Genomic DNA, 72,089 nt, shown 5'->3' on the forward strand with positions numbered 1-72,089 from the left:
ACTATATCATACCATTGCCTTCTTGCCTCCATGGTTTCAGATGAGAAATCTGCACTTAATCTTATGGAGCCTCCCTTGTATGTGATGGTTTTCTTTTTTCTTGCTGCTTTTAGAATTTTTGTCTTGAGCATTGGATAATTTGACAAGTATATGTCTTGGCATGGGCCTGTTGTGATTTATGATGCTTGGGGTGCGTTGTGCATCCTGGACATGTACATCCATCTCTCTCAGTAGATTTGGAAAGTTTTCAGCCATTAATTCCTCCAACACCCCTTCTGTCCCCTTTCCCTTCTCTTCTCTTTCCAGGATAATTATAATATGTATGTTTGTTCATTTTGCATAGTCATTCAGGTCCCTAAGTCCTAGCTGGATTTTTTCTATCTTTTTATTGATCAGGTCTACTAACTGTTTGATTTCAGATATACTGTCTTCCATGTTGCTAATTCTCTCCTCTGCCTCTTCTTAGGTGCTATTTTTTGAGAGTTTATTTTTGATTTCTTGAACTGTGATGTTCATCCCCATCATATCTGTTATCTTTTTGCATATGCCTATAATTTCCTCTCCAAGTGTTTTCTTCATCTTGTCAATCTCTTCGTTTAGTTCATTAAGTTGGTCTCTAATATATGTTTTGAGATCTTTAATTACTTATCTGATGTTCTGCTCCCCTTCATGGTTTTTAGTTTGTTCATTGGATTCATTCATATTTTCCTGATTATTGGTTTGGTTTGTAGTTTTTTGTTGCAGTCTGGTCATCATTTTATCTTGATGGGTTTAATCAATTCCTTAGCTTCTTTGTCTAGTCTTGGGGATTAATTAGTTGTTGTTCTTGAGTAAGTGTTGTGTCTTCCCTTTCTCACTTTTTTCTTCTTACTCTATTTTCTTGTTGCTGGCTAAGTTCACTTTGAAGGAAAATATTAGGGCCAGGGAAAGCAAAATGTGTAAGAAAAGAAAATGTATAAAGTAGTATTGGTAATAAATGTTAACAGAGCAACAATGTGAGATCTGGGAGAAAAGATATTAGACTCATGTAAGTTGTGTAGATTTATAGCAGTAAGTAGAGTACCTATAATTAGACAGTCAACTGAGTATGGGGAGGAATATAGTATGAATTAAAAAGCCAGTGTTTTCATGAGAGAGGGAAAGCGAAAAGAAAGACAATAATATGAAGAGTGGATAAAAGACAGAAAACATGACAAAGGTATTAGAAATTAAAAGTCAGACAATTTGTGGGCCAAAGAAAGGGAGGTGGAATGTGAGAGAGACAGTGAATGATGGAAGATAGTAAGATGTGGGGGAAGGGGAATAGTGTAGGTGGCCAAAATCAATTCACACAGAAAAGAGGAAATGGAGGATGAGGAAACACAGAAAATGTGAAGTGCTCCCTGCAGCACCTTTTATATAAATAAAATAAGAAGAAAAAGAGAGAAAAGAAAAAAAAGAGAAGAAAAAAAGAGGGTGGGCAAAGAAAAGGGAGGGAAACAAGCAAGAGAAAGAAAAGGAGAAAAATAAATAAATAAATGAAAAAGGACCTTGGGGGATAAAATGGGAGAAAAGACCAGGAGATTATGCAATAATTAGCAACCAAGACAAAAAGGAAAAAGAAAAAAATAACACAAACTCCAAGGGCTAGGATAATCAAGGACCTCAGATGGACCTCAGGGTGCGGTGGATTCAGGGATGGGAAGTCTGTGATATTGCAGACTCATGGTTTGTGAGTCTGTGGAGCGTGGGCCACCAGGGTTTAGGGGACACACACCTGGGACCCACGCATCTGGTTAACAGGGGCCTGGGAGCACTGCAATGCAACACAGCCTTCAGGGATTCCCGCAGCTGGGCACCAGCTCGAAGGGGAGGGGTCCCGCCTGCAAACTCTGACTTCCATGTCAGAAACCCAAAATTCCACCTCTCACAAGAATCTCTTCTGTCACTGTCTCACCAACTCTACATCCAGTCACTTCCTGCCCTGCAAGCCCCCAAAACAGCCTGTTGGGCGCACCGCTGCACTACAAAGAGTTCAGGGACCACTGCGGACAGGCTGCCAGTGGACAGACTGCCAGCCGTAGGTGGAAGGGTTCCTCCTAGAACTTCTGTGTCAGAACTCGAAAGTTCCACCTCTTGCAATAATCTCTTCTGTCATTGTTTCACCAAAACGACATCGAAACTCCTCCTGCCCTGCAAGCTCCCAAAACAGCCTGCTCAGTGTTTGGGAGCCCCCCACATGACAAAATCCCAGGGATCATTGTGGCCTGGCCACCAGCCCTAGGCGGCGGGGCTCCAGCCAGAACCTCTGCACTCCGAGTCAGACACCCAAAATTCCACCTCTCGCAAGAATTTCCTCCATCACTGTCTCATCAAATTGACTTCTAGGCACCTCCCACCCTGCCGGCCCCTGAAACAGCCTGCTTAGGGCTTGGGAACTCCCCAGTACCACAAAGCTTCCAGGAATCGCTGCCACCAGGCTGCTAGCCCCAGGGGGAAGGGTCCTGTGTGCGACCCCGACTTCTGTGAAAGAGACCCAAAATTCTACCTCTTACAAGAATCTCCTCTGTCACTGTCCCACCAAATCGACATACAGACACCTCCTGCCCTGCAAACACGCTAAACAGCCCAGTCCAGCAGGACTCCAACCCCTCTGCGTCTTCTTCTTTGTCTGCTTCTGTTGTTGTCAGTGGCATGGGAATCTGTGTTTCTTTTTGTTGCGTCCCCTTGTTGTGTCAGTTCTCCGTGTATGCAGCACCATTCCTGGGCAGGCTGCACTTTCTTTTGCACTGGGCAGCTCTCCTTATGGGGCACACTCCTTGTGCATGGGGCTCCCCTATGCGGGGACGCTTCTGCGTGGCACAGCACTCCTTGCATTCATCAGCACTGTGCATGGGCCAGCTCCACGTGGGCCAAGGAGGCCCAAGGTTTGAACCGTAGACCTCCCATGTGGTAGACGGACGCCCTATCCACTGGGCCAAATCCGCCGCCTCTACACTGTATTCTTTCCATGCTCTATTTTGTCTGTTGTAGGTTCAGTTGTTTTACCTTGTACCTAACCTCCAGTGACTAATTTGGTGCATTGCATGACATGTAGAATATGCTCAATAAATATTTGTTTGAACTCCACTCTGTTTTAGGAAGCATCTATCTATCAGACTGACTCTGTTCAAGATATTACTTTTGGACCAGATTTTCTGTTTAACCTAGGAGTTTATCTATTATACAGTGACTTTATCTTTGCAAGAGACTAAAAAAAAATAAAAAGAAATTTACATATATATTGCAACAAGATAGATTTTATTTGAACATCAGGAATAACTAAAAAAATAATTATAAAATAGAGCACATGATGTAATGATAGCTGTTATATTCTACAATTAAAATGCTTTAACCTATGGAACAAAGATATAATATTCATGCATTCCAATAACTCATGTTTTTTGGATATAATATTCATGTATTTTAATAACTCATACTTTCTAAAAATGTGGCTCAGCAATAGTTGTCTTTCCATTACAACCTCTGTTTCTCCCTTCATACAACCCTAGATTAAATCTGGATACTTCTCTTCACTCAAAGAAATACTCCAAAGCAAAACTGTGATATGAAATTTTACTGATGGTTTCATGGGTGAGATAGACTAGGTTATTTAGGGGGAGACTCCGTAACATACAAATATAAAGCAATTTGTACAAGTCCTTTTATGAAATTTCTTCCCTCAAAATTATTTTCCTCTGCTCCTTTTTCACTAGGCTTCCCCCTTTCTCACAATAAGATTATGTAATGATTGTCAAGAGGGTTTAGGGGTATAACAGAATAGGGTTCAATTCCAGGAACCACCACTTATTCTGAGTAGGTTGTTTAACCTTAGCACCTAGCTCACTGTAATGATTGTGACAATGGTGACCAAGAATGACATGACACAGAATGGAAAGCCTTAGCCCATTACACATAATTGCCATCATTCTTCCCTAAACATCATAAAATATAAAATGTAATTAAAAATAGGTTTATGATAAGAATCTCAAGGTTTGCCTTCCAACCAATTAGCCATTATTAAGTTCCTCTATAATAAATGCAATAAAGAGATTTATAAAGTTAGCCTGAAAAATTCTGGCTCTAGTCCTTTCTCTTTTCTGGTTATTCCCTGAAGTTACTCCCATATTCTTTTCTGCTATTATCCCAGAGAACATACTAGCCTTCTTGGTTGTATTTATTTTCATTTATATGTCAAGGTGCTGTTTGTCAGTGCTTTAATAGGCAGCAGATTTCAGAGACTATTTATATTTGTGCTCACTCATTAGCAGATGTCATTATGACAAGAATTTTCCCCATGTAAGCTCATACAGAATGTCTAGATGCTTCTGCTTTATTGGTAATCATTGATGATTCTTGAAGTTTGTGCACAATATTTGGCAAGATTTCTTAATTGTCCTAAGGAAAAGCACATAAATTAGCATATACCAAATTTTAAGACTCCATAGCTTTGGCACAAATGTTTCTTGAGTTTTTAATCATTTAAGTAGATGTTTTATAGGCAAAGATTATCCTTTTATATTAAACTATGATGTCTTTTAAGAATAAAAAAAACTTCAATGCTCAATAATTTCCAAATTTGATTTTCTATTTGTTTTTATGTGATCCATGAAAGAATGCCAAGGATATATTACAAAACTTCAATAGGCTTTTGTTATATTAAAAAACATTATCAGTGCCTAAGAGTATAGTATCATTAATATATATATGTATACATTCGTAGACTCATTCATTGAAATGAGTCTTGTAGTTCTTGTAATCCACAAAATATTTTTGGAAGCCAAATATCGGAATCTATCTTTATTATAGTACAAGGCACTGATCTTGGCACTGGGAAGAGAGAGTAAACACAATAGTCAAAATTTGCTAGTCTCATGAAATTTACATCCTAGCGGATGAGAGAAAAAATAAAACATATTGGATAAAATATGTAGTATGAAGATGTTGCTAAGAAAGGAAAATGAGCAGGAAAGAGAAACAGGGATTACTTAGAGAGGTGAGTTGCAGATTTTTTGCATCACAGTTAAGGAAGGCATCACTTGGAGCAACCATTTGAGTAAAATGATAAAGAAGATAAATTGGTGAGCCATTTGGCTTTCTGGACAGAGCAGTTTTCATTTATAGGAAACAAGTGCAAAGCAGGGTATCAACAAAGTTTGAAAAAGAGTAAGGACTAGCCTAAAATGGAATCAAAAACAAGTCTTACTAAGACCAGAGAAGTGATGGGATAGGAGTGTATGTCATATTGTGTTGAATATTGTGGGTCATTGAAAGAAACTTTACTATCACTTTGAGAAAGGTGAGAAGCATGCAGATAATCTTTAACAGAGGAATACAATTATCACTTTTTTAGTTTGTTGATGATAGATTGCGAGAGGCCAACATAAAAGTAGGAGACTTTGTAATATTTTATGTTATAGTGGTTTGGAATATGTGGTTAAACATAGAAGCAGAGAAAAATGATTAGATTCTGGGTAATTTTGAAAGTAGAATCAGTAGGATTTCCTGATTGTTTAATGATTGTTGGGTTCTCAAGAAGAGGGATCATGGATGACTCTAAGATTTTTAGAATGAAGAACTGGAAAATAGTTACATTTAATAAAAATGGAGAATACTCTAAGTGAAGTGGTTTGACAGTTGTGGGCACACTAAATTTAAGAATATCCGATATATATACAATTGGAGATGCTGAGTAGGCATTAGGGTATATGAATCTGAAATGGAGGGGAGAGTTCTTCCTAGAGATACAAATTTGGAAAATATTAGCAAATTTTTCTCCAGGGATATTGACCTGCATTGAGTAGGCAAGGAGCAGAAAAATGGTTGGGTTTAACAAGGCTGTAGTTTGGGCATGACATTCAATAAAGCAAGAGAAGGACAAATGAATTGAGTTGCATATAATCTAGTAATTAAAACGGTTAACCTTTGACTTTAGTTTGCACGAGGAAGAAAGATATGAGGTAAAGGGGTTTGGGATGGTAAAAGTTTGGTAGAATCAGTATGTTAAAGTCACTGTTAAAGTTGATGTTTGTTGGAGTTAGAGTAGACAGGAAAGATAAAAACTGATTATCAGTGAGAGGACTCTAAGAAATGCAAATGGGAAGAGAGAAATTAAGTAGTATAATTATTTTATATTTTTAATCAGAATGTAAAAATGGTAATTTTGAACTATATCTGTATATATGCTATATCTCTATTAATGCATACATTAATATTAATTTCCCTAAAAATAAATTTTGAGAAATTTATAAGACATATTGCAAACCTTAAAAAATAGATAAAAATGTCCTTCTAGTTTTCTAGATACAGTGTTTTGGGAGAAAATAAAGAAACCAACATGACAAAACAAGATTGTTATCAAAGAGTATTATGTTTATTGATTAATGTTGAAAGCACATTTGGAATGCCCACTTCATGTTATTAAAAAGTTTAAAATATTAAATTGTAAGAAATTGCACCTACAATTGCATCTATAGAAAACAATTTCAAAACCATACCATATCACTTACATTTTTATGGCATTTTAATATTAAAAAAATGTTTTGATATTTACTTCACAGTAATTATGTTCACACAAAGTTTTGTGAGACTGATGGGGAAGGGACTTAGAAAATGAGAAAAAAATGTGAAAGAGAATTTTTATTTCTCTGAGTCACTCAATTGCTCTATTTCATAATTGGATGGAATATAAACATTAGTGCTGGTAGAGATTTAAAACAATTTTGTCTAAAGCCCTGAATCTACAGATGTAAAATCTGAGGCATTAGAAGGGTAAGTGATTTTCCCTGCTCTGTATTTGACCATACTTATTTTAGGTGACTTGTCTTTATAAAATCAGCTTTCCACCTTGAAATGTTATGTGGATGTTCTTATTACATATTACTTTATTTTAAAGAACAAGGTTGGAACCACATTACAAAATTCTAAACAGAAATTTGTCTATAATTTTATTTTTCTAATTAAATTAGCTTCTTTTTCTCAACAGACCTGAGGGGAATAACGAAGTAAAGATTAAATGAGTACATGCAATCTGAGTCACTTTCTTGAATGTAGCATAATGTATTTTTTATCTTTCCAATTTTGTCAAGACTTCAGAGAGAGAAAAAGTTCTCTTTTAAATAGTTTTCTTAGGAATTTGGGCTATGTAATTAGAATTTTAGTGTATAATTAGCCAATAAACACACTTTATTCTCTCCCAAAATATCTTTGCAGACTTTGATGTTTCCTGTTTTATATTTTTCTCCTTTTTGACAGTGCTGTTAAATCAGGTGTGTTTGCTTTTTATTTGTGTAATATTGAATCAAGAAAGGAAATTCAGTCCATTTTTTGAGGGTCTGGGCTGGTTGATCATTATAATCATCAAATGCTGAAATGCTATTATATATTAACCAAGGCATACCAAAACTCTTATTTTTACATAAAGCAAAATACAGTAATCAACTTTGAAAATGTGTTCTCCATCTCAATTTAATGAATTTAATGCCATGCCACAATAACTTAAAAAAAAATACTGGCCTGAAAATCTTTTGAAAGGGTTCTAAGTTAGGTAGAATTACTTAAGGCTAATGATGAGAAACATGACTGAAATTTCTCCAATTAATGGCTATATGAAAATAGATACAGAAAAGAGAGATAAAGACAGGTTGCTGATCACATTTGTTCCTTCAACATTTTCCCTTACAATGTTTCTGAAAGACTGTGTTCCAGTAAATGACCCCATGGAAATTCCTATGGAGTGCTACTCATTTTTTGCTCTGAGATGCTCTGTGAAGTTAACAGAACATTAGATTGACTGGGTATTTCGCACATAAAAGAAAAAAAGTGAAATCAAATTGTGTTTTTTCTTTTCATCTATGAATTTGGAAGATATTAAAGCAAAAAAGTAATTTCCCAAACTAAAAAGGTCAATCCAATAGAAAAAAAAAAAAAACCCAAACAAACTGCCAATTAGTTTAAGACTATCTGGAGGGACTGAAAAGCCTCATTTAGATATCTTCAAAAGATGTCTTCAACAGATTTCTAATTAATCACTGCAAACTTATTAATGAGTTGCTATTTCAATTCAGGGAGAGATGGTAAAACCTATCTAACCACAGAAATAATTACTGTAGAAAGTCCAAAAATTTTACTGTTACTGCTAGAATTTTGTTGTTACTATTGTAATTCCTGTAATAACAAGCTATCTGATAATCAAGACTGCTAAGCTAATATTTAACAATACAGTGAATTCCACTTTTCCATTCAGCCTCTGGTAAAATATGAATAATATAAATATGGTACATCAATTCCACTAAATACTTATTAGAAAGAATTTTTACAGATTACATAACTAACCCCACACATTGGGAAAAATACTTCATCTAAAAATAAAACAAAATTAGGAATTACAAATTTTCCATAATCAATCAAAGATTCTGTAATTGAGCACAGAATGCAGACTTAGCCTTATGCTCAGACAGAAGGATCAGAATAAAAACAATAAGTCTATCAACTTTTATATAAATATATGGGTAATTTTGTAAAGCTTAATATTCACTAGTCCTATAGTGAATATTTGTAATTTCTCATGCTGAAAAGACATTATTAAAAGAAAGAAGCTATAAATGTTTCCTATGTTTTAAAAGAAATGTAACTAAGATATCATTAGGTTTAATGAGCATTTTGTTTCTATCAATTTACAATTATATTGATGTAATTTAATAGTTCTATATTGTAATATAATCATATCTTAAATGACATAAACAATTGTTACAAAGAGCTAGAAAACATGTAACATATGTATGATAAAGAAGAAGAATTTAAGTAAACTAAAAATGAATAGAAGAGTAAGTACATGGAATGCTAATAAAATGTGATTTAATGTAAATAATTTTCCTCTTTCTTGTTAAATTTTTAATTTTATAAATTTTTATACCATTTTTCAAATCTCAACATTATTTTATAGAACATATATTTCATATTGTAACAAAGTCTGATTCATTTTTCTTTCACTGTTTCCTTCCAGCCAATTTCAGTGTTACTTTAGTAAACATGCAATTAATGTAATTGGGAAGTGTTCTTGAGGCAATATGACAAGGCACAGTCTCCAGAAAATCTCTATTCTTCTTTTTAAGTAGAATCCACTAGTTTCTGTTAATGCTTTCCTGACTAACTTCTCACTGGAAGTAATCAGATCTTCCAACTTCTCTGAGATTCTCTTAAAGTAACTGAACTGAGTAATGTCCAGTACCTTTGAGTAAATGCAGCAAAAACAGGAAATGGAGGTGACATAATCTCCTACACCTAACTTAAATATTATGATTTCCTGTTTGTAAAATATTTCCAAGACTAAAACCATAAACCCACATGTCATCCATGATGTCTTAATGACCACAGAGAAATATATACTAAATATTGATTTTAGTTTAAATGAAAAATGCTTGGGTTTGTCGGAAAAGCCAGTTGGTTAAGCTCTATCATCAGAATGGAAATTTACAATTTCATGAATAGGACTGCAAAGACAAATATTACTAGGGAAACTACTCAGTAATTAATTAGGAATTACATGTATCCAAAATGGAATGCTATACTACATATATTTAACTTGAGTGACATAAATAAAATAGAAGCATCTTCAAACAGATGAAATCCAGTTTTCTAGATTCAAGATAACACATCTGATAGAGTTGTCTGAGTTGGTGACATTTATGCTTGAGTTCTGAGAAGTCTTATTTTTTCCTCCTCAGAAAAAAAATAAAAGCTGGACTTTAATTTTTTTTATTAATTCTCTGTAATATGCTAACATAACAATGTGCTATACAGGGTAAAGTTTACTAAAGTTTATAAGTTAGAACTCCATGTGAAAATTATAAATTAATCTTGTCTTCAATTTGTAGAGGATGTTTTACCACTAAAAATACTTTATATTTATTATTTTTTTTATTTTAAAGAAGTTTTAGGTTACAGAAAAGTTACATTGACAATATAGGGAATTCCCATATACCCACACCTCCCTCACATTTTCCCCTATTAATAACATCTTACATTAGTGCATTACATTTGTTACAAAGGATGAAAAAATATTGAAGCGCTGCTACTAGCCAAGGTCTATAGTTTACACTATGGTGTACTCTTTTGCACTGCACTTTACAAACATATTTAATTTTATTTGCTCATGCACTTTCTCTAGACTAAGTCCTCAATGCTATGTATTCTTAACTTAAAATTAAAATGTGATTATATTCCTTTTTCTTTTATATGCCTATAGCTTTTGTAAACTACGAAACAGTTTTAAATAATTTTGATGTAGGTTAGATATATTGTAGTTTTGTTCTTCATGAATTATTGCCTTGAAAATGTTTTTTTAATTCAAATATATTATATAAAACCTAAAATTTATGCATAATTATTTCATAAGATCATTGGTAAAAATAAAAGAATATGAATTCCTTATGTTTAGCACCATCAGATCTCAAATAACTCCATTTAAAATGTTGGTCACAGGAAGCAGATGTGACTCAAACAGGAAGCCACCCATCTACTATGTGGGAGGTCCTTGGTTCGTTTCCCAGTGCCTCCTAAAGAAGATGAGCAAGGCAATAAGATGACTTAACAAGAGACAATGAGAGACACAATAAAGTGGGGATCAGAGGTGGCTCAAGCTATTTGGCACCTTCTCCCACATGGGAGGATCTGGGTTCAGTTCCCAGTTCCTCCTAAAAGAGGATGAGTGCACAAGGAATGGACAAAAAGAGCAGACAGTGAGTACAAACAATGAGGAGTGAGGAAGTAAATAAAATAAATCCTTTAAAAAAATGTTGATCATAAGTTGAGTTGCGTCCACAAAAAAAGTTAGAGAACTGTTGATGTAGTGGTAATGTGGTAATAGAGATCAAATGAAACAGTAAATTATTCATGATTATAAATTAATTTAGCATATATCATATAATTATTAACATCTGTATTTATACCTTTATCACCTTTATCTCTATATACATCTTTTAACATATTAGAAAATCAGGAACAATAAAATAAATAATAAAAACATGGTAACCAATTGGTTATAATTAGTGTTTCAACTAATTTCAAAAGTTATAAAAAAGATTGTAACATTGAAATGCTTGTATAAATAAAAAATACAAACTTTTACGTAAGGTGATAAGTATGCAAAATGTAGTTAGAAATCATATTTAATGACATCTCAAAATTTTACAGAGATGTATATCTTTGGATGGAGAAATTATAATTTTCCATCATATTTCTGTATATTGACTATGGTCGTAAGTAGAATCACAATAGTTCCTAATATTTTCTTCTCCCTCCTGGTATACTCCTCCTACATAATCTCCAGGACTGTCAAAATGATACATTTTATTCCTGGAATTAGATAATGTTATGGCAAAACTGACCTTGAAATAAGGTTTTATGGTGGATTTGACCTAATCATTTGAGCCAATTAAAAAGCAGAGGATTTTCTCTGATGAATCACAGAAGTTAGAGATCCAAAGAATGAGAAGAACATAAAGATAGAAGGAGCCACATGGCAAGAAAAGTTTATGGCCAATATGAATTGAGAGTTGTGTCTGGTTCATAGTAAATAGGGAAATGAAGACCTCAGTACTACAACCCCAAGGAACTGAATTTTGCCAAACTCACATGGAAGAATGGGTTCCAAAGCAATATTTTCCCAGACAATATAGCTGAAATCTGAGCCTGACAAATACTTTGATTTCCGCCTTGTTAAAACCTAAGCAGAAAACCCAGCTCCACCTTGCCAAGCACTTGACCCACAAAAATTGTCAGGCAATTAATTTATTTTGATTAATCATGCTAGAAAACTAATATAATACTATTTTTAAAAAATATATACATATATTATTCTTGTAACTGAAAATACTTTAAGTTAAAATGAAAATATTTCTGAAATTGTTCAACATTAGCATCTAATATATACAATTATTACTTTCTAAAATAACAACTTTATTCTGAGGTTCCTAGTGACCCTAGGAAGTGAGTAATTAGGTCCTACCTGCCGAACAGCAAAACCCATTTATCATTTTTCATTCTTCTAGGAGAGAGCAAGAGTAGTTCTGCAGTTCTAATAACATGAAACTTTGTACATGGCACAATAAGCAATTTAAATAGTTATGAAATAAACAGTACTTTCTAAGGAAATAAGGAATAAGTAATTAAAGAATGCTTTCTTGTAAGAGTTATAAAGATGATCATCAAGATAACACCCAACTATTAAATTTTTATTATTCTCTAGCAATACAAAAACAAAGAAAAATCCCTTTAGTCTTGCTAAATGATAAATGCAACTTATTATAGCTTTAAATAATGTTAATGATACATGTTGATCAGAAATGAAGAAATAGAATAAATCTCAAACACATATTTCAAGTGTTTCTATAGTAAAAATGATTGAATGAGAGAGGGTTTGATAATGCAAGAAACAATAAATGCCCATGGCAAATCTTTGACAAAGACATTTAAATAGAAGAAAAATTTATTCAGAGAAACTCTTGTTCAAAATATGAAAGTCCTTATAATCTCTGGCTTCAAAAACTTATGCTATACTATTTTCATAAACACAAACTATCTCTTGATAAATGTAAGGCTCTGAGTGAAAATTGAAACCATAATCTGAATTGGAGTGACCAAAAACGTACATGAAGTAGAGTTGTAAATTCAGTAATGGTAAAAAACAAGCAAACATACTCTAAAAGCTGATAAGTTAATTGAAGGTCTAGAATGCATAAAATGTACTAAAGTGATTATATTTTTTGTCATGAAATAAGCTTTGTAACACTGATTTCCAATATTGATACACAAGATGTGATCCTGCACTATGATTTCTGCTCTCATTTCTCTCCCACTTTACATAATACTTGCCACTGAATGTCAATGTTGAATATGTATATATACATATATAAACATCCATGTGTATCTATTTTTATAGATACATGAATTGATATATATTAAATAAAAGGATATTATCTAACTATATGTGGAAATTTGAAATTAATTTATGAATTCTGAAAAGAAATAATATATTTGGAAACTAATCTCTTCCTCTGGGCATGATACCCGTGATTGCATTAAATTCAGTTGAGGGGCCTTTGATTAGATTACTAGATAAGATTGTTTTAGGGCTTTTTGATAGGACTGACACTTTGCTGGGTCTGATGTAAATGGAAACACAGGGAAATATCACTTAGACACAGGAAAAGGAAGCCATCATGTTTGATCCTACTATGTAAAAGATGGGACTACAGCATCACTTAAGCATGAAGTCCCAAGAGGCTGGGTGCACGTAGCAGCTCAAGAGGAGACAGTTGGCCTGGAGGGGAAGGCTGAAACCTCAGCAGAGATCAGTGTACATCTTACTTCAATACATGACAACACTACGGGATCAAGAGTAGCTGACTTTGGTAAGAAAGCATCTCTGATGGTGCCTTGGTTTGGACATTTCGTGGCCTTCGAATTCTAAGTATGTACCCCAAATAAATCCCCTTATAAAAGCCAACAGGTTTCTGATACTTTGCATCGGCAACCATTTGGCAAACTAAAGCACTATACTTCATTGCCTTATTATTTTTTTACTTGAAAGTTTATGATTTTCACCTCAGGCATTTCTAAGGGAATGATCTTTTGAATAATATTCAATCTTAGACAAGAAACAATATTGTCATGTACACAAAATACTTACATATGTGGATTAAACCTGCAGTGATTTTTTCATTGTATAGTATATAAAATATAAATACTGTTAGGCTAAATACAGATGGTACTAAGTAATTAATTAGCCACAGTACATAATTTGCTCATAGTTTAAATTAGGATTTTTATGCAGTGCTAAAATTATACTTTTAAGATGTATAATTATTTACCATGAACACCTCAAAAATGTAATGTTTTTGGGAAATTTGGTTTCACTAATTCTGGAAAATACGTCTATTTGACATATTCTAGAAATATTCTAGACCTATTCTAGGTTAATTAAGGCAACCCTGTAATATATTTAACATCCAAGTGCTGTAAAATTATTTTATTTAAGAATAGTTAATTTAAAAAAAAGAAGGGGAATTCTCTGAGAGTGTATGTTTGTGTGTGCTTATTATGTCTGTGTGTGGGTGGGTGGTTGCTGGGTGATTGTACCTTTGTTGTAGACATTGGGAGAGGTTCGATTATTTGCATATGGAAAGGCCAGAACTCATAATAATTTTGGGAAGGAAAAGGAATTTATTTACGGCTGGCAAGACTTGGGAGCTTTCTGTTCAAAACCTGATCCCCAAACAAGATTTTCAAGTTCCTTTTATATGGAGGAAAAGTTAAATTGTCTTTTGTTTCAGTGCTCAATAAGCTTGAATTAACATATATCTCCCACATCCTAGGTAAGCTTTTAACACATTTGGTTTGCATTTTCCCTGAATATTTAAAGTTTATAGAGTTTGCACTGCTAAACTTTTTATGGGACTGGAGTTGCTGCCATGGTTACCAAGGGCAGGGCTGCAATTCTCACTGTCCCATATGCACAGCTCAGGACATACACAGCTAAGGTTATCTATGAAGAGATGAACAGCCCCCCTCCTATAGCCTACAATATTTCCCCCCTTTATGCCAGCTTAACTTGCTAAGCATTGGCATAATTTTTGTTGGAGTTAAGAGGTGGATGGCTCTTTTTGTTTTGATTGATTATCCCACTTATCTATTTCCCAGTAAGGGACCAAAGACAAATTTTCTGGGTAACATCAGGGGTTTATCCTATTTTCAGAAGAAGTTCTCATCCTAGACAGTAGAATCCTGGGGTGGGACCTCCTAGTGGTCATCCTGGGGGGTGTTAATGCATATGTGAATTTCTTGCCAGGCTCCAGATCCATCTATTAATTTTGTTTTAACCTTAGAGAGTTTACACCTTTAATCTTAAAGGGGTTCTGAAGGGAGATGATCTCTTTTCTGTAACTACTTCCTGTTGGCCATGGGTTGTAGTCCTTACTTAATAAGGTGTAAAACCTTTCTTATTATATTTTGACTGGAGGAAGATGAATCTGGCATTTTGTATGAAGCTGGATGAAGTTTTCATATGGTTAATAAGATGTTCATTCTGAAAGAAACAAACAATTAAAATTTTGGAATACTGTTTTTTTTTAAAAGAGGACATTGGGTTACAGAGGTAGACAATGACACCTTTTTAAAAGTTGGTGGGGAACAGTATATATATATATATATTTCCAGAGAGGTGTTGTAATAGATGACAGTATTAGGCACTTAGCTTTGTTTTGAAGACACATTCTAGACTGTTTAATGATTGACACTCATGTGCTTCATCGGGTGCTTCTGGTGAACTGGCAACTTTTGGGCAGTTGATTTCATTCAGGATTAGTGCATCAAGTTGAAAATTCTCTTGGTTTTTAGCTGTGGGAGTGATCAGAACTACAGAATAAAGTGTTTTTTTTTTACATTTTGGTTTTAATTGAACAATTCCTGATAATTTTGACTGTTTAGTAGGTGACCCATCACTAGAAAACAAACCTCATTTTGCTACACAGTAGAGTACAGTAGAGCAGTAGGGTGGCTGAGCTTGGCACCAATTAGCCGACTACCTGCAAGCCACTGGTGGCCCCATTGTTTTTAGCTAAGATGGCTATTTTATTTTATAGACAAGTCCATTAACTATTTAGAAAATGAAGTTTACCAGGAATTTAACATGTCTAATGTACTTTTGTACTTGATTTAGAATAGGAAAGATAACATTATAATTATTAGGCATGTATTTAGAACAGGATAAAGGTACAGTACTTAATGAATTACTTAATACATAAGGATTCTGAGTTGCAATTAATAGTTTTAAATTTGGGGTTTGTCATACTTTGCATGTTCTCTCTCCAAGGGAGCAGACCATAATGCCAATTCGTATTTAAGTTTTACTTATGGTAGTCTGGTGATTTGGGCTCCACTTGGTATATTCTTCACACAGTGAGCAAGTCACAGCATCATCAATCCTAGAGAGAAACTAAGAAGGTAGTTTCCAGTATTTCACTGGCTTGGTGCATAGTGCTCTCTGGCACTATGGAACAGTGCCTGACTAGAGGCCATATCCATTGTACGCTTGGCTGTACTGAGCCATCATTGGCTGCTGCAGGAGTTTGAAACTGCAACATAGTTTCTGTCAACTTCAGGAGCACAACCAGAGGCATAATGTAGTAGATATTTTTATTTGAGGGGTCAGTGACCAGCTTAGCCAATAACTCATATGGAGAGGCAACCTGTAATGTATTCAAGGTCTGGTTTGAATGCACAAGAGAGTTTGACAATGTTAAAGTTTATCCCTTGTGTTTATATATTTTTAAACATTTTTAATGCAATACATCATATATCAAATGACTTTATATTTTATGCTTTTACCATGAAGATATTAGCAGGCATTGTACTTTAGTAATAGAGGGGGGAAAACTCTATTTTTCGTTGTTAAAATGAAAATGGAAGATTCCCAATGGAATCAAGGTAACTTTCCATTACCATTTACTTCAATGTGCACCTTGCGGTGATCTTCAGACAGGTTTTATTATCACAGAGTTATTCTTTGCCATCAATATCAATCCAGGTTTTTAGTTAACAATGGCTTCTAGAACTAGAACCATTTAAATGTTTTAATTTGGAAGTTGTTTTTTTTACAAACATTTTACAATTGCCCACAATTATAGACTGGCAAATTTAGTCCAGATTACAACTGGCAACCAATGGAATCAATCTCATGCATTTAATTTAATTTTATTAAACATGAGCTTATAGTTTCCATTATTTTAAAGATTCAGTGCATACAATGTTAACTTATTAACCTGGTAATAATAAACCCAAGAGATAATACTTAAGCTAAACAAGTTGAAATTGTTATTGATTAAACAAAGAATGTTGTTTTCCTTTTTACAGGGGCTTAAAACTTGTTTTTGATTATTTTAAAACTGTGAATAATTTCAAAATCATACTAACACTTAGGCTCTGGAAAATAAAGTAATTATTTAACCTGTTTTAATTATAATTTAATAAGGATTTCACAGCTTTTTAACAATTCGGTATTTAGATTTTTTTACGTGAACTTTTTAACATTTAGTTTAATTTAGATTTTAGAAATAAATATTACTTATATAACTGCATATTTAGCTTTAGTAAATAGGCAGACACGAATGATTTTATACCAAAACACCATTTAAAACCTTTTTCTTTGCTGCTTAATTTAAAATATAGTTCCCTCACTGATTTTCCTAGTTCATTGCTGTTTGGAAGGAACCAGGCAAGCATTTCTGCTTCTGTTTATACTGGAAAGAAACTGAATAGCTTTTACTCCTTTTTTATTTCTCTGAGACAGCCTGAACAATGGGGAGGGGGATGCTTAGTAAGGCCTGGTACACTAGGAAGAGTATTGCTTACTCCTGGAAAACCTGACAACATTTATTTCTGATTTCTGGTGAAAATGGCCAATCAGAATTAATTTATATTATTTTAAAGGTTAAGGAAAAAGACAGTTTTTCCTTTAAAAGGGTAAAGAGGAAAAGAGAAAACTAAAAATATTTAGAATGGCACAAAAGTGATATGTATAAACCCCCCTTTTTAAATTTAACTATAAGTTTTGAAGTTTAATTATTACATTGGTTTGTTAAGGGGTGGGCCAGACCTGTGGGAACTGTAAGTAAAGGCAAATGCAAAAATAGTTTCAAATTGCCATCACAATAGTTGAAGACCGGGGGTGAAATTAGTTATAAAATAACTATAGGATAAGTTTGAGCAATATCCACCACTATTACAGTAAGCATTGTTTAAACTTGAAGTAGCCATAAATAAAGGTAAATTAATTTAATATTACCATTACAATAGCTTTAATCCAGGTCACATTTACTCTATTTACTCTGTTGTAATAGCTTTAGTTATGAATTTATATATATACTTATACAATGATTTTAATTCTTTGTTACAGTTTTTGGTATGTTTTACTTTAAGGTGAATTGGATATCTTTATTAATTAAGTTATGAAAACATTATTAGTAATAACCCTGCAAAACTTTCTTTTTTTCTAGTAATTGAACAAATTTCATTTGCAGGTTATGCATTTAATTCATCAGCAAGACAGTACTGGCATTTAAAGATTCATTTTTAAGTTACCTTTTACCATGATTTCTTAGGTGCAAGTAAACTGACAGAATCCAAACACAGATTTTAGTTGAACACAAAGTTAAGCACAGATTAAAACAGAAGAATTTCATATCTTAGCATTTTAAGGAAATCCCTGACCCTAACTGATGGCACATGAGGTCTTATTTTGATTACTATTTATACCTTTTAAAGGCACAATTGAGTTTAAGCTGAGAAGTTTGAGTTTAATTTTTATTTTTTTAATTTTTAAGGAGACTTGACATGAGGTCTCTGGGTTTTCAGATTCATATGTTTTTTTCCTGCAGTTTTTACAACCTTACTGCTGACTGTTCCCAGCCAGACCACTAAAAGGGCTATCAAGTGATTAGAGGTTTATTGTTTTCAAGCAATAGCCTCCTTCCTTTAGACCAAGTTATTTTACCAGTTTACAGCTTTAAAACATTTCAAAGCATTTTTATATAGACTTACAAAGAGAGAGATTCAGAAAGACAGAACCTGGGCAGAAGTCAATTATGCAAATATGTTTTTGGACTTTGATGCTTTAAGGAGGGAATTTTATTAGATTTATCCTGATTCTGATCCTGCATCTCTCTTTACCTCCCCGCTTCCAGGTAGATCAGTGATTAGATAGGAATGTGGCTTATGAATAGAAGGTATGGACTCACTGGAAAGGGGCAAGCCACTCCCCCATCCCAGCTCTCTGATTTTGTTATGCATTATCCTAGAGGGAGGAGGGGAGAGAAGGTGATGGTAGCATGTTCCAGGCTGCTAAAATGACTTGAAAGAACTTTTCAAATTCAGTGCCTTTCCCAGGGACCCCCTGACCTGGCAGGGCTATGATTTAAGTTACTGGCTCCATCAGCTACCCTGACTGGGCCAGTTTTAATAAACTTGGGTGTGTGGCACGGACATGGACACAGACAATCCCAAAGCTCTGGACAAATGGGATGCACCCAGAGAGGCAAGACAGTGGAGCATGCACACACACATTCAAATGCTGTGGTTTTGCTTTATAAACTACAATCAATGCACTCATTTGTAAATGACAAGGAAGGGTTCCAGCTTAACCAAATTTCACCATTTTACATAATTACACAGTCTTAACACCAGCATTTAGCAGACAGAAGCACAAAACTTATCAATCTGACTCACATTTTTTTATATTTTTTCTTCAGCACAGCTGCCCCCTCAGCCATTACAAACTTTAGAAAGAGAGAACACTTAACATTGACATCTGAACAGGATCTCCTGCTTACACTTGCTGTCTATAAAGCAAATTCATCTGCAATTCAGCACCATAATAAACAATTCTGGCTAGACCTTTTCACTGTTTAACTTTACACCCAGAAAAGCTTCACTTGAAAGTCAATTCATTTTCCTGTAACCAAGTTTCTCAAAATCCAGATCAATTTCCAGGATGTTAGGACTCAAACCTACAAACTTTGTTTCTTATTATAATCAAGCCCTCACTATCTCAGTGGAGACAAGACCAGAACCAGATGCTAACATGCAGTTAGACAAACCCAAACACCAGGATTTTTCCCTTTTTTTCCTTTCCTTTCAAACCTTGAAGAGATGGGTTCCCCCCAAATTTCTGGAGATATGAGGCCTCCTGGGATATAATCACACTCCCTTCCTAACAATTAAGGCTAGGGTTTTTCCTGACACTATGCTTCCTGGGGAATATTACTGTTTTCCCTGTTTGGAGTCTTTTTCATTCCCAGAATTTTTTTCCAGATCTTCCATCACCCTTCATTTTTGTCAGGAAGAATCTGGTGGTGCCCACATCTTTTCTGGACTAAATTTAATCCAGGGGCACCCAGATTTGGGTTCACCTGAGTCCTCCCAGCTTCTTCAGGGATGTGGAATGGGTAGTGAAATGCTACTTCTCTGGCCTTCTTTGCAAATCCTGGATGAACCCCTAGATGCTGTAGACATTGAGAGAGGTTCAATTATTTGCATATGAAAAGGCCAGGACTCATAATAATTTTGGGAAGGAGAAATAAATTTATTTATGACTGGCTGGACTAAGGAGCTGTCTGTTCAAAACCCAAGCCCTGAACAAGATTTTCAAGTTCCTTAGATATAGAGGAAGAGTTGAATGGTCTTTTGTTTCAGTGCTCAATAAGTTTGAATGAACACAAATCTCCCACATCCTAGGTAAGCTTTTAGCATGGAATACATACATTCTAGATAAACTTTTAGTATGGACTTCATATATTCTAGGTAAGCTTTTGGCACGTTTGGTTTGCATTTCCCCCAATATTTAAAGTTTATAGACTTTGCATTGCTAAACTGTTTTTCTGGGACTGGAGTTATTGTCATGGTTACCAAGGGCAGGGCTGCAGTTCTCACTGTCCCTCACACACAGCTCAGGACACATACAGCTCAGTATATCTACGAAGAGATGAACAGCCCCCCACCCATAGCCTATATCACCTTGATATCTAAAGTTGGCATTGTTCCCTCTGGTTGCTGATGTAAAACTCCTTCCAAACCTCATTGACACTGTGCTGCAAGACATTTCTCCACAAGTCTCTCACATTTCTACATATCCTGAGAATAGAGACATTAATTTTCATCTTATTCAGAACTATATTTTCAAAGATTTTATACACTGAACTCCCTTGAAAGATAGAGATGATCTCTTATTTTGGAGAAAGGAACAGTTTTCCTTACTGTCAAATATAGTAAAAATAATGGTTCTGTATGGGAAACATTGGGCAAGCTTGCTGGTAATCCCTCATAAAAGATCCAGGATTCCTGAACTCAGAGTTCCTCTCTTCTAACAACCCAATTTGTGTGTAACTATCTCTTGACCCTTGTGGCATAGTCCATGGGAACTGAAGCTTGGGAAACTGCCCACAAAAATAACGTGATAATCTGATTGCTATTATTGCTGTGAGTAGTAAATCATCCTTTTACTCTGATGCAAATGTCTCATGTCTTATACCAGCATCCATGAAACAGTAACAAGTCAACTTCGTAGGGAGAGATAGAGTAACATTTTAGGACCTTCACATTTATAGACAGTTTTTGGCAAAAAAGATAAGATGCTGACAGGAAAACCTATTTGTGTTTAATAAAGGATGTGAGTCTTATTTTATGGGCCAGAGAGGGAATATGAGCCAAAAAGAGTCCCTGAGATCCTTAGCAAATGTCTCACCCACAGCAGGTGAAGAAGAAATCCAAAGGTTCTACTATTGCCTCTTTATCTTACCTGTTAATGAATATTTAACAGATACTTAGTGACAAGTGAAACATGCTCCTAAATGATGCTTTGATCATTACTCTCTTCTGGGCAGCAAGAGTGGTGGGAAACTGGTTGAGGAAGGAGACATATACTATCTTAACAATAGAACAGCAATCTCAAGATGCAGCTAAAAGATCATGTGGCTGAAGCTGCTGAGCCAAGGAGTAAAGTAGAAATAAATGTTATCAGTAAGGGGAGTATAAAGATTTGAGTGGATTAAACATTTTAGACATTTATTTGTTTAAGTCAGGAGAAGCAAACCATTCCCTAGAAACAGAAAGCAAATGTGACAGAGCTGCTTTTTCTTTTCAGGTCTCCAAATCCCTTTCTCCTCTACCACAACCTCAGTGTTAAAAGAAAAAAAATGTGAGTAGAAATAGGGCTGAGAGATCCCTGTCCCAAGAAGGGTGAAAAGCCATGTGAACCTGTCTGAGTATCTGGGGAAATTTGTAGGAGAGACTCAAACTAATATGGTTCTGTTGGATACAGGAGCCCAAGTCACTATCTTGCAGCATAAGTTTGCCATACCGAGTTTAAACAATGATACTTCAGCAAGGTTCTCAGTGGAGAAGAGAAGTTAATGTGACTTTGTTATCGGGGACATTTGGGTCAATTTAATATATGGTTATTATTGTTTATTAGATTTGAATAGAAGTGAAGTACATATGGATGGGCTTTTTCATTTTTTGTTTTGTTTTTTAAAGATTTATTTATTTTTTTTTATTTCCCTCCCCACCTCAGTTGTCATTCTCTGTGTCTATTTGGTGCATGTTCTTCTTTGTCTGCTTCTGTTGTCGTCAGCAGCACTGGAATCTGTGTTTCTTTTTGTTGTGTGATCTTGTTGTGTCAGCTCTCTGTGTGTGCAGCGCCATTCCTGGGCAGTCTGCACTTTCTTTCATGCTGTGCGACTCTCCTTACGGGCACACTCCTTGCTCATGGGGCTCCCCTACTTGGGGGATGCCCCTGCATGGCATGGCAGTCCTTGCGTGCATCAGCACTGTGCATGGCCCAGTTCCACACGGGTCAAGGAGGCCCGGGGTTTGAACCGCGGACCTGCTATGTCATAGACAGATGTCCTAACCACTGGGCCAAGTCTGCTTCCCGATATGGATGTTATATGTTTGTTCTTCCTTGTTCCACATTTGTCAAAGGGTATTTTCCTGATTAGGAAGAGTTAAATAGAAATATAGGTTAAAGAAACAAATATTCTTGTCTTTAGCAACTAGTGGATGTTTTGAATTTAGCAAGAATGCTTCTACCCTCTGATGTCCAAAGCTTACACTGTATCATATCTTGTTAGTTGGGAAGTCAAAACCTCAGTCTCAATGACTTGTGATACTGGCTATGATAGTATATCTCTACCAGCAGGAGTGGCCAAAACCTACCCGCTACTTTACTTCTATTCCACCACCACACATAAACACACAAAAATTCAGGGACCTGCTAGATAAATAAAGTCTTTTAGAACTACATGTGTGGATTCACAACATATAAACCCTCTGAATGTCAAGGAATAATGGCTCTATCTTTGACTCACCCCACCAAAATGGAAGCCTTGCACCTTATTGGACTTTTTTTGTATTGGAGCTGGGTGTTAGAGACCACATGCACCTCACTTAGCCAATCTACCATGCAAATCAACATCAGATGAGTAAGACTCAGATCAATGGGCTGTATTTGATTTTCTCCAGAAACCTGTAGTTCACTCCCTCTCTGTGGTGCTTTACAGTTCTAATAACTTTTAGAGTTGTAAGTCTCTCTGACAAATGATTTTGCTGATTGGATTCTGTGGAAAAGGAAGGAAGCCCCCACCAGAGGTGCCTGTTGGGGTTTTTGACTCATTTCAGTTGTATCATAGCTACCAGGTATACATTTGTAGAAAAAAATAAAACAATGTTGTTGTTGTTTTTAAAGATTTATTTATTTTTTTTTATTTTTCCCTACGTCCCTTGTTTGCACTTGCTGTGTCTGTTCATCTTTCTTGTTTCTTTTCTTTCAGGAGGCACTGGGAGCCAAACCAGGGACCTCCGATATCGAAGGGAGGTATCTAATCACTTGAGTGCCTCCACTCCCTGCTTAGTTGTGTCTCTCGTTGTCTTTCCTCCCCATGTCTCTTGGTGTGTCACCTTGTCGTGCCAGCTCCACATGCCTGCCTGTCCTGTCAGCTCGCTCTCTTCTTTAGGAAGCACTAGGAACCTCTACTCCCACTTTGCTTTGTCTCTCATTATGGTCCCTCTTCTTGTGTTTCTTGTTATGCCAGCTTGCCATGCCTGCCCATCACACCAGCTCACTGTCTTCTTTAGGCGGCACGGGGATCCAAACCAGCAACCTGCCATGTGGTAAGCAGAAGCCCAGTTGCCTGAGTCACATCCACTTCCCAAAACAATGCTTTATGATGTATAAAATTTATTAGCTATTGGACTCATGTTGAAACTAAATACTTTATTCTTGGAGATTTTGTGACTATATGGCCTGAAATTCCCTATTTGTGGTAAATCAACTTAGACTCAATATGAAAAGAATTCCAAAAATCATGCTTGTCAAATGGAAATTGCATTTTCTAAAATACAGCTGTCTTGGAACCAATGGCATCTCAGTTTTACATGCAAAAATGTCAGCTATCCCTTTGGGGGAAATCTCATCTCCACAATGTAGTCTGAAGTAAGGTCACTAGTTCAATGGGGCATTCAGGTCACAGATATTCCCCTAAATGTCTGAGATTATTTACTTTACAGTATTACTTTTCCACTCAGAGCAGCCACCATCCATTTACACATTTGTGGTCCTTAAATTAATCCATTTTATGTTTTGGCTATCTGGTCCATTTGCAATCTGATAATGGTGATCCTTTTTTTCAAAAGAGCTACTCAACAATAGGTTAATGTTATACGTGTTTTGTGGAGCTTCCAGAGACCCTGCCATCCATAGGCATCTGGCACGTTTGATTATTAACAAGTTCTCTCAAAAAAATGGACTCCCAGAGCTTTAACATATCTTGGTTATTTTTTGGGCTGTCTCCAGAAAGGGATTATCCCTTCTTGCTCTCTTTTAAAGTAATTATTCAGAATATAAAACACAGGGATTATATAGAATTCTTTTGAAATTCAAAAATTCTTTTCTGAAACAATATTTAGAAGCAGAAACTAATCCTCAGAGATATAAATAACTTTCCCAAATTCCTGTTTCTGATTTTGAATGCGTTCTTTTCACTATGCCAAGTTGCTTTTTCAAATTTAAAAGTTATTGAAGAACTTCAAGTGGAAGCTTCACCTACATTTTGACCACCAAATCAACTGTCACTCCTTATTCTCTGATCTATCATGAGACAAAAATAAATCTGCTATATTCCTTTTTCAGCATGACAGTCCTTCAAGTATATGATATGACTCATTCACCCTAACATCTTTTTTCTTTTCTATTTTCAAAAGTTTAATCCTTATGTTTAAAAATTAGAGTTAGGGCTCAGATTCTTAGTTTCCTACATTAATATTAATCTACTCTAGCTTCTCAACAGACTGCTTAATATGCAATTACTAAAATTTAAAAATACACTTTGAGGTAATCTGATATTTTAAAAATTGCTTCTGTGAATGGGGTCCGACATTTAATAATTTTCCATTCATTCCGCATTTGGACTCATTGACTCAGCTAAACCATATAAATATTCATTTTTTTCTATTTTACATATGAACACATCTTCATAAGGATTATATACCAACAAAATTTGTTCATAAATCATGGTAGTATGAACTTCAGGCCATAATTCTTCTACAAGTAAGCTTAAAATGTTAGTACTTTTTCTACTGAAGAGGACAAATGCAGAATCTTTTCAAAGTTGGTATGATATAGATAATACCAACATATTTTAGCATTTCAGGTCATTTAGCAATATTTGCTGGTTGATAAACTCATTTTTTATTTAATAAAGAACATTGGTTGCATCTTAAATCAGTTTCTTTCCCTTCTTGAATGGGAGCCATGAGTTTAATATCTTAATAAATGTTATCACACATACAGACATAAACAAACTCCAAAAATTTAGCTACATGATTATCTTCCACAATTGTATCATAGGCCTTGCTCATAAACATCACATTTTGAGTAATGAGGAAAAATTTCTTCCCCTAATGCTGCCTTTAGTGCTATATTTATGTGGCTTTGAGGTGGGAGATGCTATCAAATAAGAGTTACAGTTTTCAAAAATACTAATAAGAAATAAATTTAAACTGAAGGAAAAATGCAAAAAAAAGGCAGCTTGAGGTTCTCTTTGATTCTTGGAATGTTGTACTAAATAAGGGTTTTAAAATTATAGAAAATTAACTTTATGTACACTCCCAAAAGAAAACATGACTTAATACCAATTTGTATGCATTTATTTTAATCTTGCTCTTGATCTAACACAAAGAAAGGGAAAAACAGTTTAAATAACTGTAAAGAAAGAATTTAAAAACAAAATGTATGGTATTTCAACTATTCCAGAGAATCGCTATGAGAAGATAATTGGAAAGATAATTGGAATATTAATTTATATAATTAATTAAAATGATAAAACATAGTTATTTGTCAGTGTGTGTTGGTATAAATTAAAGTGATTAGAGGAAGATGATACTGCCCCAGGACATTGAGTTATTACCAAATTTATACCTTACCTCTTTTAATTGTCTACATATTGCAAGCAAGTCTTCATTATAGCACTTTAGAACTACTAAGAGTAAGTCATTGCACTCAAGGACATCTAAGGAACCTGTGTAAAAGTAAAGTTAGATTGAAATTAAATAAATGAATAAATATAGCAATATTATTTGATTAGTTATGTTAGATTTTATTCTTCAGTATTAAAAAAATTAGAAACCAGAGGCTAGTAAATTTGGTCAATACTTTAATTCTTTGATTGTTCTTATGGATTCTGATTAAAGGTTCCAATAAGCTACCTTATTGTTTCCAATGACATAAAACTCAGTTAACATTTATACAGGAAAAAAATAGTAAATTAAACTAAACTAAGCACTATCATTCAAGTAACATAACATGGACTAGAATTTTATTATTTCTCAAAACTTATACATATGTTTCCTAACCCTTTTTTCACGTATGAACATTAACTATCCTGTGTGTGTCCAAATTTTTTCACACAAAAGTTTTGAAGGATGATGTTAATTTTAATTTTATTATTTAAGAACCTTATGTGATTAAGGAAAGTGTTAAAAGATGGATCATAATGCAAGTACAAATAATAAATAAATACACTAAAATTTCCCCTTTTAAAAATATGCTTTAAGTCAAACCCACCTGTTATGGGTTGAATTGTGTTCCACAAAAAGACATGTTGAGTATTATTTTCATTATTTCAACAAAAAAATAATAATAAAAACAATCTAATAAATATTGAAGTGATGAATGCACAACTATATAATTATAGCAAAGACCACTGATTATATATTTTGGATGAATTGCATGCTTTAATAATATGTGTCAATAAAATTGATTTGTTAAAAAATAAATAAAGACATGATGAAGTCTTAAATCCCAGTCCTGTGAAAGTGACCTTTTTTGGAAATAGTGTCTTTTTTTTCCTGTTTATTATTTTTTTTAATGTTACATTAAAAAAATATAAGAGATCCCCATATATCCCCCACCCCCTCACCCCACTCCTCCCGTATCATCAACCTCTTTTATCATCGTGGGACAGTCTTTGCATTTGGTAAATACATTTTGGATCACTGCTGCATCCCATGGATAATGATTGTTCACATTGTAGTTTACACTCTCCACCAGTCCACCCAGTGAGCCATGACAGAACATTCAATGTCTGGCATCTGTCCCTACAGTACCACCCAGGACAACTCCAAGTCCTGAAAATGCCCCCACATCATATCTCTTCTTCCCTCTTTCTACTCTCAGCAGATACCGTGGCCACTTTCTCCACATCAATGTTACAATTTCTTCCATTACTAATCACAATAGTTCCAGAGTAGAATATCAGTAAATTCACTCTAATCCATACTCTATTCCTCCATCCTGTGGACCCTGGGATGGTTATGTCCACTCCCCCTCTGTATTGAGAGGGGGCTCAGATTCCACATGAATGATGGATGCAATTCTCCTGCTTGCAGTTGTAGGCACTCTTGGCTCCCTGGTGTGGTGGTTGACCTTCTTCACCTTCCTGTTAGCTGGCTGGGGTAAGTCCAGTAATCCAGAGGGTAGGAGTTACAAGACTGCTGAAGCTCAGGCTCTGGTTGTCACATGGACAGTCCAGAGATGCAGGTCTCCTGAGTATACACCAACCCCAGTACCAACCACAGGTCCAGTAAAAGTGGCAGAAAAGGCATGTGTAGAAAGGACATATCTGTTTCCAACTCCATCGCACTCAGGAACACAAACTCCAAAGTAGGGCCCAGTGATATGACACTGAACTCCAGAGCCATCTGCCATGACCATAGAACCTGTGGGTCTCTGTAGCACTCAGGAGAACCAGTACCTGGGGTTGTATCTACTTTAGCTGTCTCTGGACCCTGCTGAAGCATGCTTAAGTGAAACCCCTCTGATGACCTCCTGATTCTTTTTTGGAGACTCAGAACCATATAAACTTATTTGTCCTTTCCATTTCCCCCTTTTATTCAAGGCCAAAAAGCAGTTTTTAACATTTCATATTACATGTAGGCTGAGATATTCTGCTGATCTGTGTTAACCCTTTTATTCAAGGTCTTTTTCTGAAATGGTGTCTTTTAAGATATGCTATTACTTAAGATAAAACCAAAATTAATTAGGGCGGGGTGTATTTCAATAAGACTGGCAAATTTACCTGAAGGGGAGAATTCAACACATAGAGGGAAGAATGTCCTGTGACAACTGAGGCAGAGAATGCCATGGGTTGTAGTCAAGCCACCACACGAGGCCAGGAAACGAGAGTGGAACAGATGCTTTTTTTATACATTTCAGGGGAAACATGACCTGTTAACTAACCCCTGGATGTCAGAATCCTTTCTCCAAAACTGTGAAACTGTCCACTGAAAAATAAAAAACTAAGCTGCAAGGCAGTAAAGGCATTTGTTAGGGTCATAGAATTGCAACTCCTTATGCATAAGTTCAGGTAGCAACCCAAATTGTGTTTGTATTTCCAATCAAGGATTTTAAAAGGCAAAGAAAAAGGTTACACAAGTTGTTTGTGGTTGGTGAAGGTTTGGCACACTCCAACTGTCGTTCAGTTTAGAAGTTAACCAAATTTTTTATCTTGTGATTTGTTCATGTTGTCCAGACAGTCTCAGGGTTTTTAGGAACATTGCTGCTTGCGGCTTTGCATACTGTGGCAATCTGTGATATTGTAACTAAGAGTTAAGAGTTAACAAATGATTATGATTACTAAAACGCTATGTGGATGTCTTTTTAGCTCCTAGGATATTGTAGAAAAGCCAAAAGTAAATACCTAAAAAAATTGAAACTTGCTGAACTAGAATCCAGATTCTTTGATCTCTGATAATGATTGTAAAACTATATAACCTTTGTACTGTGATTACAAAACCTTGTGATTCACTCTCATTTCATATCCAGCCCCCTATCCTGTTTTACAACTTTGAGGTCTATGATCACTAGACAGCCCTTTAATATCTGTTAATGAAGGAAGCTGAGCCAGTCCCATCCCATTACTCATTAGCATAAACCTGCCTGTCTTTTAATACTATAAAACCATCACAATTATGCAGTTCTTCAGAGAGACAGATTTTAGGCTTTAGACCACCTGACCCACTTACTATGTGCCGGCAATAAATTCTTTCTCTCCTTGAAACCCTGATGTCTCAGGAATTGGTCATTATAAAGCACAAGAACCTACTTTTGCTCCGTATCAATATCTGGCTGAGACCTGCCTAAAAGTAAACTCCAGAATGACTTCCTGGCTCCATTTGAAATCTCTTAGCCACAGAAACTCTATTTTGTTTTATTTCTTTTAAAAACTAAATTTCTCTTCTTAAGCCACCTAGCTTATGGAACTTTGTTAAGGCCGCCCTTGTAAACTAAGACACCACCCGTGCTATATGATTACAATTGTCTTATTTATAGTGGGGATCCTTTCTTTGATAATCGTTGTCAAACACTTTGTTCATATGTCTTTATTTAAAAGATAGTACATGTAAAATAAATTACCTCTTTCTAAAAGCAGTGGTTTCCAGAACACTGAAATAAATTCAAAACATGAAAAAGATGTCTTTGCAGTGCTCTTTAACTTGATGAAATCCCCAGTCTGCATGTGATAATTTTTGATTGTTTATTGAGTTAAAAAATTGCATAGTACAAAAATTAAGTCAGGATTTCTGTGAATGCAAACAAATTGGAAGGCAAGCTTAAATCATTGCTTCTAAATGAATTTTCTAAGGCCCCGAGTGGCAATAGGTGGTTAGTGATAAAATAACATTACATGTGACTTTGGACCAATCAAAACTGTTTGGTCTTGGTATTACATATACCTCATAGGGATAATAGAAATTTCCACACTTAACTCCAGACGTTGTCATGTGAGTGCCATAAGATAAGAGGCTTAAAAATTAAGGAAAGGAAAGGCACAGGATTCAATTAAAATCTTTTTTCTTCTTTTCTCTTATAAAATTCAGAAGTCTATACCAAGGAGATTAGATTGTTTCCTAAAATTAATAAAAACAAAAAACTAAAACAACCATATTAAAAATGACCAAAACAGAGCAAAACCCATGAAAAGTTTAAAAGTTAATTTTGAAATTTGGTAAGAATAGTTAGAAAACATGGAGTCCTTTATCCCCCTGTCCCTAGATACCATGTTACCATCATACAAGTAGAATTTCATTTTTTCATTCCATTTAACTCATTGAACTCATTAAGTCCAGAGTTATGTTTTACCTACATTATAAGAGATGCCATATGCAATTACATAATCTCATGCCTAGCACATGCTAACAACTCAATACAAGGTAGATGATAACTGTAATTACAGTAGTCATATGTCATTGATTTGGAGATATGGGTACAACATTTATTTAATGACTTCTTTTCAAAATTCTTATAAGGAAACCCCTCTTCCAATGATGTGATTTGTTTCCAAAATAAACAGTTTGTCTCTGGTTATTTTAACTGGTTCTTCATGTAAGCAATGAGGACATTAAAACACCCTGATAAAAGCATCCTTTGATATAATAAAAGCATATCATAGAAATTGTTTTCTAAGGTTATCTTTGCTATCTTTAACTAGAGTTGAAAGTACATAGCATTGCTTTGATGTCTGAAACATCAATTTGACCTAAAGTATTGTTAATTACTTGCTATCTACAAGGGGAAATATATACATAAGATAGGGAAATACAACTTATGATTAATTATTTGAATCAAACAAGGCAGCCCATCAGCTTGTTTAGTTTCAAGCAATATGCTATGCTGACGACAAATATATTATGTATCAATTTTTATGGCTTGAAAAATTCAAAGTGGTAAACCATACCGGCTGTTTTTCTTTTGCTTTATACTTTTTGGTTGAACTTTTAATACAACAAAGAAATCACTTAACAATAATAATGAGGAAAATCAGGGTCCTCTGCCTAATGCACTTCGAAGATCAATCCTGAGACACTTGGTTCAAAAAGAGAAAGAGATTTCATATAACAAGGAGCTCAGGTGGCCTAGTGGCCTAAAAATCTGTCTTCTGAAACTGTAGTAATTTTGATGGTTTTATAGTATCCAGGTTTAGCAGGTTTATACTAATGAGAAATTGGGGTGGGGTTGGCTCAGCTTTCTTCATTAATAAACATTAAGAGGCTGTCTAATGATCATAAGACTTTGAAGTTGTGGAGCAAAATAGTGGGTGGGTACAAAACAGGTCAGTCATAGGACTTTTATAATCACAAAACGTAAGTTATATAATTTTATAATTATTATCAGAGATCAAGGCATCTGGAGTCTAGTTAAGGAAGTTTTATAATCTCAGGTATTAACTTTTACAATATACTAGAAAGTAAAAAAAAACTCCGATATAATGATTCAGAGATCATAATTATTTGTTAATTCTTAATCGTCAGTTAATACAAGAGAACATGAAAGGAGAGATAAAAAAAACCAAGGGCATGGAATTTCAAAAACTTGAGTTTGAGCAAGAATATAGATATAAAAAAATATTTTAAATTTGAAACCTAAGACAACCAAACAGAAAAAGTTGGAATTATTGTGGCAGCATAGAGTGGAATTAACAATGGCAACAAAACTCATTGTCGTATAGGTATGACACCAGGATAAGATTTAACACATACCCGTGCTGGCGGAGGCGAGTCCAGGGACCTGTGCGAAGAAGCAGGGTGGGGCAGGAGTCAAGAGAAGAATGGAGGCAAGACAGGGTTCTGATCAAGCCTCGTTTATTGGGGGTAGAACATGGGAATATATAGAGAGGGAAGGGAGCGTGTACATAGGTGATAGACTGGTCTTGTGGGTGGCAGACGTCCAAGGAGGGGATTGGCCGACAGTTCGCACCGGGTCTGCGGAGTTTCGCGCCTTGCGCGTGCGTATTGCTGTGGTCACCTGAGTAGTGGCGGGAGGGGGAGAACAAAGAAGCAGGGAGGAGAAGAATAAGGAAATGACAGGGCAGATTTGTGAACTCCGCCATGTTGTGGGAGGCTGTAGATAGGTCTCACAGAGGGTGGCTCCCTACAAACACAGATTATATCTGTTCTTCTTTTGCAATGTCAATGGTCATTTGATAGGATAGATGGCATTAATTTAAATATTCAATAAGATATTGATCAAATGAGATAGTAATAAAATCATCATTGATGCAAAGCTTTTAAAAAATGGGTAAACCTATAACTGGTAGTAAGAGAAGAATTACAATAAAATACTGTAAATTAAATGAACAAATAGTAAGAAATTAGATAATTAGAAGACAAGTGGAGCTTGGCAGTTGGAATTCTTAACATTGAATTTTGAGGTATGATATCTCACATTTACTGAAAACAGTATTTTTAGAAACCTTCAAAATTATCAATTATCTTCACATATATACACAAACACACTTTATGAGGCATATTTTGTTTTGTTTTGTTTACTATTTTACAAGGAGGAATTTTGGCATCATGAAGGATACACATGTTTAATGGACATGCAGTTGATGTGTTCTGGATTTGGAGTTCAGACACAGAACATTCTATATCTTACTCTCTTTGAAGTACCCTGTGCTATATTTTGTGAACATAAGACACCTGAGCAAGTATTTGGCTCTAATAATCATGTGCAAAAATTTTGTATTGTGGCAGGCAGCATTGATTTTAAGTTTGGATTATTTTTTTTATGCCAGGTTTAAGACTGTTTATGCTACTTCCAAATCTCTTCTTTCAAATACACTTTATGGTTTCCAGAAAGAAAACAAACAAACAAAATACACAGAAAGACTAGGGCACAAAGTCTTCACATCTGTCTTCAAGAAAAGTGAATATGTAGAAAGCACAGACTCTTGATAAGAAGGTACATGAGTCAAAGTTTAATCATAGAAACAGAACCACTTGAATATGTACATGTTGGAGTGTGTGTGTGTGTAGGTATATGCTGTTGTTTCTGTATAGTATATGTTGTTCAAAAGAAAAAATGGACATACATTTGGAAAGCAAGAGAAAATGGAAACTTGCAAGTTTGAGCTGGAACCCAGAGAAATAGGATGAAACCCATGTTACAGGCGTAAACCTGAATCAATCTCTCACTGCCTCCAAGCTTCCAAATTATGTAATGGAGGTATCCTCCAGCAGAGCATATAGCACTTTGTCATAAAGAAGGGCCATGAGTCAAATGATGAAGAGGGAGATTCTTCAGGAGGTGGAGTTGCAATGGAAAGCAACTAAGTAGCCATCAGATAAACAACAACATGCCCAAGTTGCAACAACCTTGCCTCATGTCCTGCACACAATTTTCATGTACAAACAGAAGATAGCTAAAGTTACACGTATGACTTCCAAATATCACAGAAAGTTATCACCTGTGACCTGACTTCCATGTTAACTGAGAATTATGCAAAGAAGGGAATTCTGAAAAATAGTTATCTAAAGTGTCAATACAAATACACCTGATAAGAGATTTTAAACATTACATTATTTAAAAATTTATAAGATGCTTTTATCATAACTGGAATATTTTATTGCCTTCGCTTCAGCTGCAATGGTCTTCATTTCCATTCTATTTTAGCCATTCATAATCATGAAATTAGCATAAGCTCCTCATCACCCCAAACTTCAACCTGAATTTCTTAAATGTCAAAGCACAATATGCTGCTTTGTTTCTTCCATCTAACGCATGACTCATATTTCTATTAAAACTATTATTACACTTTTTAATCTGAACATCCTTAATTTTTCTAGAATCTTTTTTTAAAATATTCTGTTTATGTTTTCACTCATTCTGTTTACAAGTTCAAAATATAATGATATGCATCACATTATTAGGGTAACTAATATATCTACATATTTAAGCAAACATATATGTTTTAGGGGTGATGGGCCATGTGTATCTTGGAGATTAAAAGTGAGAAAATTTACATATTGACCCTTGATATACTCATACGAGATATTACACTACAATGAGTACTAATAATTTTGGTTGACATTTGCCAAGGTTAAAAAAAGACAGAATATTATTTACTAAATGACTGAACAAAGTTTGAATAACTTTAACCACTTTTTGTCAGATGAGTAAAAATATTTTTCTTCAACATCCGTATCAAACCAGACCACCTTGACTAGAAAGAAGAGTTCACTTAACCTAAAACTGAAAGAGAAGGAAAAGAAAAGAACAGTGAAGGAAAGAAAATAAGAAGTAACAGTTGTATATTGGGAATAGTTGCAGTAAAAAAGGTCTAAAGAGAACTTAGTCCACTTAAATAAATTAATTATAGTCAAAATTACATTACAATTAGTCTGCTGTCCTCTCTACTCTAAGATAAGCCCTTTACAAAGTCAAATGTTGTGACAATAAATGATAATTAATGGAAAAGCTGCCATTACAAATATCCATAGAATGCGGTAGTGCAAGAAAGAGCATTGGGGCTGCTCCTAGTTCCTGAGGGGAGACAAGGGGAGGAGGGAAATAATTCCAAAGTTAATTTGTGTTTTAACCTAATCAGTGTTCCAAAAAATCCACATTACTTCTTCAGACTCCTTGACAGTCTTCTATTTTTTATGACTTTTCTCAAAACTGTGTTTATAGTTCTCAAAATAAATGAAAGGTGTTGACATCTGGCACTACTCTAAACACGTCTGCTGTTGGATCAGAATAATTATAATAAAAGACTTGGAAGAACTTGTCAAATTTGTTCAAACTTGCTAGTTTCAACAGCATGTCAAACTTTGAGATTGTCACCCACCCATTTGCTGAATTGAAATAGAATTGTTCAGAATATTTTAAAAGTGAAGCTTTTCTTTGTAAATGGCAATACAAAGCTTGCTGCATTAAAACAGAAAATAATTCCTCAAACGTTTATGACAAATGATAAGGGAGCAATTAGGAAGGAAAATTGATCCTTATTGGTTAAGATGGTTTTGCAAAGTATAAAACATGCAAGATAACATTTTCTTTCTGGGTAAATTTACTTACAGACTAGCACTATAGGAAAATGTCATCATAATTTAACGAAAATTTCAGAATATTATTTTAACAAAATGGAAATGTATGGACTGAAGCTTTATTAAATTAGGTACACACAGACCTAAATGTATAATTTATACAAAGACTATCAATTATGGTTTTAATGCTATCTTGGAGAAAAACCTTTTCCTGGCATGCAGAAGAAGCAAATATTTACTCAGCAAACTAAATCAATATTTATTTAGATGATTTTGATAAAGATGTATGACAATTATTAAATTGGGAGCTAAATAATACTAGGTAGTAGAGCTGTATACATGAAATGAATAATATTTAAAATACCCCAAATGGCTAGGCTAAGGGAATAAAGTGAAGTATCACAATGATTACTGTAAATTCTACAGGTAGCATTAAAAGAAATAGATACTGGATTAAGGGTAAACTAGATAACAAAAGTCAAGCAGAAACAAAGAAGTAGAAAGGAAGAAGCAAATTACTGGTCTAAAACTGCAGTGTATTTTAGTCTGAACAGACATGAGAATGAGAATCAGCAAACATGGGTATAACCCCAGAGAAAATGAATAAGTAGATCAGATTTGAGAACAAGAATAATCATGGTACATTTCAATTAAATTCCATGATGTGTTCTGTTTCCATATATTAAATAACTATTTGATATGAATTTGCTCTAATGGGTAAAGCGATAAAATGTACAAAATAATGTATTCCTAGTGTCTGGAAGGAATGTGAGAAATTTAAGGGTATCTTATTGAAGCATCCTAATTAAACATAAACAATAGTGACTAACAGAGATCGTTTTACAGTTAGGATTGCAATTAACTAATATTTACTTTATCAGTAGTTTCACACAGTTACAAATCATCCAGTTACCATTGTGCCTTGCAATTAGTGACTTGAAAAGAAAATTTGGTGCATGTCTGTGGCCTTTAAATTGATGTTTATGTATCTATCGTGTAACAAAGAGGAATGCCAATGAAGCACTGAGCTAAAGGATAAACATATTGGGGCATCCTGTGCAAAAATATTTACTCAAAGAAATAAGGAAATAATTAGGAATACAATGCTACTCAAGGAATATGGAAAGAATCATGCAAACTGAAAGATGTTTTCTTGTTCCCAAGTAAACTTAACTTGTATATAAAATAAACACTTCATGGATAGATAAGAAAACATATTTAACTTAAAAAATTAACCAAATTGACTCACACCATAAAACAAAAGCTTTGTGATCACAGACCAATTGCAGAGAGAGAAGACAAACACTATTTTTTCCTTTTTTGTTATTATTTGTACTCTAGTGGAAAGTTTTGAAAGTACTTCTTCATGGGCTTCTATAAAATTCAGAAGTATAAAATATAAATGTGATTGTTCAAGGGTATAATATTATGTAATAGCTGGTAAAACAAAATCAGTAAGCACAACTCATAAAAAAGTACACTCTTCTGCTGGTTTGACTGGTGTGCTGATTTGAGTCTTTTGCAGATCCCAGAAAATTAAGTTCTTAAATTGAACTTATTGTGAAACTTTGATTAGATTAGATCATTTAAGGGCCATTTGATTACATTACTCCAGTAGGGCATCACCTAGGGTACACCTTAATCCTTTTATTACAGTTCTTTATATATGAAGGAATAAAAGTCATAAAACAGAAAAAAGCTGCAGAGATAGAGAAGAACCCAGAAGCTGAGAGAGAAGATGCTGGGAACCACTCACCTGATTGACCATAGCTGAGCTAAGGGAGAAAGGGACCCTGAAGGAGAAGGCAAAGACAGGCAGAGCTGACATTGTGCCTTGCCACATGGGAGACTCCAGGATTGCCACAGCAGCCAATCTTCAGGGAAAGAACTTCACCTGATGCCTTGATGTGAATATTTTTCTCAGCCTCAGGACTGTAAGCATTTAACCTAATAAATTCCCATTATAAAAGCCAACTCATTATTGGTATATTGCTACCAGAAACTTTTAGCAAAGTAAAACAGAAATTGGCACAAGGAAAGTGGGATGTGTGCTGCTATTCAAACACCAAAAATCTTGGAACAGTTTTATAAATGGATTGTGGGTAGATTCTGGAAGAATTGTGGTATGCTTGATAGAAAAGGCTTGGGTTCATCTGAAGAGACTGTTGGTAGAAATATGGACCTTAACAATTACTTCTAATGAGGACTTTGACAAAATGATGAATGTGTCATTGCAAACTGGGAAGAAGGTGATCCTTGCTTGAAAGTGGCAAAAAACTTGGCAAACTTGACTACTGATGTTAGATGGAAAGCAGAATTTGAAGATAATGAGATTAGGCATTTAGCTGAAGAAACTTTCAAACTAAATGTGGAAAGTGTGGCCTGGCTTCTCCTGGCAACTTGTAGTAAAATGCAAAAGGAAATGCATAAGCTGAGAACTGAACTCCTGGACACAAATAAACCAGCAACTGATAGTTTGGGAAATTCCAAGCTTCCGGAAAGCAAGTTCCTCACCTGATGCCTTGATTTGGACATTTTTCTCAGTTTCAGGACTGTATGCTTTTAATTTAATAAATTTCCTTTATAAAAGCTAACCCATTTCTAGTGTATTGCTCCCAGCAGCTTTTAGCTAACTAAACCTATTGTTAAACTGCTTCTGGGTTTTTAATAAGCCATTTAAATGCATTCCCTGATTGTCAGAGGCAGAGCTAAAATGTGGGCACTTATGGCCTTCACTGGGCTGTATATTCATGTGTGTATGCACATGCGTGTGATGTATTTCCTTTATTACAATCTATTGTAGTTGTTTAAGTATGTGTCTCTCTTCCAGAACCTTTCTGAGAACCTCATAATGGCAGAATCAATGCCATTTATTCAGGCTTAATATATAATTGGTGAATGAGTGAATAAAAATTTAATAGAATATTTAGATTCAAAGCATAGGTTTTTGGAATTCTCCAAGTATTCTCACATACTTTCTCATGTAACTCATCTTTTTTGTCTGTTTGTTTTTTATAATAATTGTATTCCAATTATTTCCAGGATATACAGCTTGATACCAGTTTGGAAGATGATTTGAATGTGTTTGATGTCCTTCAATTGATGTAAATTTTTGCAATATTGTAGGTCTCAAGGAAAGAATTTTATCCATACACTCTTACTAAGAAGAGATAAATAATTTCTATCAATGAAGTATTTCATTAACTCTACTTATGGTGTCTACAGTAGTCATTTGTTCTGTCAATAAATTGCTGTTTTTTATTGACCATGTCATCTTTTAAATAGAGCATAAAATGTAGCTACATAATGACCTAAGGCAGAAAGGGAAGGCTTTCACTGACAACAGAAAAAAATTGGAGAGGGTGACATGTGCCTTGTAAAATAGGAATTCGGCCAGCTTAGCATGAGGACCATAATCAGTGTACAAAGAGCAGCCATAAAATTATACTCTTATATAAAATTCTGCCTGTATTTATATGCATCATAGATTAGCATCAAAATGTTTATTTTTAGAATACAAGCCTGATGAACCTGATATTTTAAACTAGTCCATTGTCAATATATTTCTATATATGTTCTGATGTTTTATAAAGTATCTTATAATTAAATAGATAGTGTAACTATTACCCACATACAGCCACTACATATTTATGTCACTTTGAAGGGTGAATTAATCTAACTCTTGGTTTTTACTTTGTAGAATAATTCATATGAAGAAATAAGTTAATTTTCTTAATGAATCTCCTCCATTCTTTTAAAGAACCAACTTTGTCTTTGAAGAGCTTCTTATATCTTAGCTTTATATTTCATTAATTTCTGCTCTTAAACTTTTGATATTCTTTACTTTTATGTGAGCTTATTTTCTAACCCACTTGTTAAATACATGAATATGACGGTTTTGTTTTGTATCTTTTCTTTTTTAAATTAAGTATTTAATGCTATTAATTCACCTTTAATTAACACAGGGTCTGTATTATACAACTTTTTACATGTAGTGATTCTGTTTTCCACTATTTCTAATATGGAGTTTTAATCCTATTGTGATTCCTGCTTTGATCCATCAATTATTTTGTGTTGTTTTTTGCATTCTAATTACATGGGGTTTCAGATTTTTTTTTAGTATTGCTTTATCATTTAGCTGAATCAATTTCAGAGAAATGGTTTTTATAATACACTTTATTTGAAGATTTTGGAATGTGGCCTATTAATAATTATAGTAAACTTATATAACATTTATTACATGCCTGGCACTGTTTCATATGTCTCAAATTTATTAACTCATTTAATCATTTTCACTGGTATGAAAAATGGTCTGCATCTATATCATGTTTTACAATACAGGCTGCTAAAAGCCAGATAAAATTGTAGAGATGCATTGTTTTTAAAATAATATTTAACTGGTCCAAGATTGAATTGAAATAAAGTTCCACAACCTTTCCTCTGTTTATAAAAATTAAAACAACTCTGCCCAGTCTTCTTGTATGAAAATTGAATTGTTGTGTATGCAAAACAGGTATCTCATGTTGTGAAAATATCCATCTTGACTATGCTAATTTTCCCCATCACTAAGAATGGGAGAGAGGATCATAAATCAAAATCAGCATCATCTCACGTGGAAGGGAATGTGCTCCAGTGAACCTGATGTGAAACTGAAAACTTTGTTATAAAAAAAGCAGCACTAGCAATGATATGTTTCGAGAGAAAATTAAAAGTAAAACATATCATAACAACAACAAAAGCTGACTGCCCGTACTAACATTTATTTTAATATTCACTTACTATGTCAAATCCCACTCCTTTCATTCCCAAACGTAGGCTGCTACCTCCTACTGACTGAATTAAACCAGAAGCCAAAAGAGAAGGAGACATTTTTTTCAGGATATAAAGGTCATATCACAGGGCACAGAGCAAGGCAAGGGATGGAAGGTATGATAAATCCAGAGGGGAAATGGAAAATACAATCATACATATGAAGACAAACATTTGTTATTCAGTTATCACAGGGGTTGCTTCTAGAACATTTTATCTCATGAAAGTGAGTAATGAATATTTCCTGAATGAGTTGATGAATAAATTATTAAATTCACATAATAGTTTAAAAACAAGAACTATTCAAAGTAAAGGAATTAAACCTGAGTTCTAATTCTAGTAAGGCAGTTCTAACAAGTGTCACTTTGCAAGTTGGATTCAATTTTTTAATTTCTTATTTAAATTTAATTTTTTTCCTTAGGATCATTAAAAACAGACATATATTAAAAACAATGTGTGCCTCAAAGTACACAAATTTCTTAAAATCAACTATAATAGTGAATATAATTTAATATGAAATACAGTTTAATTCAGTGGTAATAAAATATGTAAAAGATTAAATATTACTCTAAATCATAATCACTGCTTTTAATACAATTTATCAAAATAAATAAATATAAATCCTGTGAATATGACTAATTCAAGATGGAGTTCTCATGAAAAGCATTCTTTTTAAAGTTATAACTATGAAAAAAATCTTTATTTCTAAAGTATGCTGATTCCAAATTGGAGTCAATAAAAAGAATATTTATTGACACATTTATTGACACATGTTATCTATTAATGGATAGCTTCTAAAGCTATTTTTAACTCTGAGAAAATACCAGAATTACTCTTTTATTACAAACAAAGTAACAGGATTCTAGATATTTTAAGTAACTTGCCCAAGGTCACACAGCTAGAAAGGTAAGAAGTTACCAATGTGCCTTAACCCTCATCTCATTATGTTGAAAGCCAACAAGGCAAGAAAGTGTTCATAGCTCATGGGGCCCCATGTGTTATTCATTTTAATCATAGTCATATTAGGAAAAATATAAATATTCATGCAATATATGTATACAATGTGCATCTTGCTTAAATGGTGAGCTCCTTGAAGGCAGAAATATTTATTCTGTAGTTGTATTATTCTTTGTTTAATGGTTTTATATTGATGGCATTGGCATTTTTAGTCTTATGATATGCTATTATCTGTAACAATTTTTGGATTTTTTTTTTATTATCACATGGATCTCACACAACCCTTCCCTCAGAACAGAGCTATTTTAAATAAAATTTAAGAGAAATTGCTTAGAAGATAATGGGTTCCTTGAAATATCTAATGCTTAGTAGATGGTAATTACAGAGACCAAAGAACATTCATTGTATTATTTTCTTCAATTGGCTATACATTCTATTGCCTCCAGTATAATTTAATTATATTTTAGTGTCAAAATATTTCTCCGGAAAATTTTACAACAGTTGCAAAAAAGTCTTTAATACCGTGCAGTCCCAATTAACTGCAGAGCCTTCCTTTATTTTTTCTACAAAAATAAGCCAAATGCTATGTTTATTTCTAGAATGTAATCATATTTGACTGAAACCATATGTTTTACATTCTATTTACTACCCAGCTCCACCCCCTCAATGGTTGCTATTAGTATATTAGTATTTTCTGAAGTGATGATCAACTTCCCATTTACAGTATCTTCCACATTTGTTTGTTCACAACAGTTTTCACCAACTCAGGATCTTATATCAATCCATTTTCTCATGTCTAGGCTGTTGAGAATAGCTAAAGTATCACTGTAGCTAATCTATTCCTCTTCCATACATCCTGAACTTAATCATTTGGGATCTTTTTTGTTCTAAAACCAAACTTTCATTAAACCCTTTACTTTTAAAGTCTTCAGTGGATCCACATTGCCAAAGAATAATGTTTAAATATCTCAGCACTGAATTCAAGACACTAGAAAATAGTGTTTTCCAGGGTTTACATTCCATTATTTATCTACATAGAAAATGTATTTCAGTAAAACTATGCTACTCTATGCATAAAATTTTCATTGCATTTTTCACTACTATTCTTTTTATCACATCATTACCCTTTAATGTAAAACTTGTTTTTTCCTCATTTTTTCCCTTCTCCAAATTCTACTCTACCCCTCAAGGTCTAGCTAGCTTAAATCTTGCTCATTCAAAGAACCAATTTTTAAGCACTCCAGGCAAAAGTGTTATTGTTTCTACTCTATGTAAAAAGCCTATGTAATTCAACATCTGTCTGTTTTTATAAAAGCATTATTCAATAGTCCATAGAACTGTGAAAGAGAATGCATATGCTTAATGTCTTAGATTACTTTTAAAGACCTCGGTTCCCAGAAGGCCGTATTGCTGATGTTAAATATATAATTAATGAATGGATATAGTTCCTAGAAAGGAAAGTGGGGGGGAAAAAAAGGAAAATTACTCAAAAGTTGGGAATAATTTATTGTTTTGTTTTCCTCCTAGACGTAGTTTTTTCTTGGTTTCATGACCTTAACTGATGATACAGTTTGCCATTTATTTAGCATAGACAGGATGCTTGGCACACCACATAATTCAATAAATTGTCTTAGTTCTTATTCAGAAATATTCATATATAAATAAGATAATAAATATCAGAATATGATGATCTCGGAGAAGTGTTATCTTTATTAGCAACATCTTCATTTCTATATTTTCTATTTCAGAGTTTCTCTAATTTTGAGCCCATTTTCTTATGCCTGGACAATTAATGAGGCTTCCAAACTAATTTCTCTAACAATATCTCTTCCTCCATAATCTTCTTTCCCAAATTTCCTGCATATAAAATATTGTTTTCGTTTGGGTTCCTTCCCTGTGGAAAAATATTGAATAATTCCCTATAGCCATTACATGGAGGTCATTGGTAGATACATTCAAAGTTGTTTTTTGTGTTTGTATGTGTGATCATCAGTCAACCTAAATATTCACTTACTTTTCTATCCATCCACTTCTTTCTCAACACATTTGGAAATACTATTCCACTTCCTTCTAAAGCCAAAACTGATATCGTGATGACCAGTCTCCTATCACCACCTTGAGGGCTCTATTAGGCCAAGGATCCAATCAATCTTTTATATATTCAAACACATTCGATCTTCACATTTCAAATATATCCTACCCTAAGCAAATAAACCAAACTAAACAAGGGAAAAGATGCTAGATTTACAAAATAAAAAGACATGCTTTCATAGCCATATCAAAATTTAAAATCTTAATGGTGCACCAAACAAAATTCCTAAATTACACTGCCTTAAAAGGCAAATACATATTTTGTGTACCTGAAAACCAAGATGCACGTCCTTTTTCAGGCTTGGATTGATGGGTAATCTCAATTTATATTTTAGCTTCATTTTTTTCTTCATTTCTAGACTCTGACTATGTCTATGCTTCAAACTTTTCCACAAGTTTGCCATCACATAATGGTTAAATGTTTGTAGGAATATAGACCTCCCTTCCTTAACCATCATAACTTGAGGGAGAAAATATGTGTTTTTGTCCTTAAAATTTCAATTTAGAGAATGTTTAATGATTGCTAGGCAAGTGACCACTTCTAGATCTAGACTCAGATAAACATCAGTGACATTGAAAAAGATATCGTTTCCTCTAAGAGAAATCACAGTATTCTTGATTCAAGAAAGGATTCATGATGTTGTGGAGGAAAGGAACAAATACCTATTATGGTAATTAAATATCTGGAATTGATTTGCTACACTGGCTCACTTCCTTTCTCATTTTCACATTAAATAAAACACTCAAAATTTAATTACATGAACTTATTGAAACTTCTTTATTCAAAGCCACATTCAAAGTTTATTAAAAAAGCTTTTACTCAACAAATTTTGAGAGCATGTTATGTCATACATTAGATACATCTGTGGGCACAATGGACTTTGGGGTGAAGGTGGAAGATAGCAAGCAGGAAATCAGGATTATTATTTTTTTAGGAGGTACCAGGGATTGAAACTGGAACCTCTGTACATGTGAAGCAGGTGGTCAAACACTGAGCTAAAACTGCTTCCTGGAAATTAGGATTAATAGAAAGTTTCTGCATTTGTTTTTAGATGGAAGAGAATTAATATGATTATTGCATGTTATATCCAGAAGAGTGCAAACATTTGATGACATGAGAGGGAGGACAATTCTTGAAATAGTGTCCTGGAATGGGTGAGAGTTCTGAGATCTGTTGCTTGAGTAAATTTGACTTAGCCACAGTAAGGGACACCAACATTTCATCCCTGCTGGCAAGAGAGAAAGTAGAGCACATAAACACAGATATTGTAGGTGTATATATATGGTTTTGGGAGATTATGGGACCCCCCTTCTTATAGTTACATTTTTTTTCCATTTATTAATGTACTTTGTCTTAGGAAGAGTTTTGTATGTACAGAAAAATGGACATGATCTAGCAGAGAGTTATCAAATAGTTCTCTTATCCACACACACACAATTTTGCATATTATTAACAGATTAGTATAGTATGTTTGTTAAAAGCACTGTATCAATATTGATAAATTTAAAAAAATAAAGTCAATTGCTTATTCAGATTTCCGTATCTTTAAAGTAATGTTTCATTCTTTTCCAGGATCTCATCCAGGATATCACACTACATTTAGTCTTCATATCTCCTTAAGCTCCTCAGACTCCTTGCTTTTGAGGATCTTGACAGTTTTGAGGCATAGTGGTCAGGTCCATAGTAGGATGCTCCTCTATTGGAATTTGTCTGATACTTTTCTCATATGTAGATGGGGGTTACTGGCTTAGGAGAAGAATACTACAGAAGTATAATGATATTCTCATCACATCATATCAAGGGTGTATACTATCAAGATGATTTATAACTGCTATTGTTGATTTTGATTGCTTGACTAAAGGAGTGTTTGTTGGCTTTCCCGACTGTCAAGTTACTCTTCTCTCCCTCTCCAGGCTGTATTTTTTAGAATTAAGTCACTATGTTATTAAGTAATGGGGAGATTTCCTTCCCCTCCTTTAGGGTGGCATAGCTACATAATTTATATGGAATTACTCTGCTTCAGATCTATGTCTCCCAATATCATTCTAGCCTTCTCCCTTTGCTAATCTGTAAATTTCTATTCCAACAGTGAAAAACGTGACTTCCACCACCAGTTTACTTAATTTTTCAATTGCAATATATATGTATAGTAGTGTCAGAATTGTCATACATACCCTTTGGGGAAACAATGTTTTTGTCCAGAGAATAGTAGTGAAGGGGGATAGCAAGGAAATTAGGATTATTATTTTTTTAGGAGGTACCAGGGATTGAAACTGGAACCTCTGGATAATAATCCTAATTTCCTGCTTGCTATCCTTTTGCATTTAGTCTTACAGGCTCCACTCATCCAAAGTTACCTAGCCAACACCTTTGTTTCTCCACCTAATTAGTTGTTATTTTATATTTGGGTAATACAGTTAGTTTGTCTTTTCACAATCTGCATTAATTCCTGGGATCCTCTGAAATCCTAACAATTTTTTTTTTAATTCAGATTTTAGAATTCACTCATTGTAACATTCTGCAGGTTTGGTAAATGCATAATGTCATGTATCCACTAGTATAGTACCATACAGAATAATTTCACCACTCTAAAATTTTCCTCCTCTTCAGTATTCCTGACCCTTTCCAAAATCTCATGTAACTGCTTATATTTTTACTGTCTCTATAGGTTTCCCTTTTACAGAATGTCACGTAATTGTAATCATACAACATGCAGACTTTCCATACTGGCTTCTTTAACTAAGTAACACGCATTTAAGTTTCCTTTCTCTTTTTACAATTTGCTGGCTCATTTCTTTTTATTGCTGAATAATGTTCCATTTTATGGAATATATACTGCAGTTTGCTTATCTGTTCAAATGTTGAAGAACATCTTAGTTGCTTCTAGTTTTTAGTAATAATGAGTAAACCTGTTATAAACATTGTTGTGCAGGATTTGTATAGACATAAACCTTCAACTCAATTGGATTAATACTTTGGACCATGATTACAGAATTGTATGGTAAGAGATTGTGTTTAGTTTTGTAAGAAACTGCATGGCTTCCAAAGTGACAATGCTGTTTTGCATTCCAAAGGTAATGAATGTGAACTCCTGTTCCTATGCATCATCACCAGCATTTGCTCTCATCAGTTTTTGCTTTAGATTTTAGCCATTCTAATATCCATGCAGTGGTAGCTCATTGTTGTGATTGTTCTATTTTTCCTGTGACTTTGAATTCAAAATTATCAACTGAGAATGAGAATGGGAAAAATGTCAGGAATGTCTGAAGACATAAAAGTTGAAAATTGTCACCTAAGAAAGTGAGTCATTGAATGGATGGGGAATATAGTATTATGGCCAGGCAGCAATAGAGGAACCAATCAAGGATCATGCTTCTCGATTTCAAGTGAGACCATTTTCAATGTTGGGGCACTGGCAGATTTCCAGCCATGTGCATCTTCCTGAATAAAGGAATATAATGTTCAAAGAAGTAGATTTAACAAAGTCTTGCTTGTTCTATGTGAGATGAGTAAGTAACAGAAGGTCAAGGTATGTAAGTGTATAATGGAGTGAACATTGTAATTAAATGTTTAATCTAGATAAGGAGAAGAGAGAAGGAATAAGGTTAGTGAAAAGGTAATAATATCAATGGGTTGGAAGTCTAAGAGGGTAAAAGAGCATGGGATTTAGGGACTAGAGAGACTGCCTTGAAAGATAGGAAGTGGTTTTTAGAGAATGTGATGTATGAAATCCTTATTGCTAGTGACATGTTCTAGGGTATAAACAAAGTTTGAGGCTGGAGAGAAGAATGATTTTCTAGATGCTTAGATAAGAGGAATCCATGAACGCAGATATCAATAAGATCATCTACATGTATGTTGGTTCTCTGAAGAAAAAATGATTGGATGTCAGTAAAGCAAAAGCTGAATGATGGCAAAAGATCCAGGGTTGGTAAATGACAAGAATAATGTTACATAGTGGGTGAGAAACTAGGATAGCAAGAGAGAAAAGGTAGAAATGTTTTAGAGAAGGCTAAGGAAATGGTATTAAAGCAGGAACGCACGGCAAGCAGTATGAATCTTTCATACTTCAGGAAAACAGCATTCACTTAAAGAGATGCAGGGAGATCAGAGACCTCTGTGGACAGCCAGGTTTCTATTAGAGCAACAACGTGAAGCATACTTTCAGAGCACAATTTGGAGACTGCAGGTAATGGACCGTGGATTCCAGAGTGGAAAGGTTACAGAAGTTGACAGAGATGGGAGAAAAAGACTGGTCAGGGTTGCTACAGAGCTTTATGGGATTAACCTGTGAAAAATGAGGAGTCTTGTACAGGTTTGGGATGTCGTGCAGAGATTAACATAAATAAGGGAAGAAAAGCATAATGACATCAGTCCTGGAGACCGAAAGCCAGCTGATGGTGTGAGGATATAATTGTTCTGCTTTAAAGAGTGGTGGATGCCTGGGGCACTATTTTATACCCTGATGACAGAGTGGAGGTCTCAGAAGAGAAATCTTTGTCCCAGTGCAAAAAAATTTCCCTTGATCCCCTCAGAATGTGGGTAGAGGCTGTGAGTAAGAGTTAGGAAAAGGACCAAATTTGCATCAAGTACAAGAGTTCAGCCTCAATGGGATATCAATCAGAGGACCGCTAACCACTTGAATTTTTCTCTTTTGTTTGTTTTACTTCTAACCTTAGGCTCCCTAGTTTTCCTCCCTTTTCATAAGTTACTACATTTAAGTTTTCTTTCTCCTATGCACTTTTCTTAAATTTTGGTGTCCTAACAGTTTCTGATCTCAGCAATTTTCTCTTTTACTCTCATGGTTAACCACTTTTAACAATCCCTCATTTTCAAAAAGGTGGGAAAAAAGTCCTTAATATGATATGTAAGGTGTTTAGGTCTTTAGTTGTAGATCCTTTGCTTATTTATCTCTTGAGAAACATCTTTGAGAGCTGTCATACTTGAAATTTAAGTTAGCTCTATTTTCTCTATTATTAATATTTATGTGTTAAGCAATATATCCTCCATCACTCCAGCAGGTGCTAATGCAAATGTGAAGGAGGCTTGTTTTACGATGCCTGCAACTACATCGTATGCACACTCTTCTTTCTTTATGGACTGTACTCCTTTTTCCTGCCTTGTGTACCTAAATAATTGCTATTTGACATTTAGTACCTATTTAGAGGTTTAAGAAATCTTGGAATAATCTAATTTCTAGACACATATGAAATAGCAGGAGGTAGATTTGTATACCACAAAAGTAAATTAAGAACAGGGTAAAGATATGCATAGAAAGGAAATACAATGCAAATTTATTGGAAAACTTACAACCTAAAAGACATATATTATCATGTTGAATGAATCATTTGAGAAGGGAATTATGAGTACACAGGATTCGTGAATGACTATAAATTTAGTTTATGTATTTTATAAAATGAAAATGGAAATGTAAAAATGCTGTAATCAGGAAAAGTAACACTGTCTATGACAAACAGAAGAGGTTATGGAACTGCCATTGCACTCTATAGACCACAAATGCACATTTTATCCAATCAGAGTCTCATCTTAGAAAATACTAAAGCCCTTCAAAATATTATTATAGGGTTTATTTTGTCTTACCAGTTATCTTACCCATTTAAGCTTACCTTACTTTGGATATTTATCAAATATTCTAGTTTCTTAATTTATATCTCACATGGCTTCTTAATTTACATCTCACATGGCTAAATTGATCATCTATAATATGTGTTATAATATAATGAACAGAGGTCAAAAATAGCTTCTTACCTATAGTATATGTTAAGTAAACAATATCCGAATTTAAATCATCTGAAAAAATTGAGTTTCTTAACATGTAACATTTCAGTACTTTTCATTGATAATCACATCTGCGTAGACTTTAATTTCTTTAAAATATGACAATACCCACCTTTAGTAAACATGGCCACTTAAAGTTTTTTTCATCTTTTTTATGTAGATTTTTTTAAACAAATCTAAAAATAATCTCTATATAAAGCATACAATTTATCCAAAGTGTACAGTTAATGGTATCTGGTATAATCACATAATTGTGCATTCATCACTTCAATCATTATTAATGGATTTTCATTATTTCAATAATAATAATAATAAAGAAAAGCAGACAAACAAGGAAATTCCTTCCCTCTCCATCTCTCTGTTTCCCCTTCTATACATAGCTGCTATTTCTGGCTATTCTTGCACAAATATTTCTTTGAGTATTAAGCAGGTTTATTGAGATATGTTCACATACCATATGATCTATCCAAAGTGTACAGTCAATGGCTTTTTTTAGAGATTAAAAAGAACTTTATTGAAAATTGTAAAAGAAAATATAAAAATAAATGGAAATAAATTACAAATTTTAAAAGAGCGCATGAGGCCAGGTTAGATTTAATATAATTAATTATAAGAAATAGATAGTAGAGCAAAAAACATTTATAAATATGAATAATAATTCTAAAATAGAAATTAATTAGAACCTAATTCTAATTTTTATATTACAGCTCTAGCTATTGGACATAATAATCTCTAAGAATGAATAAATGATCTGTTTAGTTATTTAATTTCCATTTAGGCTATAATTCTTACTGGATAATCAAATTCCTATTTGAGAATTCTTCACATCTTAATGGCATGAATAACTACAGATAACAATATGCCAACTCACAATTTTATGAGGCAGAAAACCTCAAAATCTTTTTCCAGATTTAGTAAATGCTAAATCATTATTGATTTTGATAGATTTTAAGACATAGAGGAGCATCACAATTAATTTAGTTATTGTAACTTGCTCATAATATGTTTTGATTGATATTTGTGTTAAACTTGTTTAATTAATAGTTTGAAGAAAACTGTTTCTGAAGTATTATCAGAATAAATGACTAGCATTCTACCAGGTATTTTTTATGGAGGATGGTAGAGAAGCCCTTCAGTATAACTGCATTTTTAAATTTTTAATGACGTTAATTAAAATTTTTGATAGCATATTTCAAAGTGTTCATTCAAAAATGTCAAAACATTTCAGAGATGTTTTACAATAATGTAATTAATTCAGAACACTAAGTGGAAATACAAAACTTAGAGAATAAAATTCCTTTCCTCTATATTTGTCACATACATATTTATATGCCTTTGATTTAAATCATTTTTGAGATTTTAAATCTGACATTTATACATTTAAACATATTTCAGTGACAATAATGAATAAAAGTTTCAGTGATTTTTAAGATATAGGATTTGATCACACTGATATTAATATCAAAATACTCCAAATGGAATTTTAAACTAACATCATTTTTGACATTTGAGAAATCTTGATATTTTTAAAGAACTTCTGAAAAATGTTTAAGATTGCTAGAATACAAATATAATGTGGAAATTATATTGCCATTAAACCACAACATTTGTAAATATTTAAAGGTTATATCAATCTGAAATAGAAGAAGTGATTCATTTCCAGGAAAATAGAGTTAGAAAAATAAAAATTTTAGCCTTAACCTATTGGTGCCTTTCATAATTCATCAGAGATAAAACTATACATTGGCTGAATTTTTTTGAATTAATATGTCCATTTATAAAACCAAATGTAATATTCTACTAAAGGAAGAGGCAAAAGAGAGAGAAATTACTGGGGATGGAGTTAAGAGATAAGCTATTCTCTTGTGATGCCAACTATATACCTACACATAAGTTGCTCTGCTTTCCTGAGGCCACATTTCCTGATCTCTAAATGTTTAGGTTCCAATATCTTCACTCTAAAGAGAGAGCATTCAAGTTTTCTATAAACATTTCTCAGATTGTCAAAAACATATTAGTGTTTGGTATATGAAATGTACTAAAATTACTGTGAAGCATTTTGACTTAAAAAAATTGAAATTTCTAAGAATGCTTCTCACCATACTTAAATGTAGTAATAAATCTAATTACAGGTGATAAATTTTCCTGAGAGTTTATCTATGTTTCAGTAATAAAGAATAATACATTTAAATTTGGAGGCACTTGATTTTTAGAAAAAAGTCCTGGTTGCCTTGAAAAGACTGCTGGCAGAGTTTTGGACATAAAAGTTGAGTTTTGTGAGGGTTCAGAAATTGAGGAAAGTTGCAGATAGAGTTTCTATTATCTTAGAGAAAGCATATATCGTTATGGAAAGTATGTTGGAATGGATATGGATGTTAAAGCTGCTTCCAGTAACATATTAAAAGATAGTGATGTAGTCCATGGACTACTGATGTTTAATGTATGTAGATGTTTTAATTTACTTTACTGTACAAGTGTGGAAATGTATAGAGTTGATGATAACATATTATAGTGAGTAACAGCTGGTTTATAAATCAGAATGTGGCTGAAAAGGTTAGTCTAGGGATATAAATGCCAATTGAAAGAAAGCTAGAAAATAGTCTAGGGACTAAATAAAATAGTAAACCCAGAGGTAAATGAGAATTGTGGTTGGTGGTACAGATGCAAGATTGTCCTTTGTGAGCTAGAACAGATGTACATCACCATTGCAGGGTGGTGGGAATGTAGAGAAGCACGAGAAAAATACAACTGGAGTGACCTGTGGCCTGTGATTAACAGTAATAATGTAACATTTATACCTCTAAGCCAAAGATATACTGTGTTGGTAATGGCAAAATATGGAAAAAGTGTGTCAAATGTACACTATGGACCTAGTAATCATGTGATGACATTACCTCATAATCTGTAACAAATGTTCCACCATGGTGTGTTGTGTAAATAGAGGGGTTGCATGTGAATCCCACACATGTGTGTGATTGTTTTGTAAGTTTACAACCTCTATCATAAAAATATATTAAAAAATAATAATAGGGTTGGTTTGGGGAAAATACACCAAATGAAAGAAAAATACTATAGTTAGTAGTAAGATTTTGATTATATTCTTTCTTCATTTGTAACAAATGTCTGACAACAATGGAAGGAATTGGTAATGGGTGATGTATGGGAACCCTGTATGATATTATGTATGTTTGCTTTGTAAATTCATAACTTTTACTATATACTTACTGTTTATGTATGATCATTTATAAATGGTATAAAAATAATAATAGGGTGGATGGGGGAAATACACCAAATATAATATACTTTTGTTGGTAGCAATATTTGAGGATGCTCTTTAGTCATTACTTAAAATTGTCTCACAAAGATGCAAGGTATTGTTGGTAGATTGAGGTATGATGTTCCTGTATGATGTTATGTATGTTTGTTTTGTAAGTTCACAACTAAACTATACACTTATTGTTTATGTATGTATATGTATGTGCGATATCCTTCAATAACTTTTTAAAAAATGAAAAAAAAATTGCAAAACATATTTAAAAAAGATAATGATGGGGAAGTGGATATGGTTCAAGTAGTTGGGTACCCACCTACCACATGGGAAGTCACATGTGCAATTCTCAGTGCCTTTTGAAGAAGATGAGCTAGACAGGGAGCTGACGTGATGACCTGTCATGGTGAGATGACACAACAAGATGATGCAACAAAGAGACACAATGAGGAAACACAATGAGAGACACACAAGCAGGAACAAAGGTAGCTCAAGGCATTGGGCATCTTCCTCCCACATGGGAGGTCCCAGGTTCAGTTCCCAGTGCCTCCCAAAAAGAAGATGAACACACCATGAACAGACAGAGCAGACAGCAAGTACAAAACAAAGAGGGGGGAGATAAATATAATTTTAAAAATAAATATATATATATATATTTTAAAGATAATGATGAATGCATTATTGGAAACTGGTGGAAAGGTGATCCTTCCTATAAAGTGGCAGGAACTTGGCAAAGTTGTTTCTGAGGTAGGATGGAAAGCAGAACTTTTAAGCGATGGATTGGGATATTTAGGTGAGGAGATGTCCAAGCAAAATGTGGAAGGTGCAGCCTTCTTTTTCTTTGCTTATTATACTAATATATATGAGGAAAAAGATAAATTGAGGACTGAAATGTTAAGCACAAATGAACAAGCAATTGATCATTTAAAAAATACACAGTCCATCCAGATAGCATGATCTGGGACTTGGGCTGAAGTTGCTTTTTGGGGCCTTCTCTCAGTTCCTGGTAGGAGAACAGGGATCTAGATGAAGGTGTTGCTTCTGAAAAACCCTTCAGTGAAGAGGATATGGCTGAAAAAGTCTCATTGAGACCTTGATTTTGAACTTCTAGCTTCCAAAACTGTGAGCCAATAATTTTTTTGTTGTGTTAATTAACTGCTACATGGTTTTTGAAATAGAAGTCCAGGCAAATGAAAACATTCTGGAAAAGGGAAAATTATAGAGATAGCAGATCAGTAGTTGCCAGGGTTTGGGGAAGGGAAGAGGTTGAATATTTGAAGCATGGGGGATATTTTAGAGTGGTGAAACTATTCCATGTGATACTGTAATGGTGTGTACATAACACTATGCATTTTTAAAAATCCATAGAACTTTACAACAGTAAGAGTAAATCTTAATGCTTGCAAGTTTTTGAAACAAATTTTCTAATAGGCCTGGGGATACCTCATGGAATTAAGAATGTAAAAAAAAAGAATACAATTATGTTAAAAATTATGAAACAACCTCACAGAGGGGGGTATCAGAGAGAGACCCTTAGATAGGGAACACTGGAAATGAGTTGAGTTTGTAAAACCAAAGAATACAGGAACCATACAGAAGCACTATGCACAAGTTGATAAATTTATTTTCCACAGGGCTACAGGTTAATGATTGTGAAAATATATATATATATATATATATTCTTATTGAAAAATCAATAAGTAAATTGGTGGTTGATGGAGAGAGCTAGGTTTCTCATTGTTGGAGTAGAGATTGACAGGCCCAGCAAGGGGAGGAGGCTACAGTGATCTATGTGGTAATCGGTTATGTTGAAGACAATAGTCTGAATGCATGTTTAGCTTAATATAGACAAAACAGCAAAAATGACTTCCTTCCAAAGAATAAAATATGAAAAGACAGAAAAAAATGTAATTTTGGGAAAATTAACAAACATTATTGTATCCAGGTAATCAAGGTTAACATCAACTATCAAAAATCATGTTGATAGTATGTACTCTTGAAATGATGTAATGAGAATGGCATTTTAAATCTGCAGTGTTCACCCCCCAAACCTTTAACCAAAACTTACTTATGAGAACAACATCATACTAATTCCCACTGAGTGGCACTCTACAATATACCTCATTAGTATTCCTCAAAATTGTCAAGAAAAATTCTGAGAAAATATTATAGTCAAAAGTAGTCAAAAGAGAACTGATAATTAAATATAATGTAGAATCCTTGATGTGATCCTAGAATAAAAAAATAAAGATTAGGCAAAAACTAAGGGAATCTCAATAATATTTGGACTTTAGTTAAAAATATATCAATATTGGTAATTAATTGTAACAAATGTACCACGCTATCATAAGAAATTGATAATAGAGGAAATAGAGGTTGACGTTTATAAGAACTCTTAATGTTTTTTTCTCAGTTTTTCTGTATATCAAAGCCTTTCTAAAACAAAATTGTATTAATATGTTAATTAAATTAACAATAGTAAAACAATGCACTGTAATGGAATTAAGAGCAAAGTGATGGCTGTCTGTAAAAATTCTCTTCTCCCAAATCCAATACAGAGTTTCAGATGAATTATATGAGAAGATACTGAATTTTTATTAGTAATGAATGCTGTGTAGGTCCTGTTTACACTCATTTTATGCACTTTGGGAATTTTACCAGTCCATATGTTGCTATCTCTTGTCATTTTAGTTGTTGAAGATTGGTTTTCAATAGCTATTTTCTGAAGTAATGGTAACAATTCTCTTTGGGTTATTGCATATTTGTAACATTTTGTCTTTAATACTTGAAAATCAGTTTAGCTATATTAAAATAAATAAATGAATAAAAAATGAGTGATAGGTAAATAAAAACATTTTAATTAATTAATTGACTAATAAATACACTTTTATTACAATATTTTTTTCTTTGGTGTATACTGGTCAATTTTCTGAGATATTAGACCTATCCTTGAGTTATATTAATTTAAGACTTCTTTGTTTCAAGTTTCAAGTAATTTTTCTTATATTACAATGATAGTATCTTTTCATTCATTGTAATCATTTCTTTTCTTCAGGGAATCTTAATCATAACTATGTCTCTCAAGGCCCCAGTTCCTATTCACTGTTTTCCCTTTATAGTTGTCTTCTTAAGTGGTTATTTTCCTTTTATTTTCCTGAGTGCTTTCAACTTACTTTTCATTGTTCTCTTTTTCTGATTATTTCATTCTAATTCTGATGTATTTTGTATTTTCATAGCTTTTACTTTGTGTAAAAGTAAATTGGGTTGCTTCAATTTACCCAGGATGTGTTCCTAATCTTACTTTCTTTCTCTCTAAAACAACTATTATGATTTTCAACCATGTTTCTGTTTTATGATTCACTAAAATTATCATGAGAATTTTCTATAATTTTAGAAAGTAAAGCCAGGTTAGCCTCTCCTAGGATAGTTTTTTTGGTTTCATGATTCTAAAAGTTATCTTCTGTTGTTTTCATCATGTTTTCTAATTGAAGTCTCGTAGTTATTATGATGTTGTTCAATGATTAATCCATATTATCTAGATTCATTCTATCTTATCCATATTTTTACCTATCCTGAACAATTTAAATAATATCCCCAAGTGATAATTCTATGTGAAGGATACTGTCAGAGCAGGATGATTTTAATTTGAATATCCATGTCCCAAATTCCCAAATTATTCTTCTATCCCCTTGAACTGAAAGCAATTTAGGGTCTTCCTATCTCCCTCAAACATTTTGCTGCCCTTCCCTGAATTACCAGTGGTGACTTGAAGGTTTCCAAGTACTCTTTGTGTAGTCATTCATTCTTTTGTCTTCATTCTGCTTGTTTCTACATATTTCTAACATATGATTCATTTAGCTGTGGGTAGCCTGTCCCAGTTTGCATATATTGCTATGGGTTTTTAGATTTCCTGTACTAGATATCATGCATGAAGTGATTGAGTATATGTTTAATATTAGTGTTATATATGTCTGTGAGTTTGTCTGTATGTGTATATTAAAGTATAGTTGAAAGTATGAAAGATACATATCAGATTATTAATATTGGTTATACAAGGAAAGTTTACATGTAATTTGGGATAGGGAGAAATGACTAATTATTCTTGCAAGTTTCTGACTTATTAAATAGCTCCATTATGATATATGTAATTTAAAATATCAGAAAGTAGAATAAAATAATAATCTATTATATATCATGAAATATTATAGAAAGCTCATCTTTATTAAATAAAATTTTATTGAAGTATATCATTCATACATAACCATACATAATAAATGTGTAGTAAAATTTCTGAATTTACAAAATAAACATGCATGTCATCATACAAAGCTCCCATATATTTCCCTACTACCAACACCTTGTATTGTGGTGAAACATTAAATAGCTCTCAAATATTCAGTTTCTCAAAGAATAATTCATGTACCTTTTGCATCAAAATAAAATTGTCTGATTATTTAAAATGAAGATTCATGTTTCCTATCTCACAATTTTTATGGCAGTTTGAGATCATTTATGAATTAAAAAAAAAAAAACGTATTGATTACATTTGTAATCCGGTCTGTTCCTCTGGGCGTGATACCCTTTGATTGTATTCAATTCAAAGGTTTTATGTTTACTTGATTAAATCAAGATTGGGGCTTTGATTCAACCAAGTCAGTAGGCCATGGCTCAGGGTTGAGTCCCTGCCCTCTTGGTGCACTGAGATAAAGGGACACACACGGAAGAGAGAACTTAGGTCCTGCAATGCGACAGAAAGGAGAAGTTTCAAACAGCAAAAGCCCTGGGAAGAGTGGATCTATTTGCCTTATAGTTTGCAGGTGAAGAGACCAGAGCCCTGAGTAGCTGAGAAGACCTGGAAATAAATGAGCCCTCCAGCCTACAGCTGAGATCAGAAGAAGCTGGGGCCATGGACCCTTAAGAGGAAGAGGAAGACTGAACCCCCACAGAGATGGGCAAGCATCTTGCTTCAACATGTGGCAACATCTTTGAGAAAATACCTCTTATTGTATCTTGAGCTGGACTCTTTAGGGCCTTTTATCTGTAAGCTTTTACCCCAAATAAATACCCTTTGTAGAAGCCAATCGATTTTTGGTACTTTGCATCAGCAGCACTTTTTGCTAATACAATTATAATACAATTTTCTGCATTTTTTCCAAAATATATATGTCTGCCAGGACTATCTGAGCATGAAACTGTATTTCTCCCACATCTTTTGGGGAAGAAGAAAGCCTTGAAAGCCTTCAGTTTTAGGAGAGACAATAGTCCCCTGCTTTCCATTTGCCAAAATCTCCTTTAATGTTGGTTGGTCTGTACTTTAATGAAATGACAGAGAGGGGAGGACCTTCAAATTGCCTAGGATACCACCACTTCTTTGTATACGTCTTTTTTTTTTTAATGTATTCAAACTAGGAGGTGAGGATTGTTCACCTAAGCAGAACAGAAACCAATTAAAAGGCAGGTGTTCTTTGGTGGCAGAGGGAATATGGAAAGAGATGTTTGTGTTTTCCCATAATGATCTCAGGGGGAATCCAATGTTTTGATGTGGTGACTGATTGGCCTTCATCCTTATGTATGCCCAAGAGTTTTGTACTGCTGTGTTCTATTTTCTAAAACAACTCAAAGACAATACTAACCCAGCCATCCCCTGGAAGTGCTTGAAACAGCACAGGTGAATCAATTCCAATGCCACTTGTCTCAGATTGGGCTGCTTATGTTTGGGTTTTCAATTGAAAAAATAACCAAAATTCTGGAGACATCATTTGTTATTTGACTGTCATAAGAGATAAAGGAGTAAAAACCCAATGCTTGAAAGTGTAAGTCAATGGGTACACAATAAGACAGGGGTAAATTTCCAGTAATTGTTTAACAGCGTATTTGAGATGCAGGACAAAGAATTTATAGCACAAGTAATGGATTTCTTTGAAGAAGTTGCTATTTATATTAGTAACACAGACAACTTATAACATCCTCATTCTACATGGAATAATGTTATAATTTGCAGACATTTAGGCTGTGTATAGAAAATGTCTTTTAGGTGACTTTTAATTCATCTCAAATCACAGCAAATAACTCATCTTTTGGCAGAACCTTTGCTCAGTGTTCATTACCAGTAAGAATCTCCAGGAGATAAACTTGTACAACTGTATCCTGGACAATGCCTCACTCACAATTCTTTGGAAAGCACTAGCACAACGCATGTGCAAATTCCAAAGGCTCAAGGTTCATTTTGTTTCTTTACAGTCATTCTTCATAACCTTCATCTGAAAAACCTGAGCCTACATTACATGATCCTCTGTTATATTTGAGCCTCTTTTATATTGCAGTCAGGTAGCTGTGTGAGACTTTGGAACACCCAATACGCAACACAGAACAATTGATGTTGGGAAAACGTAACATCACAAGTGAAACTTGGGAAGATATTACTTCCACCCTCATCTGAAACAAGAAGCTGAAGCACCTCTCCTTGATAGAAAATCCCCTTATGAATGAAAGAGTGATGTTTCTGTGTGATACTTTGAAGCACTCAGATTGTGCCCTGGAAACACTAATGTTAACACACCATTGTCTCACTTCTCTCTCCCGTATTACATCTCATAAGTCCTCTTGTGCACTACATCCCTGACCCTTTTTGATCTGGGATCCAATTTCCTGGAAGATAATGGAATGAAATCTCTACGTGAAGGCTTGAAGCACCCAAAATATTACATACAGGGGTTGTGATTGATGGGTTACCTCATTTCAGATTGCCATAAGGACATTTCTTCTGTAGTTATTAGTAATGAAAAACTAAAGACCTTGAAACTTGGGAATAATGAAATACAATATGATGACATCAAACATTTATATGAAATTTTGAAGTATCCTAACTGTAAATTACATAATCTTGGGCTGAAAGGTACAGGTTTACTAGCATCTGCTGTGAGGAACTTGCTTCTGCTCTCACCATCTGCAAAACACTTAGAAGACTGAGTCTACACTGCATTCTATTGGACCATGATGGGGTTCTGATGCTTTGTGAGGCCTTGGGCCTCCTAGACTGTTCTTGCAGGGGTGTGGTTTGAACAAATCTTCTTTTGATGAGGCAACTCAGATGCTGCTGACAGTTGTTAGAAGGAGAAAAAATCTGCAACTGATTATTGCACATGAACCTTGGGTTCATGATGAGTGTAAGATCAAGGGTGTGCAATTCTGATGGAGAACACGCTGGGGTAATCCTCCCACAAGGCTTCTCATTTGTTCATGGTGGGACTTTCTCTTTCCAGGACATCATGTCCTTCAATTACTAGTGTTCTAGTAATATGATTGGGGAATGTGATTCAGTGTTCATCTGAAATTTTCCTTTGCCTAAGTCTTCTATCCTCTTATCATTAAAATTCCCATCCTACTTCACAAAAACATTTAGAAGAACAAAGAAATGGATATTAAACACTTTCAAAAGCATGACTTTTTCTGAGTGGATGTACTGGAGTGTAGCTTCTTAGACTAAAGAAACTACAGTCCTCTGACACTTCTTACTTGAAAGTCATACTAGAATGCCTTTATTGTATTGATATCACTAACTTAACATTCTCCTGTATTTTGTATGTCTAATTTGGCTGTCCAAATTTAGATTTAATCAGTGTTAAAACTATTCCCAAATCTCTATTTGTCCTTTAGTAAATGCCAGTAGAGTAGAATTTGTACATTTGATTTAATATTTTTTTCAAATGTATCTAAGCAACATAATTCAGTACCATTTTCAAATGCACATAAACATTTCATTGCCATATTAATCACTTCATGGTTCTCCATACCCTTTAGAATAAATTATTCATGGTTTTTGGCAAAAAAATTTTTCTGTATTTTAAAGTTATTCTGAAGATGATTCTCATATATGTTAAAAATATATTACTGTTTCCTTATGCAGGAGAAACCTTGCAATATTTTCTAAAAGCACTTTGATTATATTTTGGTATCCTTACATTTTTTTACTACTTCTACACATAAAGTAAATATAGCAAATTTGTGAACTTAATGGTATACTATTTTTTATCCCATATCACCATGACAACCAGAGAAGGGACAAGAAATGAAATGGAACTATATTTCTTATATTATATTATCATGTCTACTTCTCATTAGTCCATTTAAAATAGGTTTTCTTTCTCTTTCTGTTTTGTTTTAGCTCCACAAGATAGGCAACAATGCATATTTTAGTAGAGGTTGGTTGATTTTGAAATAGTTCTCATAGATCAGAATTTGATTTCCAGTGTGGGCAATTCAATGAATCATTTATTATTTACAGCACAGGTGTTCATTTGGAAAGCACCATACTTTAGTAGAAGAATAGCTATTTCCTCAAGATCATTCAAGTGCAAAATTGCATTAGGGAAAATGATAAGGGATTAAGTGACCAAATATGCTATCTTTATGCATTACATTATAAGCAATAGAAATGACACTTATAGTCCCTATGTCCCATAAAACAATGAATAGTCTCTTTCAAGATTAATCCAAGATGCTAAGCATTTCCAGAGAGTCTCATAACTGGACAGATTCATGCTGGGCACTCAATAATATTCCAGGATTCTTCTCTTTTCCTATTCACTTTACTCTTCCAATTTCCAAAATTATTTCTTTTCAAAATGCCTCTACTTCTCAAATCTCTTATCCCCTAACTCCATCTTTATGCTGACATATGATCTAATCTCCTCCTTCATAGAGAAGATTGATATCCATAAAACAGTAACACATTGAATCCCCATATCCATAAATGATCCAGTATTATTTAGACTCTCTAAGAATTGAATAAATTCTATCTAATCTCCACTAACCTATTTTATTTCACTCTCTTTGTCTTCTTTGGGTTATAGATCTATGCCCACATTCCTCCTTCAATTCAACACCTCCTATTCTGGCTTCATTCTTATAAACAAAATATCTCCCTCATTCATAAGAAACAACAAAATTCCCATTTTCAGGTTCTCCATATATTTCCCTCCTTCACAGAAGAATTTCTTGTGATTTTGTGATTAAGCATATCCTTTTCTTTTCTCTATTTCCCACTAATCATATAACACATTACTATCAAGGATCCAATTTCACCTGTCTACTGATGAAAATCCCTGTAAAATCCCAAATGATCTATATGACAATTAATTTAATAGAAACATTGAAAACCTCATCTTGCTTTGCTCTCATCAATGTTTGGTAACTGTCTTCTATGTAAATTATGACCATCTGTTTTTCTGTGACACTGAACACTCATGGTTTTCTTTTATCTCACTAACGCATAAATCTTCTTCATCTTTGCCTCTCTACTTTACTTCTTAATGTTATTATGAATCAGATATATTCCCTACTTGCACTGTCCTTTTTTTGTCTTTGTTTTTTTAATGTTACAATTAAAAAAATGAGGTCCCCATATACTCCCCACCCCCCTCACCCTATTCCTCCCCCCATAACAACAACCTCCTCCATCATCATGAGACAGTCATTGCATTTGGTGAATACATCTCTGAGCACCGCTGCACCTCATGGTCAGTGGTCCACACCATAGCCCACACTCTCCCACAGTCCACCCAATGGGCCATGGGAGGACATACAATGTCTGGAAACTGTCCCTGAAGCACCATCCAGGACAACTCCAACCCCCAAAAATGTCCCCACATCACATCTCTTCCTCCCACTCCCTATCCCCAGCAGCCACCATGGCCACTTTCTCCAGACCAATGCCACATTTTCTTCTATTACTAATCACAATAGTTCGTGAATAGAATATCAGTAAGTCCACTCTAATCCATACTCTATTCCTCCATTCTGTGGACCTTAGAATGGTTGTGTCCACTCCACATCTATATCAAGAGGGGGCTTAGATTCCACATGGATGCTGGATGCAATTCTCCTGCTTTCAGTTGTGGGCACTCTTGATTGATGTTACCCTGACCTAAGCTATGTGTAAAAAAATTAGTAATGGCAGGCAATATTGTCCTTAAAACTTATGAGAGTATTACATAATATCCTAACTTATCAGAGCATTTCATCTCCAGATGTGCAATGAAAAACTGCAAATAAAAGTCAACTAAGAGATCTGTGTGACTTGAAACTATCAGGAGTATATCACTTATGAGTTTCGTAGTATATGGTAACTATATCTTTTCATATTCATATATATGCATAACTCTGCATACATTAACCAATGCTTTCCTTCAAAATGGGCCTATTCTAGGGAAAGACTTAAATATACATATGCAAATAATAAATTAGGTTTAATACAATGTGAAATGTGCAGTGAATACCGGATAGAAGAAAGAAGAAGGGACACTAACTTTACATCGGAGAAGGTATACTGTGCTCTGATTCAATATTTAATCACTAATATTAAGGGTCTACTTTTTCTGGAAATGTACTTTTTCAACAAATAGTCTTATGCTTGATTATACAATATGTTGTAAACTTGAAAAGTGAAGAAAATATATGTAAAAACATTTAGGAGATTCAGGTATTAATCCTGGTAATTGAATAGGTTAGGAGATGAAGGAAAGAAAGAATGCTAGGTGTCTTTGCTGATGAGCTATTCACCTCCATCATATCCCTCATCCCTTTAAGTACTATGGATCTTCATCTCTATGTCATATTAACTTTGTTATAATCACGGATATTCAATAGATATAATATCCAAAAAGTTGTGTTCAAATTCTTACATCATTAATTTATTTTTGCTACTTTAGTACTTGTTCTCTTACACATAATAAGTAGACCTGCTTTCTTATTTCAAATGCCTAACATTAACAGTGTTATATCCAAGTAATTATGCTACCCATTATGGAGTGCAGCAGTCTGATATAGTTATAAATTCCAAAAATTGATATTAGATTATGTTTGTAAACTGGTCTGTACCTGAGCATGTTTAAGTTATGATTAGGCTTTGATTGGGTCACATCATAGGGTGTTGAGTCCCTTCCCCTTAGTGGGTGGGGACTCACTGATAAAAGGCAAGGCAAAGGACAGAGTTGAGGGTTTTCTGATATTGGAGTTTTGAGGTTGGAGTTTGATGCTGAAGTCTTAAGCTGGAGCTCCAGGAAATCAGCGTGCAGAGAAAAGGGAAGCAAGTCCTAGAAAGAGAGGATCTGAGCCAGAAGAACACAGAAGAGATGGCTCCTTAGACATGGCAGAAACCCCAGGGAGAGAGACAAAGCCATTCACCTGATAGTCTACAGCTGACCTCTACAGCTTGTGGGAAGAGGCAAAGTCTAAAGAGCCTCATAGTCTACAGCTGATCTTGTGGAGAAAGCAAAGGAGCTGAGCCCAGGGGAACCCAGGAAGCCGAACCCTCACAGATGTCATAAGTCATCTTGCTCCCACATGTGAAAATAGGCTTAAGTGAGGGAAGTAAATAATGCTTTATGGACTGGTATCTGTAAGCTCCTACCCCAAATAAATACCCTTTATAAAAAACAACCAATTTCTGGTATTTTGCATCAGCACCCCTCTGGCTGACTAATACATGGAGACATTGTGACAAGTAGATTTCTGTTGCCTAAATGTACACAGTTAATTTTCAGAAGGTAACTACCATACTTTCTATTACTCCAGTAATGGAGAAATCACTCTGTATACATTAAGACTTCAGTCTGTTCATCATTTCCTGCTTCACCCAATATTTACCTGTCTACACTAGATTCTGTTCTAAGATCTAATTCCATGTTGGTCACAATCTTGATAAACAAAAATAATTTGATTGATTTCATCATCTGTAATTCTGCTTCTATTTCCAGATTGCAAAATGATGCTACAGCCTAAAAAGAGTTAACAATGTATCATCCACATATAAAATGTTATTAATACAAGAGAGGGGAAAAAGGGGATGACATTGGATATATATGAATCCCTTATATTTTCCATATGATTTTTCTGTATCCTAAAACTTCTTTGAAGAGATAATGAAAGCAATAAGACCCTGGGGAAATATATTGAAGAAAATGTTACTGCACATACAGGATAACAGATCTTACAGTGAAGAAAGACCATATCTAAAAAAATAAAGAAATAAATGTACCCCATAGGTTATTTTTTAAATTATTATTTCATTTTCTTATTAATTTTATTTATTTTGTTGACTTCACTTTGGAGATGTTTTGAATCACAGAAGGGTCACCACAGTGGCAGGAGAAGATCACTGGTGCAGGGTGTCAGTGATGGGGAGATGCATAGAAATAGATTCACCTGGGACATACCTCTAAGTCATATGAATATGTTCCAGTGTTTATGGGGCATTGTCTTCATTGGTGGAGATCCACACAATAACTGAAAGAATATCTTTCCCATCCTGGGGAGGTCTGCTACATTCCCTAATAGGAGTGTAAGAATCCTCCCAGTGGGGCATTTTTGGAACTTGGAGTTGTCCTGAATGGTATTGCAGGGACAGATGCAGGGCATTAAATATCCTGCCATAACCCACTGAATGGACTGGGGGAGAGTGTACACTACAAAGTAAACTATAATCCATGCTGTGCTGCAGTGCTCCAAAATGTACTCATCAAATGCAATGAATGTACCACACTAATGAAAGAAGTTGTCTATTTGGGAGGAGTGGAGGATGTAGGGAGTGGGCTACACGGGAAACTCTTATATTTTTTTAATGTAACATTTTGTGTGATCTATGTATCTTTAAAAAAAAATAGAAAAAAATTTCCCCCAGTGCAAGGGCAGTGCCCAATGAAGGAAGACAGACCATTACACCAGGCCCTTGATATTGATGACTGTACTTTCAAACATTTACTTGTGAATTTGAAACTTTGCTTAGTATTATATACTGCCTAAGAGTTACCTCCTGAAATCCTCCTTGTTGCTCAAATTTGACACCCTAGTCAGTGAGCCTTACTTTAGAATTTATACTCCTCAGTGTAAAAGAGTTAAACTCATTTATAAGTTCTCTACACCTGGGTCTTCTGTGCCTTTTACTTGAAACTATAAATAGCATTATACTTGATAAATATATATCCCAGAGACTTAAACCTTTGATCCACCCATGTGCCAGTTGAGCCCTGAACTTCAGCAGAGTTGCAATACCTACTCTGCAGTTTGTTGGACTCACCCAAGAGAGCTAAAAAGGAGATGATGATGAACAGTGCCCATCCCAATGAACAGAGAGTGTCTCCAGCTGCAAGCAAGATAGTTCCATCCATCTGCCTCATGGGATCTAAGCTCCTTCTCAATTAAAAGCAGGGTGGGTATCACCATCCCCAAATGCTCAATACTGGGAATGAACAATGTACTAAAGTGGAATTACTTTAGTCTACTGCTGACTTATTATTATTCTATCAATGGAAGAATTTTTATTGTTGATATAGAGGCAGTAGTGGCCAGAGGTTCTGAAGGATAGGAGAGGGAAGAACAGATATAATATGGGTGCACTTTGTGGACATTGCAGTTGTCCTTCATGACATTGCAATAATGGATACAGACCATTGTATATTTTGTCAAATACTACAAAGTTGTGCAGGACAGAGTATAAATTATAATGTAAACTGTAATCCATAGTTAGTGGCAATGCTTCAATATTTGTTCATCAATTGTAGCAATTGTACCATACTAATGAGGAATGTTGTTGATGTAGGAAATTGTGGGAGGGGAAGGGAGTGGGCATATGGAAATCCCTTATATATTTATGTAACATTTATGTAACCTATAGCTTCTTTAAAAATTTTAAAAATGATTAAAAACAGTATTTTTGTAAATGCACAGTCTTCTCCAAAGGTATGCTTTGAGACCTCTACCACGTCGTTGATATTTCTTGGAATGATTTTCATTGTGTCTCTTAAGTCCCTAGTGAATGCCTCCATATTAAGCCCTCTAAAGTATTTCTTCTCTCAGTCCTCAGTTTCATAGCTTTTACTAGTTTTATTTAGGAAGGCAATACATCTTCATAGTTTATTAATAAATAACAAAATTACACTACATATCCAGCTATCCATATTTTTCCTCATTTTAATATATACTTATATTTCCTCCATGTTCAAATATGAGTTTTCATTTATTCTAGCCAAAATATAAGATTTGTAAAAGCAATGAAAGTCTGAGTATTTAGATCCAGAGGCTTAACTTATTAAGATGGGCAGGCAGAGTTTACATATCTAAATTTGAAGAATTACAGCCACAGCAGGAATCTCTGGAGATAAATGCAAAAAGGAGCCAGAAGAGAACAAAAGTTGGAATATAATCCGATATGACAGGAATCTTCCCTCACCACTTCCATGACTTAATCTCATTCCACACTACCTATTGCATATAATCTCACTGACCTCCTTAATATTCCTTAAACACACTAATCACATGTCCATTACTTTTTCTCTACCTTTCCCTGGAATGTGGTCTCTTAAATGTCAGAGAGACTAGCTTACTGATTTCCTTCAGTTCTTTGCTCAAGTTTCCTCATCAGATGGGAAGATCTTTCCTGAGTATTGTATTCAAAATAGCACACCCCATTCACACCCTATATCCTCTTTACCTATTTATTCTTTCATAACCCTTTGCACCATCAGACATATATTCATTTTTTTTTCTTTTCTTTCATTTATTTTATTTCATCTTCCTTCTCTCTTCCTTTCCCTTCCTTTCTCTTCCTTTTCATTTTCCCTTCTCTTTCCTTTCATTGTCTTCTGTTACTTATCCTTGTTCACAATTATACCCCAGCTCCCATAACAATACATGACACATACAACATATTAAATAAAGCTTAAGGGATAAATTAAATAATCTTGTCCCCTTGCTAAGGGGCAGTTCAGGAGTAAAAATAAACATCAAGAGTACTAGGAGGAAACAATCTTCCAGGCAAAGTTCAAGAATTCAGAGAATTTTAGAAGGTAAAACTAATTCCTTTCTGGGAACTGATCCAACAGTAATGGGATTTAACTTTGAGAGGTTTATTTTTCTGCCTGGTGAGCAGAGATGGCGGCATTATATATGTATCCCTTAGCTGTGACTGACTACAGGGGTTAACATTCTTGCTGAGCATAGACAAGGAATATAAGTACAGGTGAGTTTTGCAGGAATTCCAGAATCAGCATTAGGAAACTTAATTAAATCTACCATCAATATTAACAAATTTTAGGAGGGCAACTCTCCAAATACTATCATGTAACTTGGTTCTTTCATTTCCTCATTACTTAATTCCAAACTGTTTTGTTATTTTCAAAATAGAGTGGATGATGGTTTTCAATACCATCCACATAAGATATTTCTGCAATCTATTATAATTTCCTCAATTTCCTTTCTTCTCAAGAACATTTGTCTGTCTCTTCCTCTCTGTTTCTCCCTGTTTCTTCCTCTCTCTTTCTTTTTCTCTCTCTCTCTCACACACACACCTAGAAATTAAATATATATATAAATTAAAATATATAATATATATAAATTAAAAATATATATAAATTAAAAATATATATATATATAAATTTTAAAAAAGAAATTAAATATATATATAAATATATATATACACATACATACACACTCCCAAATCATCCATTTAAACAGACATGGGCTTCTGATCCTTTGTGGCATGACAACAAATGTAAATATCTAAAGGTCATTTAAAAGAAGTTAAATACAGCTTGCATTAGAGTTAGCCCAGGGCTTGCTTGACCAAACAACTGGGCACATACCTGGCCAAGATGACACAATAGCCTAATCATCACAGTCCACCCCTTCTCAACTCAGCAACCATACACATTACCTTAAACCACACTTAATCACTAAGTAAAAACAGGAACAGACATATATATATATATATATATATATTTCTACCTAACAATGATCAACTTTCCTGAGTAAACCGGAAATTCTTCAATTACCTACAGAATATAGTTCAAGTTCTTGGGTAATATTCACTCTCAAACTTGACATCTTCAAATATTATGACATGAAATGGATACAACTTGTTATATAATAAGGGGGAAAATTGGGGAAGAAGACAAAGAAATTCATTTTGTGTACATATACAGTCATTGTAGTGAAACAAGGAAGAAAGATTCATGACCATTATAGTCCTTCTTTCTATAACTGGTCATGTCATCAGAGTTCATATTCATCACTACCTTCTTCCACTACCCATTCCATGTTTTCATTAACCTTTGCAAGCACTTCAGCTGGCCGTGCTTCTTTGCCTGGTGGCGTGACCCAAACTTTCATTTCTGAAGATGCTGGGCCATTGTTAGTCCTGCTTGGATTGGTTTGCTGCAATTTTCCATTGACTTTAATCACAGGACATGGCAGTAAGATGCCTTAGAGGATCTCCTGTATTCCAGGCAAACTCTTCTTTACCCCCATTATGTAGATGTAGTATTATTTCTCCTTGATAATCAGGATCAATCACCCCAGCCAGTACAGTTATTCCCTTCTTTGACTGGTAAGAGGAGCCCAAAGTGGCCAGGAGGCAGTTTTAACTTCCAGTTCAGTGGAATCATTGTTGTGTTCCCTGGTGACAGCACTCCTCCTGTTGGGACTAAAACTTGTAGACCAGCAGAGTTTGAGTTCGCAGGGACAGGAAGCAAAAATTTTCCTAGTGGGTCAATAGGGACAATAGTGAGTGGTGCCACTCCCATTTCCACCCCTTGATTCCTGGACCCATGGATCCTGGTTATGGAAGAAACAGCACCATAGAGTGGATGCTGATTTAAAGCATGCACAGCCTCCTGGAGAACATTGCCCCAGTTCTACAAGATATTGCCACCTATTTGGAGCCATAATTGAGTCTTCAAAAGGCCATCCACCATTCTATCAATCCAGTTGTTTCAGGGCTATGGGGAACATGGTAAGACCGGTGAATTCCATGGGCATGTGCACATTCCCACACATCATTTGCTGTGAAATTGGTTCCCTGATTGGAAGCAATGTTGTGTGGAATTCCATGGTGGTAGATAAAACATCAGCAAGTCCATGGATGGTAGTTTTGGAAGAAACATTGCATGCAGGAAATGTAAACCCATGTCCAGAATATGTGTCTATTCCAATTAAAACAAATCACTGCTTTTTCAATGGTAGAAGTGGTCCAATGTAGTCAATTTGCCACCAGGTAGCAAACTGGTCACCTCGAGGAATGGTGCCATATCAGGGGCTGAGTGTAGGTCTCTGCTGTTGGTAAATTAGGCACTCAGCTGTGGATTTAGACAAATCAGCCTTGGTAAGGGGAAGTCCGTGTTGCTGAGGCCCTGCATAACTTCCATTCCTACCTCCATGACCACTTTGTTCATGAGCCCACTGGGCAATGACAGGAGTGGCTGGGGAAAGAGGCTGAGTATTAGACACAGAGCGAGTCATCTTACCTACTTGATTATAAAATCTTCCTCTGCTGAAGTTACCCTCTGGTAAGCATTCATGTGGGCCACAAAAATTTTCATGTTTTTTTGCCCACTCAAAAATGTAAATCCACACACATCTTCTCCAGACCTCCTTGTCACCAATTTTCCAATCATGTTCCTTCCAAGTTCCTGACCATCCAGTCAAAAAATTGACAGTAGCCCATGAATCAATCTACAAATGCACCTCTGGCCATTTCTTCTTCCAAGCAAAATGAACAAACAAGTGCACTGCTCAAAGTTCTGCTCATTGGGAGGATTTACCCTCACCACTGTCCTTCAGGAATGTCCCAGAAACAGGCTGCAGTGCCGCAGGTGTCAACTTTCAGTAGCACCTGCATATTGTGCAGAATGATCTGTAAACCAGGCCCAAGTTTTCTCTTCCTCAGTCAACTGATTGTAAGGAACTTCCAAGAGGCCAAAGCTGTGGGTTGGGGAAGAGAAGGTAACATGGCAGGGGTAGTGGTCCTGGGCATGTGGGCTACTTCATCATGTAACTTACTCATGCCTTCAGGACCTGCTTCAGCCCTATCTCATATATACCACTTCCACTTTACTATGGAGTGCTGTTATGCACACCCAACTTTATGGTTTGGTGGATCAGATATTTCTCACCTCATGATAGGCAACTCAGGTCTCATAGTAAATTGATGGCCCATGGTTAGGTGTTCAGTCTCTACTAAGGCCCAGTAGCAGGCCAAAAGCTCTTTCTCAAAAGGAGAATAGTTATCTGCAGAGGATGGCAGGGCTTTGCTCCAAAATCATGAGTCTGCATTGTGAATCTCCTATAGGGGCATGCCAAAAGTTCCAGACAGTATCTCTATTTGCCACAGAAACTTCCAGCACCATTGGATCTGTTGGATCATATGGCTCAAGTCACAGTGCAGCTTGGAAAACAGTTTGAACCTGATGCAGAGCCTCTTCTTGTTCCAGTCACCATTCTAAAGTAGCAGCTTTTCTTGTCACCCCATAAATGTGCCTGAGTAGCACTCCCAAATGAGGAATGTGTTGCCTCCAAAATCCAAAGAGACCAACTATGCATTGTGCCTCTTTTATGGTTGTACGAGGAGCCAGAAGCAACAGCTTATCCTTCACTTTAGAAGGAATACCTCAACATTACCCACACCACTGGACACCTAGAAATTTCACTGAGGTGTAAGGACCTTGTGTTTTAGTTAGATTTATTTCCCATCCTCTCATGCAAATACCTTACTAATAAATCTAGAGTCTTTGCTACTTCTTATGCATTAGTTCCCATCAACATGATATCATCAATGTAAAGGACCAGTGTGATGTCTTGTGGGAGGGAGAAATGATCAAGATCCCTGTGGACAATACTATGACCTAGGACTGGAGATATACCCCAGAGGCAAGACAGTGAAGGTATACTGCTGTCCTTGCCAGCTGAAAACAAACTGTTTTTGGTGGTCTTTACTAATAGCAATCGAGAAAAAAAAAAACATTCACCAATCAACAACTGCAGACCCAGTACCACGGGACATGTTGATTTGCTCAAACAATGATACCACATCTGGGACAGCAGCTGCAATTGGAGTCACCACCTGATTAAGTCTACAATAATCTACTGTCATCCTCCAAGATCTATCTGTTTTCATTACAGGCCAAATAGGAGAATTGAATGGGGATGTGTTGGGAATCACCACCCCTACATCCTTGAAATCCTTGGTGGTGGCACTAATTTTAGCAATCCCTTCAGGATCTGGTATTGCTTTTGGTTTACTATTTTTCTAGGTAGGGGCAGTTCTAGTGGCTTCCAGTTAGCCTTTCCAACCATAATAGTCCTCACTCCACAAGTCAGGGGTCCAATGTGGGGATTCTGCCAGTTACTGAGTATGTCAGTTCCAATTATGCATTCTGGAACTGGGAAACACTGGACCCACTGGACCAACTCTTAGACACTCCTGAGCGAAAACTTCATTAATCACCTGGCCTCCATAAGCCCTACTCTGACTGGTGAACCACAGTGATGTTTTGGGTCTCCTGGAATTAATGTCACTTCTGAGCCACTATCTAGTAATCCCTGAACTTTCTGATCATTTCCTTTTCTCCAATGCACAGTTTGGTAAAAGGTCATAGGTCTCCTTGAGGAAGGGTGGGAGGAAGATTAACAGTATATATTTTGGACAGTTTAACAAGATCCTTCCCTAGAAGACCTGACCTCCTCCTCCTTCAAGCAGCTCTGAGTCTGTAAACTGTCTCAAGTCTGGCAATTGATTAAGGGGCCGTGATTCTCTGTGTCTGTTATTTGAGTTAGGGTTTCTTTCACTTGACCCAGAACTCTTCTTTTTATACAGATCCTGAAGAAATTTAGTAGACTGCCCATTTATTTCACTGCTAGGTAGCCCATGATGTATTATCCAATGCCATAATTCTACATAACTCAGACTATTCTGAGTGCTTTTTGGAATCTGCCTTCCATTGCAGTAACATGCCCACCTTGACTTTGGCAATTAATTGCTGATACTTGACTTTTACCAGACTGACACTAAATCATCCCAATAATGTTTAAGAATTCTAATTCCATCACAGCCCTCCCTATAATACAGAGAGGAGCAACCACAGAACTCTTCAGGGAAGATGGAGTTAGCCTTACAAATTTATTTCTCACAGTCCTGGTTAAAGGTGTGTCCTCTGGACATTCCTGGGGTAGGTGGGCAGCTCTCAAATGATAAACCTATTCTAGCATTCCAATCTCCCTAAGCCTTTGAATTCCCTCTTCTACTGTGTACCAGGGCAAATTGGGCATCTCAATCTCAGACATGCTAGGCCATCTTTTGACACATGTTTCAATCAGCCATCCAAACAAACTTTTAAAGCCCTTTCTAACCCCTCAAGCTACAGCATTGAATCCAGAATTTCTGTT

General features: G+C 34.8%; 1 long non-coding RNA gene across 1 annotated transcript; it reads right to left on the reverse strand.

Annotated features, from left to right (window-relative positions):
- Positions 1-23,345: 23,345 nt before the first annotated feature.
- LOC111764707 (uncharacterized) lies at positions 23,346-31,828 on the reverse strand. Its single transcript, XR_002797254.2, has 3 exons — positions 31,663-31,828; positions 26,050-26,144; positions 23,346-23,729 (listed from the first exon to the last, which is right to left on the reverse strand). It is a non-coding gene; the product is annotated as an uncharacterized lncRNA (long non-coding RNA).
- Between the last annotated feature and the right edge of the window lie 40,261 nt (positions 31,829-72,089).

The sequence above is a fragment of the Dasypus novemcinctus genome, chromosome 13, assembly GCF_030445035.2.
Source record: "Dasypus novemcinctus isolate mDasNov1 chromosome 13, mDasNov1.1.hap2, whole genome shotgun sequence".
In the NCBI taxonomy this organism is placed as follows: domain Eukaryota; kingdom Metazoa; phylum Chordata; class Mammalia; order Cingulata; family Dasypodidae; genus Dasypus; species Dasypus novemcinctus.